General features: G+C 35.1%; 3 protein-coding genes across 13 annotated transcripts in view; all 3 read left to right on the forward strand.

The window, feature by feature from the left end:
* Positions 1 to 4,444, forward strand: part of lrp5 (low density lipoprotein receptor-related protein 5) — a 129,133-nt gene extending 124,689 nt beyond the window's left edge. The window contains exon 24 of the mRNA XM_056451349.1: positions 2,103 to 4,444. Within this exon, the coding sequence (XP_056307324.1) occupies positions 2,103 to 2,364 (262 nt within the window). The 3' untranslated portion in view covers positions 2,365 to 4,444. The remainder of the gene's footprint in view (positions 1 to 2,102) is intronic.
* A 12,104-nt stretch (positions 4,445 to 16,548) lies between these two features.
* On the forward strand, positions 16,549 to 46,886 carry ppp6r3 (protein phosphatase 6, regulatory subunit 3). 11 transcript variants are annotated; one of them, XM_056451442.1, is made up of 26 exons: positions 16,549 to 16,736; positions 22,600 to 22,778; positions 22,889 to 23,122; positions 23,602 to 23,788; positions 24,882 to 25,019; positions 25,207 to 25,272; positions 27,336 to 27,448; positions 27,580 to 27,693; positions 27,779 to 27,908; positions 30,608 to 30,760; positions 30,943 to 31,101; positions 31,201 to 31,265; positions 31,398 to 31,525; positions 32,415 to 32,500; positions 32,974 to 33,060; positions 33,267 to 33,364; positions 33,687 to 33,741; positions 33,843 to 33,973; positions 34,051 to 34,172; positions 37,964 to 38,144; positions 39,218 to 39,315; positions 39,396 to 39,579; positions 39,921 to 39,938; positions 43,566 to 43,676; positions 45,976 to 46,059; positions 46,145 to 46,886. In XM_056451442.1, the coding sequence occupies exons 3-26, from the start codon at positions 22,896 to 22,898 to the stop codon at positions 46,194 to 46,196; spliced, it is 2,787 nt and encodes a 928-aa protein (XP_056307417.1). In that variant the 5' UTR covers positions 16,549 to 16,736; positions 22,600 to 22,778; positions 22,889 to 22,895; the 3' UTR covers positions 46,197 to 46,886. The 11 variants fall into 11 exon arrangements, with proteins under 11 accessions (XP_056307417.1, XP_056307421.1, XP_056307425.1 ...); XM_056451446.1 differs by having other exon boundaries at positions 33,285 to 33,364; XM_056451450.1 differs by having other exon boundaries at positions 33,318 to 33,364.
* Positions 46,887 to 69,874: 22,988 nt separating this feature from the next.
* On the forward strand, positions 69,875 to 70,491 carry si:ch211-107e6.5 (uncharacterized). The gene is made up of 2 exons (XM_056451386.1): positions 69,875 to 70,003; positions 70,133 to 70,491. The coding sequence occupies exons 1-2, from the start codon at positions 69,888 to 69,890 to the stop codon at positions 70,455 to 70,457; spliced, it is 441 nt and encodes a 146-aa protein (XP_056307361.1). The 5' UTR covers positions 69,875 to 69,887; the 3' UTR covers positions 70,458 to 70,491.
* The last annotated feature ends 1,598 nt before the right edge of the window (positions 70,492 to 72,089 follow it).

A 72,089-nucleotide genomic window follows, 5' to 3' on the forward strand; every position in this document is an offset into this window, starting at 1 on the left:
CCAATAATGGCCATTATAATAGTATAACGTACATTAAATTTAAACGATAAAGGTTAGCAATCAGTCAATGTGCAGAATCAGTGTATGTGGTTACATAAATTAATATATTAGCTTATCTTTGCACTCAGCCAAAACAGTTAACTGAGAACAAGTGATTCAAAAGACATAAGAATTGTTAGATAGAGACAACAAGATGAATTCAATATCACATTTAACAGCTATAGTGAGATGAGATCCTCCAGCAGATGAACTGTCTGACATGCACTATACACTCAACTGGGGTTTATGCTCACCCGCTGAACTAGTGGCTGGCAGCTCTGGGCAGAGAGTGTGTGGTCACGTGATTTGCGTTTTTAGCCGTGTACTAGAATGAACAGAGAACTTTTCAGAATCGCTAAATGAAACGCCGGTGTATTTCCCGCGATTTCTCTGCGCCTCCCTTGCGTTTCTTCTCTCTGACTCTCGACTATTTTGACAAATACACACAGACGACGCACGCTCACGCGGAGTCCAAAATAGGAGTTTGTGATTGGGCCAGCCCAATGTCAATACCGAAAAGAGCCAATGGGCTGCAGGGTGTCACATGGGCCAGCCCGGTCTGTCTGTCCGGGAAAAAAAGCATCTACTTTCAGAGAGTCACAGATCACAGCAGCGTCAATCAATAAGGCAGAAAAAGACGATAGGCTGCTAAGCCTTTTATGGGCCGATCAGATCATAAGACGATGATCAGCCCGGCCCAAAAAGTACGTCGGCCCACCGGGAAAGTGCCCGGTCTGACAGATGGCATGCGTGTGAGGATTATAGTGCGGTGGCAGCGGCGGCGCGCACTGCGCACACAGGGCTTCTACATGCGGGGATTGTTTACATCAGAGTGCGCATCAGTTCTGCGCAGCATATACGCAGTTTTTCTTCAAGCGGTTGATGGAAAATAAGCTAAGGCGCGTTCTAAGAATATAAATTCGGATCTATTATTTTTCACGGTATTTTGAAGTGCCCGCGATAACAATATCGTGCATATTCATTACCGTGATTTATCGCATTACCGAATACCGGCACAAGCCTAGTCATTGGTAGAGCAAATCTGCAGATCGTAGCCCATCATTTAGTCTATAAATTTAATTGTGCACATCCTTGTAAATTTACATTTATTCAGTTTTCAGTAATATTATTGTGATATAATAACAGTAAAATGATATTCATATGATTTATTTACAAAACAGTTTGTAAAGTAATATTTTCTGTCTTTTAGTAGAGATATTATATGAGAGACTTGCCAAATAAGTGGACCTAATTGGATTTGTATTGTAAACATTAAATAAAAATAAATGTATTATTGTTTATATCATATATTAAGTTTTTAGTTATGAAACTCCCAAAATCATTCCGCATAAGTCCGCAGAGTTTTTACAAAATTCTCTGCAGAAATAGCAAAAAAAATCTCTTCAGATTCTGTGTGGCCCTAGTCATTAGCCTAAATCAAACTGATCAATTTATTTATTTGATCAATGGTCACTTACGGCGCATCAGTTGTTGTGGTTCAAGAAAATTACCAAAATGAATGACCCCAAATTTTTGGGGGACCTACCATTACGCGGGGCCCCACTGCAGTGTGTGCCCTACATACCTGCCCACTACACCACTGTTAAGGTTAGGTAAGAAGGTGAAGGGTAGGTGGGCCAGTAGGTAGGTGGAGAGACAGATGGATGGATGGAAAGATGAATGGACAGACTGACGGATGGATTGATTATTAGATTGATGGATAGATGGTAGATAGATAGATGGATAAATGGATGGATGGACGGACGGACGGACGGATGGATGGATAGATTGATGGATAGATGGATGGATGGATGGATGAATAGATAGATAGATAGATAGATAGATAGATAGATAGACAGACAGACAGACAGACAGACAGACAGACAGACAGACAGACAGACAGACAGGGGGATGGAGATGTGGACAGTCTGGTAAGTAGGTGAGTAGTAGGTGACAGTATACAGCTAAGTGGATCGATAGCTTGCTAGATATCTAAACTCAAATAAATGCACAGCTAAATATGTTTTCAGCTTTTACTGACTTGTGAATGTTTCCCTCTTCAGACCATATTTGATGCGAGGGGTCGCGCCCCCCACCACCCCCTGCAGCACAGACGTGTGCGACAGCGACTACACCACCAGCCGCTGGAAAAGCAACAAGTACTACATGGACCTCAATTCAGACTCTGACCCCTACCCTCCACCCCCGACCCCCCGCAGCCAGTACATGTCAGCAGAGGAGAGCTGTCCACCTTCACCCTCCACCGAGCGCAGCTACTTCCACCTGTGTCCTCCGCCCCCCTCGCCCTGCACAGACTCCTCATGACACCCGGCCACCTGCTGCCCTCTGTAAATACTTTTAAATAGCTCCAAAAAGAAGACACTAAAGATTTTATTTTATTTTCCCACACACACACACACACGTGCTTTTGTTCGAATAACATTTCAGCTTTTCAGAAGAGGAACAGGATATTTTCGGCCTCAGTTTTAGATGTACAGTGGACGTGATTGGACGAGTGAATTATATTATGACAATATTTTTTATATATATAATTCCCTCCCGACTACCAGCGCTTCATTATGTCACAATACGAGCATATCGATTCGGTGTGATTTTTATTTACGCTTAATATGAATTCAAAAGGAGTTAAATCGCAAACCAAATCAGAACGCCAAAATCATCCACTGCTGCGGAGTTGTACATACATGTAATTAAGTAAATATTTCGTTGTTTTTGGCCACAAGGTGTTGTTTTGATTGTTTTTATGTGAATATGATACGATTCCAAGCATATGTTTGGTTTGTCCTGTTTACCAAAAGTGTGTTTGCTGCTATTGTACATACCTATTGTACTGTAAATAATGACGAATGAAAACAGCCAGCTAAAATGTTTTGTTTATATAATGACAACTGACCGTAGACCATTGTAAAATTATTATTATTATTATTATTAATCTCTCATAGCAAAAAAAAAAAAGATCTTAAGCGTCGGTTTTGTGTATAGTCATATTTGAATATACATGTGAAATGCCATTATTTTTGAAGGAGATAGTATCTTGTTTGAACTCACGTCTTAAAGAGATAGTGTCACTGAAAATGAAAATCGTGTCATTGGAGATGCGTATGACTTCTTTTTGTGTGTAAAACATTAAAGGAGACGTTTGGCAGAATGTTCAAGCTGCTCTTTTCTGCGATGAAATCGAATGAGGGCCAGACAGCAAGTCAAAGTATTCTGAAACCATATAAGAACTCGTGGTCACACTTTATTTTGATGGTTTGTTGAATTGCATCTACATGCCAACTAATTCTCATTAGATTATAAGTAGACTGTTAGTGTAAGTTGACATGTACTTGCAAAGTTACTTATAGTCAGTTAAATGCAGCAGTATCAACAGATATTAAGCAGAGAGTCTACTAATACTCAAGTGGAACATCAAAATAAAGTGTTACCCTTAAAGATTTATTCATTAATTAAATGTCTTACGTTTTGGTCACTTTTATTATATAAAAAAGAGCAACTTAAACATTCTTATAAACATCTCCTTTTACCTTATACGAGTTAAGCATTTCAGACGATATAAGAGTGAACTATCCCTTTAAGAAAGCATCGTTTTATTTAGTAAACAAATAATTCTAGTAATAATAATACAGTTAAACTAAGCTATGATTGGAACATGAGGATCTGTGGTTAATTTTACCATAATACTATGGTAACAGATGCATTTTTTTATTTAGAAAAGTGTGGATCTATTTTTCTTTTTGTCTGCTAAAGTTTAAGCATCGAACTGTATTTCCCTCTTCTAATACTAATTCGACAGCAAGGTTTATTTTATTTAGGTTCAAACATTTGTAGCTCACATTGAAATGTCTGTTTGATCGAAACAATCTTAAAATGTTCTTGTTTTTCTTTGCCAAAATGAGCACTTATGGAAATCACACACGCGTAAACACTAGAATTATAGTATTAGGATACAAACTACAAGATTAAATGAGTTTTAATCTTAACTCAGATTATGTTAGTTGTGTTTTGACAGATAGCCATGCAAAAGAAGACAAAACTGTCTTTCAATTCAATTTTAGTTGTGATTTTAGACTCAACAAAGACCAGCTGAACTTCAAATGATTTCATTTCATTACATTTCCCTTGAGGTAACAGATTTTTCTGCCATAAATGTGACTGAATGGAGTTTTTCTGGATTTTTATACCACTTTAGCAGATCTGGAGTTTGAGCGCATCTGTCTAGACTCTAGATTGTACCATCCACTCAAAGCCGAGATGCTTTTGCTATTCGGTGCAGCACCAATGTCTTTGTTTTGTGTACAAAAATGCCTCATATAATGCACATTTGTGACAATTTTTGTATCAAAAGCATTTTTATATATAATAAAGGTTCTATTTTAAGAAATGTAGTATTATTGCATTTGTTTAACCTGCTGCTTATGACTTATTTTTTATATGAATTTTTCGATTTGTTCTAGCAGTATGTATTTTAACATTAAAGATAACTCAAATGTTATAGTAATCACAATATTTGGTATTATTTGATACAGACTACAAAATAAATTATCTTTTTTCAGATAAAAATATTTACACAATCAACTTTGGGGATAATATTGAATATTGTGTAAAGGGTGTTTTCAGGTATCATAGAACAGAAATAGGAGCGAGTGTAAACTGTAAATGTAAGAAATATGGGGTTCCCACACTGTTTCCAAAACATGTTCTTGTTTGTACTTGGCAAAGAAAGTTTACTTTGCATAACTAGAACGTTCATCAATGTTAGGAGAATCTCCCCAGAACATTCTTTTAGGTTTGCTTTAAGTTGAATATTAATAATAACAATAATGCAACATTCTGTCATGGTTGATTTTTTTTTTGTTCCCAAATAAAGAACCAGAGAATGTTTTCAGAACATTCTTAATTGGTTCACAAACAACCAAACAGAAACCTCACAGAAATTTAGGGGAACGTTTTGTGTTCACATAAACGTGTTCACCGAAACAAATTGTCTTTTATAGAATTTTTTAAAAAGTTTTATATTAAGTTGTTAATAAATGCTATAATTACTTGATAATAGTGAAGTTCACATAACAATTGTAACAAAAGCGATGCAATGACTGAACAAAGCACTAGCTTATTTTTGCATGTCTATAATAAAACAAAAACTTACAAGCCAGTGTAAGCTGAAAATGTTCATTTTTGGTTCCCCTTCTATATCCAAAACATTCTCAGCTGGTACTTTCTAAGGAAAGTTTTCTATACTTAAATAATTAGTGTTTCCTCAAGGTTTCCCGGAACATTCTTATTTTTAATTGATACAAAAAAATTGTAAGACGTTCCTGCAGGTTAGTGTTGGGTTACCAAACAAAGAACAAACACAGAGTTCCCACTCTTTCATGGCCACCAGATTCAAAGGCTTTTTAAATCAAGCACCTTTGTAATTCACACCACAAACGTCTTTCCTTGTACTTAACCTTTCGCTTTTAACACTTTTATTTACAATAAACATTACGTCAGAGACAGAGTAATGATGGCATCTTGAATGTTTCATTTGCAAAAATGTAGACCATTTTAAACATAAAAAACTTTAAATAAATAAAGGTAATATTTAAATGTGGTTTCCTAAATATTAATATAAGTGTGTTATTTGTCATGGTTCTTGTACAAGATAAAAAAAAAAAAGATTTTAATTAAGAATTTCTTTGTTTTTGGTCAGTTTTTGAAAGCAGCACAGTAGCCTACACATCTTAAAATAACACCATAAACTTTCAGTGGGCTGTATGCACAGCTCTTTTTTTTCAGCCAATGATCAACTTCTGGTGAAAGGTTTATGTGATTATTTTCAATTTCATAAGGTTTCCTTTACAGCATCGATGTTGTAATGTAGTTACAATACATTGGTAAATAGACTTCAGCATTCATTTAGTTGTTCAAGCGTAAAACGAGATGATAGACCGTGTAGCCGCTTGTGCTGTAAGGATCAGCAGGCAAGCGCAGAAACTCCATTGAAAATACTGGAGTAAAATAAACGGTCATATTTTAAAGACATTAAAAGTCTGTGTGCATTTACACCATTCAAGCACTTTCAAGAACCTGTGTTTGTTTTTAAGTAGCCTACTTTCCAGGCCTTGAATTAATATGTCTGACATTCAAATACTTTCAAAAAGCACGGGAACCATGCGACAGAGAACTTTCTGATTCTTTCATTCATTTTCCATCTGCTAAGTTCCTTTTTTTCATCAGGGGTCGCCACAGCGGAATGAACCGCCAACTTATATTGCATATGTTTTACTCAGCGGATGTCCTTCCAGCTGCAACCCATCACTGGGAAACGCCCATTCACACTCAGACACACTCATACACCTGTGCCGCCTGTCTTTGGACTGTGGGGAAAACCGGAGCACCCAGAGGAAATCCATGCTAACACGGGGAGAACATGCAAACTCCACACAGAACTGTCAACTGACCCAGAAGGGGCTCGAACCAGCAACCTTCTTGCTGTGAGGCGACTTTGCTACCCACTGTGCCACCATTTGTTATGTTCTGATAACTTTCTCATTTAGATTACCAAATAAAAAACAAACAAACAAAACAACCAAATAGGAACCACACAGGAATGTTACAGGAACTTTTGGGAACATCGGCAACCATATATTAACCTAGTATACAATTTGTTGAATTCATTCATTCATTCATTTTCTTTTCGGTTTAGTCCCTTAATTTATCTGGGGTCGCCACAGAGGAATGAACCGCCAACTTATCCAACATATGTTTTATGCAGCGGATGCCCTTCCAGCTGCAACTCATCACCGAGAAACATACACACTAATTCACACACATATACACTACGAACAATTTAGCTTACCCAATTCATATATGGCATGTCTTTGGGCTGTGGGGGAAACCGGAGCACCCGGAGGAAATCCACACGAACACGGGGAGAACATGCAAAGTCCACACAGAAATGCCAACTAACCCAGCCGGGTCTCGAACCAGCGACCTTCTTGCTGTGAGGCGAACGTGCTGAAATATTAATAAAATGTACATTATTTGTTATAGTTCTTGTGCAAAACTTAAAAGTAAGATTTTACATTTGAAATTCTTTAGTTTTTGAAAGCGGCACAGAACAAATGTCGAAATAACACCATAAACATTAAGCTCAAGGACTTTCAAAAACCTGTGTTATTTTTAAGTACTTTCCAGGACTTCCAAGAACCGTGAGAACCCATTTAACAGAGAAAGTCCTCATAACATTCTAAAACCAAAACAATCAAATATGAACCACACATGGATGGAACATCTAGAGCAGAGATGCCCAAACTAGGCCCCGCGAGGCCAAAGTTGGCGCACGATAACCTTTGATTTGGCCCACCATCCCATCTGAGAATGGTTTAGAGATTGTCATTTAAAATTTAATGAAACCTTTTATTTGTTTTTTTTGTTGTTGTTGTTAAGCTGCAAAAAAACTGAAATTAAATATTTCAATTTAAATGGTGTAAATTAATGAGATTGAATTTATAATGTACATACGACGGTTACACCACAACGCAGAGACTTTGGCGAGGGATTCAGCCAGATTCTGCTTGACTAACGTATCCGCGTTGAACTCCATTGTGTTTTAAACATGATTTATTGGATTAAGTTATCATTTAAAAGTTATACTACATTAGTTAATACGATTCAAAGGAAAGTTTTCCATTTATGTTTTTGTATTATGAAAAAATAATATGAATTAGGAAATTACCCATGGTAACTTTGATGTAAAATAGTTTGGTATATTTAATTTCGGCCCAGGCTATCAATGAGATTTGGATTTTGGCCCTACATACAAAAAAGTTTGGTCACACTGATCTAGAGGCTTTCATCGGCAACCGGATAAGTAGGCTAGTTGTTAATACATTAGCAATAAAACGCTAACTGCTAAAATTCAAACAGATAGCCCCTTATTTAAAACGACGTAGGCTAGCGTCAGTTGGTGTAGTCGCTCATATAAATACGTTCTTAATGGTATAACAACTCAACTCACCCTCTTATTCTGCTACGGACGTGAAAGCTAGCCTAAAATATGCATCTTTTGGAAGGCAGGTGTGTTATTATTTCGGTAAGCGACCCGATGTTGATTTACACTGAGCGAGCAGCCCGCGGCCTCAATATGGCAGCTGTTAATTAAATTGAGCGAGCGCGTCTCAGTCCAGTGGTGAAGCAACAAACATGCGCAAGAATGTAGAAACACACTGCATTAATCCAAACAGAGCGTTATGAGATGTTATTGTTGAATGTGACACTGCTGAAGTGGAATTGCGTGTTCAGGTAATAGAATAAATCTGTGCTTGATCTTTGCCAGGCCTCTTTCTCATTAGTGTAGGCGTTTGTGTTCTGCTGCCCTCTTGTGGGTAAAAAAAGGAACTACCATATTATTAAATTATTCATTCATTCATTCATTTACTTTTCGGTTTAGTCACTTTATTAATCTGGGGTCGCCACAGCATAATGAACCGCCAATTTATCCAGCATATGTTTTACGCAGCGGATGCCCTTCCAGCTGCAACTCATCACTGGGAAATAATATTATATTATATTATATTATATTATATTATATTATATTATATTATATTATATTATATCATATTATATTATATTATATTATATTATATTATATTATATTATATTATATTATATTATATTATATTATATTATATTATATCATATTATATTATATTATATTATATTATATTAAAAAGATTTTCTTTTGTTAATGAAAACCTAGGTATAGTCACACAAAGAGAAAAAAATATTATTTTTATTTTAATACAATGAAAACGACTAAATGGAACCGAGCAGTGTGTGTTTATAATAAACATTTGGTTTTTAAAATATAAATTTCTTTGGTTTTATTATTTTAATTTTTAGGTGAAATATTTTTTTCAACAATATTATTTATACATTTAATTATAAATTATTTTTATTTATTTTTATAAAATTTATAAAAATGTATCGAGTTTTTATTAATTTAAATTTAATTTAATTACCATATAATACTTCGTATTTATAGTGTGTGTGTGTGTGTGTGTGTGTGTGTGTGTGTGTGTGTGTGTGTGTGTGTGTATGTGTGTGTTTTTAATAAAGAAAGTACTTTTTAAATATAAATGTAGTTCTTTTGTATTAATAATAAAATTTTAGGTGAAATATTAGCTACAACAAAATTGTTTATACATTTAATTATAAATTATTAATACAATTATTATTGTTATTTATTTTGCATAAAATTGTATTAAATTATATTAAAATGTATTAAATTGATAAAATGTGTATATTATTATCAAATATTTAAATATTTTAGTAATACTTAATTTAATTACTTCATAATATTTCATATTTATATTGTATGTGTGTGTGTGTGTGTGTGTGTGTGTGTGTGTGTGTGTGTGTGTGTGTGTGTGTGTGTGTGTAAAATATTAGCTTCTACAATATTATTTGTACATGTAAGCATAAATTATTGTTGTTTATTTTGTATAAAATTGATAAAAAATTATCAAATAATGTATAATATGTGTATATTTAATCAAATATTTATATATTTTTTATAATATTTAAATTACTTTATAATATTTTGTGCGTGCATGTGTGTGTTTTATTAATATTACTTGAATATTTTTAATTTTGAGATTTATCATTAATACAACATTGTTTATACAGTATGTAGATAATTACTTTATTTCATTGTGATGGTAATTATTATTTTAGATGAAATATTATCTGTAATTTTTGACAGAGATTTGCTTTAATACATGATTATTTAAATAGCTTAGTTCATTAGAAATCGTCCCCTTTGTCAATATTGAGTTATTGACATATCCGTATTAAATGAGGATATTTTTTATAAGTTGTTTACGCAGATTGAACCTTATAATTCCAAGGTGACGAAATATTTATTATTCATTTCATTTCAATTTATTAATCTCAAAAATGTATATATATATATGTATATATGCCCTGAAAACATCTCCATAACACATTTATCAGTGATGAATGTATTTCCAATGTCTCAAACAAAAAGCGAGTGTACTGTATGCGTGCGTGATTTTTCTCTGTGTTGAAGGTCTGTGTTTCGGCTCTTGACAGAAGTGAGCACATGTCGGGGGGCTCCTGACGGGCTGCAGGGGGAAGGGAGACGTGGACAGACACCCCTCCATGTCCCCATCTGTCTGCTTTTGTTTACGAGCCGTGCTGAAGAAGAAGAGCTAAAAACATGCTTGGAAAAAAAGGCACGTGAGAACATGCTTCTACATGTCAGGAGGGAGAGATGGAAAGCACATTTACTGAGCTTTACACTTGAGAACAAAGTGTGTTTAGGGGGAACATTCAGGGACCTATAATGCTTTTTAGTGACCAGTTAATAAATACAATAAAATATTGTAGAACTCAACACAGAATAAACTTAGAATAAAATCAATAGATAGAATTTTAATGTAATATTTTGTTGATCGTTTATTTTTACTGTTTGTTTATCTTTTTATTTTTTATTTTAGATAATTACACTTCTTAGTTTTATTAAAATATGTTTAATATGTTTTGCTTTTATTCAGAATTGATATTATTTTGTCATTTTTTATTAATTAGCAAACACACAATATAAAATCAACAGATATAAAATATATTAATCTATTTAGATTTTTAATGTAATATTTTATTATACATTTTTATTTTTACAGATTTTTATCATATTTTAATTGTATTTATTTATTTATTTAAAGTAATTGCACCTCTTAGTTTTATTAAAATATTTGTAGCATATATTATTTTTATTCAGAATTTCTATCCTTATTTGTAAACTTCTTTATTTTTTTTAATCACCAAACCTCTTCTTTTAGGTCCGACACCATTTACTTATTGTTTGTTTATGTATTTATTTATTATTTAAAATTTTGAATAATTTATATTCTTAGTTTTATTAAAATATTGTTAATATATATATATATATATATATATATATTATTCAGATTTAATATTATTATTTGTCATCATTTACTTATTGTTTATTTATTTATTTTACATTTTTAATCATTTAACTTCTTAGATTTATTAAAATACTTTAATACATAGAACTTTTTATTCAGATTTAATATTTTTATTTGTCATATTTCTTTTATTTATTATTTAGCAAATCTCTTCCTTGAGGTCTGACACCATTTATTGGAGCCCTTTTTTATTATTACCTAAAATCAGGAAAAAATGTTTTTGTTAATTTAAGATAAAGTTAAAATCAATTAAAATAGTTAATACATTTTATGATTATATATTTTTGGATATTTTTATTATGTCGTTTATTTATTTAATGATACACTAAAAAGACCTATTACTCTTAATTATTCCAATTATGTATTATTTTTATTTATTACTGTTATTTTGATTATTAACAAATGAAAAAATGTATAAAATGATAAATAAAATGGAAATAGAAAATTGATTTATCTATTTTAATATAAACTTAATATTTTATTAGAAATTTATTTTACTAATTGTTTATTATTATATACAGTTGACATCAGAATTATTAGCCCCCCTTTGATTTATTAATTAATTTATTTATTTATTTATTTAATTATCTTTTTTATGTTTCCCAAATGATCTTTAACAAAGCAAGGAAATTTTCACAGTATGTCTGATAATATTTTTTCTTCTGGAGAAAGTCTTATTTGTTTTATTTCGGCTAGAATAAAAACAGTTTTTATTTTTGAAATCATAAATTCATTAACCATTTTAGGGTGAAAATTATTAGCCCCTTTAAGATATTTTTTTTCGATATTCTACAGAACAAACCATCATTATAGCTTGCCTAATTACTCTAACCTGCCTAGTTAACCTAATTAACCTAGTTAAGCTTTTAAATGTCACTTTAAGCTGTGTATAAGTGTCTTGAAAAATATCTAGTCAAATATTATTTACTGTCATCATGGCAAAGATAAAATAAATCAGTTATTAGAAATGAGTTATTAAAACTATAATGTTTAGAAATGTGTTGAAAAAAAATCTTCTCTCCATTAAATAAAAATTGGGTAAAAAAATAAACAGGGGGCTAATAATTATGGGCAAGTTTCACTTTTGCCAATGTTACCATATTGTAACATATTGAACCAGACAGTAAAATCATGATAACTAATAATAAATGACATTTAAAACTTCTTTCGATGGCTCCAGAAGCCTGAAATACATCTTAGCATGCATTTTACGCAATTGTCCTTACAAGATCTTTGATTATTGGAGGCAGGATTGTGTTGGACAATCATACGCACATGTTTGATTCTTCACAAGGCAAAAGTGCTTCAGTAATTCATGTTTTTAGAAAGCCACACGACAGTCTGTGATCATAGGGTTCATTTGCCGCATATGAAACACATTAAATATGGCTGCTTTTAATCTATACAATGAGTCGACCGCAGATTTTGTTATGCTTATGGAACATGCAACGCAAAATAGATCTCGCATGTCTGAAATACAGCCGTCATCAGCTGTAACAGATCAGTTGCACAGCCTGACGCCAGAGATTTATGCATCACATTTAACATAAGGGTCACACGTCAGATCCTATTTGACACGCCACACTAAAGCTCTAATTGCCTGTCTGCACTATAGGCAGTCTGTAGAGAACAGAAACAGGACTTTTGACCTATATTTTATCAATGAATGCAAGAAATGCACACATTTAAAGGGATAGTCCACCTAAAAATCAATTTCCTGTGGATTTACTTACCTTCAGATTGTTTAGCTACTTGCTTGTGATGGAGACCATGCTGAAATCTGCAGATTTTTGAGCCCATCATTTAATCTGTTTAAATAGGTAGGAGTAAATGTGTGTCAATAACACTGAAAAAATTATTCAAAGATGATTCCTTGTATTTACTAAATTATTTAAAGTTAAGGGGTTGTAAACAATTTATTTGGGCTGAATTTAAACAAACAAATGAAGTTGAACATTACTAAATTTAATTTGCTTGTTTAAATTCAACAAATATAACTTGTTTGCAACAATTCAAATCATTTTTTTCAATGTATATATTGCGTTTTATGTTAATTTCATGTTATTAATTGATATGCAAATATGATTTAATTACAATACAGTTTGTAAAGTAATATTTTCAGCAGATATATTGTATGAGACTTGCTTTGTTTACCAAACAAGCGGATCTACATTCAAAACAAAAACCTTTTTGCTGCTCAAACTACTTAAAATCAGCTGAAACAACACAATTCCTGAGGTTTTTTAAGGACAACATAATTGTTTTATGTTCAATCCACTTACATTTGTTACAATAACTTAATCGATTTGTGTTGGAACAACATGAATTTACTGTGTGGAACTCTGCATTTTTTATTTGTGTAATTGTATTTGCGCTGTAAACCATAAATTAAAGCTTAAACATTTATATTTTTTATGTAATGTTTTTTACTTATTATTCATTTATTTATTTAAATGTCAAATAATTGCACCTCCTAGTTTATTAAAATATTTTTAATATACAGTTGAAGTCAGAATTAAAAGCTCCCCTTTGAATTTTTATTCTTTTTTAAATATTTACCAAATGATGTTTAACAGAGCAAGGAAATTTCACAGTATGTCTGATAATATTTTTTTCTGGAGAGTCTTATTTATTTTATTTTGGCTAGAATAAAAGAAGTTTCAATTAAAAAAAAAAAACATTTTAAACTCAAAATTATTAGCTATCATTTAAGCTATATTTTTGTTTGATAGTCTACAGAACAAACCATCATTATACAATAACTTGCCTAATTACCCTAACCTGCCTAGTTAACCTAATTAACCTAGTTAAGCCTTTAAATGTCATTTTAAGCTATATAGAAGTGACTTAAAAAATATCTAGTCAAATATTATTTACTGTCATCAAGGCAAAGATAAAATAAATGTTATTAGACATGAGTTATTAAAACTATTATGTTTAGAAATGTGTTAAACAAATCTCTCCGTTAAACAGAAATTGGGGAAAAAATAAACAGGGAGGGTAATAATTCAGGGGGGCTAATAATTCTGACTTCAACTGTATATGTTTTTTATTCAGATTTAATATTATTATTTGCCATATTTATTTATTAATTAGCAAATGCACTATGAATAGAAATAAATAAGTAGAAAATATATAAATATTTTCATTTAAATGTACACTGTAAAAGAAATCTGTTATTTTACGTTTTTTTGTTCGGCAGCTGCGGTGCCGGGAAAAAAACCCTAAAATAACGGCCATTAAATTACAGACATTTAACATAAAATAACAGGCAGTAAATTATAGAAATTTACTTAAATTTCCGGTAAATTTATGTAATTTACTGTCTGTTATTTTACGGTAAATGTCTGTAATTTAACAGCTGTTATTTTACGTTTTTTTTTTTTTTAATAAAGGATTTTTAACAGTGTAGTATTTTACTATACATGATTATTTTTTCTAATTGTTTATAATTTGTATTTATTTATTTATTTATTTATTCATTTATTTATATTTCAAATAATTACCTCTTAGTTTTATTAAAATATTTGTAATATATATTATTTTATTCAGAATTTAAACCATAAATGAAAGTTTAAAAGTTAATATTTTTTATTTAATGCTTTAAGTGTTTACTTATTACACTCCCAAAATCATTCCAGCAAAATTTTTATAAATTCTGCATAGAAATAGCAAAAATATCTGCAGATTCTGTCCGTCCCTAGCTGTAACCTAAATAAAAACATTGTAAACAAACTGCGTCAACTCACGTGTGTATTTGCGTCCTCATAATCATCATTTTGCGACATGTAGCTCTTGATCCAGACTGTTTATCAGAAGAATAGTCCATATCCAGCATGACCACTGAATGTCTCACACAGTGCAACACATCTTCTTCACATAGAGTCAGAGCTCAGGTGGTTGATTGTGGCCTGTGCCATGTTGGTCCACTTCTCTTCAATAGCTATGCAAAGTTGCTGGATAATGGCTGGAACTGGAACACACTGTCAAAAATGCTGGTCCAAACATGAACACTGAATTCACACGCAACAGCTCTGGTGGAAAATCTTGCAGTCAGCATGTCAATTGCATGCTCACTTAAAACTTCCCGACTTCTGCGGCATTATGCTTTGTTATAAAAACTGCACATTTTAGAGTGATATGCCACACCTGAGAGGAGGACGGATTGTCTCTGCAAAGGAGAAGAATTGAGCTCATGAAAAATGGGAGCATAACAAAATTGTTGCATTAAATTTTAATTGAATGTTTGTATATTTCTCATTTTAATTGAATAATGTTACGTAGTGTGCCTTGAATATTAACTGACCCTAGAAACACATTAAAGCATGCTAGCAATGTGTACACAATGTGTCACCATACTATTTTTTTTATTTCAGCATGTTATCTATCTATCTATCTATCTATCTATCTATCTATCTATCTATCTATCTATCTATCTATCTATCTATCTATCTATCTATCTATCTATCTATCTATCTATCTATCTATCTCCCTCTCTCTCTCTCCCTCTCTCTCTCTCTCTCTCTCTATCTCTCTCTCTCTCTCTCTCTCTCTCTCTCTCTATCTATCTATCTATCTATCTATCTCTCTCTCTCCCTCTCTATCTATCTATCTATCTATCTATCTATCTATCTATCTATCTATCTATCTATCTATCTATCTATCTATCTATCTATCTATCTATCTATCTATTTATCTATCTATCTATCTATCTATCTATCTATCTATCTATCTAGCCTGAAATATGCCTTTTCACTTATTTTATATAATATACCTTGGTGTAAATTGAATTCCTGTTTTATGCCATACATGTTCTATTGGTTTACCATTTAAAATACTTTTCTTGAGGCAAACTGGAGTCCCCATTCAGTAATATGTGGTTCATGCACTCGTCGCTGATTGGACCACCGATGTGTCAATCACCATGACGTCTTATTGTTGCTAGGGCGTTGCAAAGACACCAGCCGGTTAATGCAATCCTGAAAGCGGCACTGGGAACCGGGGACTTTGCGTACAATTGTGAAGAAACTATAAACGCGTCGTCGTTATGGTTTGGATATGATGAAAATTAGAGAGTGCGTTCAGCGGACAAGCTCTCATAAGGAAGGTGAGATGAAGCAATCCGTGCGTTTTGATGTCGCTGTACTTTTTTTGAAATCAGCCTTTTATTGACATTCTCGCGACCCAATCAGAGGAGTGATTTTAAATCGACCTAAAATACTATTGGCTGTAGGTAGTGTGGGTGTGTCTTAATATTTCGTTTCGCTTAAATATTGATTCTAGTATGTATTATTGCAACAGTTCTACAATCCCATTAAAAGCATACAGTTTTGAAGTTAATCTCCGTTTTCGTGGCGTTTATAAATCGAAGATTCGTCCTAGAAAACAAACACGTCTTGTTTATATCGACATTCAGTGTAGCCAATCAGCGCTCAGCGCTGGATTTTGATCGACAGCTCCTCTACCTCAGGTGGGGGTTGGGGCTGTTGAAGTTGATAACGCCGCCATCTTGAAAAGTGAACTCTGATGGTCTCTCTTTTCGCGCCTGTCACAATCTGTTATAAACACCTTATTTTTTCATACCTCTCCCCGTTTTTCTTTTTTATTCCGGTGACCGTTTTACCTTAAGGTTCGCCAGTCTTCATGCCGGGCTTTGGGAGTATTCCGCTTTCTTAATCGGTACGTATTTGTGTTATGTGTGTCTCTGTTAGCTTAGCATTAGCCAGCTGCACTTCTCTGTTTTGCCGAGTCAGAATAGGTTGTATTTTCAACACTTTATCTTATTTATCTAAATAATGCTCGCGTATAAGATGTGTACGGCATATTTAAACCCACATGGGCTCTATAAAAGTTTCAAATCTGTATTATCTTCCCGGCGGAAGCTCAGTGTCGGCCAAAGCCGGGCCCGACATGCCGAAAAACTTCAGAAAGTGAGTCACAAAGGTTGTGTGTCAAAAGCCAGTGAGCTGTCCACCTAGACAACACTCTGCGGTAAGGAAACCTCGTATGAAGGTCCCATTAGAATGTTCTTACTGAACTTGCTTAGCCCAAAGTGCTGTCTATGCAGACAGCTCACCAGTATTTAAGGCACAGTCAGATGAAACCCCTTTTAAAATCATATTCAGGAGTCAAGGTTAGTTTTGGCTTTAGTTTAAAACGTCACTAGTTGTTTCGTAATGATGCTTTAGGATTTATCTGAAGAGTAAGAATTTAATATGCGTTTTAGTGGTCATTTTAAACACAACCCTCAAGCTTTGTTCAATATAACGTTATGTACAGGTCGGTGTTATTTGGCTCATGTCTTTTTGTCTTGTAAGAAGTGATTGGCGTCTGTTACCACGCTCACCCTTGTAAACAGTCTAGTTGTTTTGACATGGCAGCACATTTTTCTAGTGCACTGAGGCAGATCATCTTTTCAGACTTGATTCTGAGTGCAACCGGAGGACTTGTGGTGGTGGCGGTTGTTGTTGTGGCCTCTGGGATGCTGGAGAGGTTTGGCAACACTTTTTATAGCCCCAGAGAGGGAGTCACGAGGATTTTCTTCAGCACAGTTACTCAAGCTGAATGGTACAGGTGATCTGATGCAGTTTGTTGTTCTTCGAACTTTTTGCACAGGATAAAGTTGGTGGAAGTGAATCTGGAACAACTACATACTCTAACGATGAATAGTCTAGGCCAGAAGTATATTATGTGCTTGATGCTTTTATGCATTTACGTATACCATTATATTGGCATAAATATAGTCTCAGATGCTTTTAAAGTAGCTGCGGTGTAAGTGCAGCTATACAATCAAATAAGATCTGTCTGGTTCACCGCTGCACATTTATTTAAAACTCGTTGTGCTACATGCGTCACTGTCATGACTAATGAGTTCGGTATCAGAGGATGTGCTACTGATAATCATCTATCACTTTGATGCACTGTAATTGTTGCTTGTCACTCATGCTATTTTTATATGTCAACATTGTAATTTTCAGGACTTTCATTCAACTGTTAAGTGTCTACAATTTCGGAAAGTTGACTTTTTGGTTTACGCTGCATTTGTTTGATCAAAAATACAGAAAAGTGTCATGAAAAATACTAGCGCTTGTAATTGTATCACCTTTTTATTTAATGATTTAGGAATTATTATTATTTGTTTTTTTCACAAAAACATAACATGTTCAATGCTGATACATGCACCAAATCAGCTTATTAGAATGATTTCTGTACGATTATGTGACCATGAAGACTAATAATGGTGCTAAATATTCAGCTTAACGCTTTAACTGCCTGCTTTACCAAATTGATGACCATATTCTGACAGTTTTAAATAATGGTTAACACTACACAGCATTGTTGATTTACAAATAAATCAAAGAAACATAATCCTGTTGCACTACTACACTTGATTTTGGTTTTATTGTTAAAAAAAAGAAAGAAAATGTGTTAAATGAGAATCTGAAATATTTTATTGCATACTTCAAAACATAATGGTGATTTTAGTATTTAAAATCGTTTTATTTTGATTGTATTTTTAAATAAATTAGTCTTACACTTCATATTTTTCATACTACATGTATTAAATCTGATACTTGTACCATAAACCGACCATTTTGGCAGAGGTTGATATTTTAGAAATTCAAAAAAATTGAGTGTGTTACCTAGCGACATTAGGAGAAAAGAAATGCAATCCAAAATTGTTTTTCTTGGTGGGGTATGTTAAAATAGTCATAACGTACAGTTTCTTTGAAGGTCATTTGATGCAATTAAAACATTTTAAATAGGATTAATTATTTGTAGATAGATAAAAGACAGGACGCCCCATTTTTGTATAAAATTTACAAAAGTAACGTGTGAGTAAAATTTAAAAATATGTTAACTAATATTCTATCTCATGGAGTAGAAAATATTTCTATTTAGAAAAATATATAAACAGCCCATATATATTCAGATGTACAAGTGATTATACAAAATTATAATATGCATTAAATGAATAACTTCTTGCTTCTTGGTACAAATTTAGCGATTAGAAAGCTAATGGCAAAATATAAATATTTAAAATGTTTTTGCTTGATCTTTTCCATTTTTAATAGTGTTATAATGTGTTGATTTTTTTATTTTTTAGTTTTTTATTGCGTCTGACAATATTTTTTTGGATATTTTGAGCTGTTGCTATGCTAAATAATGTTATTTGTATGTCTTGTAAATCATGATAACAATGTAGTATAGTCATTACAGGGGAAAAAGTGAAATGTGAACCATTTTAAACCCCACGTGTGGAAAAAATCAAGATTGATCACACTTATTTTGATGCTTAAATCCCTTTTCTACTTCTGTGCCTACATCAGAGTTTACTAGAACTGCTTGGTATTCTAGCACAAATGAAAGCTGATACTAAAAATATGAATACATGGCGGTTTCAGTAAATCGTGAGTTGTGTGGTAATTCAGTAGTGATGTCTATCACATTTAGCTGCTGCTTTTCTTTCTTTTTTATTTTTAGAGAAAATATTCCTAAAATGTTTTGTGTTTTTAAAATCTGTAGAAATTGACCGCGCATGTTTGCTGGAGAATGGATGGAGGCCAATGTCAAAGCTCTTTTGGGTAAACCTAAACCAACCCCCTTAGTCTATTAATAAGCCTTTCCTTCCTCTTAGCCATTCATGAAAGTCAAGATGGCTGCTTGCCTGCGTTTGTAACCTTTCACCTCAGTGGTGCGAGTCCATCCACCTTGTAGACTGGAAAAACAGTCTCTCGTCTCGATCTTTAATAATGCATCGCTGCCTGCTGCTGTCTTCAGTTATAATAATAGGATGCCAGAGCTGTCAAATGGACATTTGCATTTAATCTGGCATCATTTCATTTCAGGCATTACATCACGTGTACCTTTCTTGAAAGAACTGCTAACTAAAAGAAAAATGAAACCGCAACGTCATGTTCAGATTGAGATAGTAATCATTACAAACCATTTAAAAGAGGTAGTCTGGTAAAAGTGAAGCAGTATTTCTTTTTTTCTGTTGCTAGGCTGTCACAACAAGGAACTTGTTTGGTTTTCTCAGCTGCCTTTAATACAGTTTCCCCACAAACAAAACTACTGTTTGTTTTGTCAATGCAAACTTGTGCATTGTTTCTGTATGAAATCATGCTCTTTTCATAGAGTTAGAATAGATTTAACATTTGGAGTTTGTTTGTTTAAATATTGACCATTTGAGAGCCTGACAAACTGGAAAATAATCTCTCATTCTTATGTTATGTGTGTGTTTTTTTTTTAATGCCATGACTAAAAATAGCTGTCATTTGCAGTAAAAACATAAAACATAAATTCACATAAAACATAAATTCACATAAAACATAAATTCACAGAAAAAGTGTACGTTAACATTTATATTGAAACGCCCATTTATATTTTCTAAAACTACTAAAAGCAAAGTTAAGGGATAAAAAAAAAAATTGATTTGTAAACATTTGATATTTCTAATGATGAAAATCAACATGCGTTAAGGATGTGACCAAGCGGCAACCTCCTACTCTTCCTCATGAAGTTAATACGGAGGTAACTGAAACTGCAATTCATCGACTCTCCTTTAGGGGGCTGGCTCCAGGAAGTCCAGATGTTCACTGACTGCAATTCTAAATTGGCTAATTTTTCAGCTGATAAAAACGTTTACAGCCTGGTACAAAATATGGTTTTGGTGCATATAGCTAATATTACCCTTCATGACAACTGTGAGGGGGTGAATTCTTTTCATAACTCATCTGTTTCGTTTTTATTAAGTTTGCATAATTAAGGGAGTGGCCACTTGAGTGACCGCTAGCTCTCGCTGGTTATGCCTGGATTTCATAAAAAGCCTTGCATTTACTAACACAGACTATATTTGAAGTATTTGGGCGTTATTTGCGTTTTCCTCCTATAGTAAAAACGTCATGAAAACAATGCTTAGTGGCTCAATATATTACAGCAGTGTTTTTAAGAGACTAAATACTTTATTGATATAGTGTAAAACCAAACACATGTGGTCAGAACACAAACGAGTCGCAGGTAATGAAGTATTAAGAGTAAGAAAAGCCCATCTAAGCAAAATATTAGCAGGTTTCTGTAGCTCCACTGATGCTCTGCCTCTTTGCGCTTTTTTGATCAGCTTTGATCGGTGCGATGACATGCGAACAAAATGATGACGGTTGGCCACACCTACTTGTAGCTTAATATGCGCGCTTCAGAAACCTATGGGTGATGTTATGGATACAACATCTGCATCTTTTAGTTTTTGGATGTGACCAAAAAAGTATGCAAGTTTGCAGTATACAACATACTTTGTAGAAATTCTGGGAATTAAACTGCACAATCCAAAATAAACAATGCTAATCAAAAGGATGAGTCGTTTCTCTATAGAACAAAAATGATTGATTTTATTGGACTTTTTCTGCATTTATGAGGAAAAATCTTCGTTGTGGATGTGAGATCTCTTCGTTATGGTTATGACAGATGTGAAATTGCCACTTGTGAGACTTTGTCAGTGTCAAACAATTATATATGATTTACCAGAGACATTTTTGAGTATTTTCGCAGTACTGTAAAATACAGGCCTGCACAAAAAAAAACTTTAGCTATTTTGGTAAACTTTTTTTTCATGGCAAGGCTGACATTTGCATGGAATTACTCCAAAGCTAATGACTAATCAGTGTTTCCGCTAGGATTTTTTCCAGCTGTGGCGGCAGACTCTGTTGGGCCTTTAACACAGATGTACCAACTACCTGTAGCGTTATTTCATTGACAAATGTCGTGAGCACAGTTTTACAAGTAGAGATCGCATTCATGTAATACGAGCATGTCAATCTCTGTGCTCGAGCGCCAATTTCCTCTGTTCGCACGCCCTCAAATATACGCTGCTCAAGTCCAGATTTTTTGTGCGCTCACAAATAAACGCTGCTGAAGTGCGATTTAGTGCATTTATGTAACAAGTATGACTCCAACATTTATTAGATTTGCTAGGAATATCTATGAATGTCTTCAATAGACCTACAGAGCGGCGTTAATGCGTCCTGAAGTAAAGTGAAACGATTATAAACTCCAGCAAGATAAAGTCATTGTATGCAGAGCCATAGACCTTTATCCTTAAATAAAACATAATTATGGAAACTGTGTTCATCATAACTGAAAGCTACGTTGTGTTTGCTGGCCTCACACACCTGTCAATCAGTCAGCATGTCACCTTAAAAGGTTAAACAAATAAGCACAGCACTAGTACGGTTACAGAAAAGTTAGCGCTGTTATAGTTCACTTACCTTTTAATCCGTTTTGGTGCGATTATAACCCTCTATTTAAAAATAACGACTGAATGTTTTGAATGAGAAGCTGTAATGTAGCCGTGGCGGGATGAATTTTGGTGTGGTGCCCCACCATGGAAGAATGAATGTAGTGGAAACCATGCTAACCTTTGAATTATTATTATTATTATTATTACTATTATTATTATTATTATTATTTTATTTTAGTTAAAGGAGACACGTTTGACTGTTCTCTGAAAGGCATTTACACAAGTATTGTCTGTTCTCTCTTCCAGGTGTGTGTTGAGTGTTTTTGCTGTGGCAGAGGACATTCCTGCTGCATGTGTCCTTTACTCAAAGGTCTGTCCAGTTTCTACCGCCTGTGGTGCCTGTAATGGGCCAGAAGTCCCAAAGAGCACAAGCATTATTTTATTTTTAATCAGAGTTTTTACTCTCTGGTCTCTGCTACACTCAGGTAAAGCCTATGGGGTAGTTATTAGAATACCCAAATGCATGAGCACAACTGCATTTCACTCTCACTTCCTGCATCTGAAAGCCACCCACTCGCATTTCTGCGTTCTTCAGCAGCACCATGTTTTGGAAGTTTGATCTGCACTCGACGTCCCACATCGACACGCTACTGGAGAAGGATGACGTTACGCTGACCGAGGTGATGGACGAGGAGGACGTCCTGCAAGAGTGCAAGGCTCAGAACCACAAGCTCGTCGACTTCCTGGTGAGGCCGCAGTGCATGGAGGATCTGGTGGTCTACATCACCCAGGAGCCCAACGATGACGTGGAGGAGAAGATAAAATATAAGTTAGTATCTCGACTGTTTGTTGTAGGGCCTAACGATATTGGAATATATATTTTTTATTCCGCAACATGAGTACAATTTCACCAGGTGACTTAATATTTCTGTTCGGAAAGAATTTATTATGTTAGATTGATTAGGTTGTGCAGTGGGAATGCATCTTTATAAACTCGAATAAACAGACTGTGAATACAATAAAGAAAAAGATACAATTGAAATAAACAGTTAAACAGTGTTAATCGTTCTCCAAGTCTATCAGTATTTAGTAATTGAAACTAAGATTACTCGTTATTAAAGTTAAGATGCTACAATTTCTTAATCTTTATACAATCACAGGCTTAAAAAACACATGCAAAGATAAATTACAGTACAAGCTCAACATTATAATATCGATGCTGAAAGGCTAAATCGTGCAGCCCTAGTTTATTGTCTAGTTTGAGGTATATCAGATTATTAATTGACTTTTTGGCTTAATGTGTTAAAGGTATCCCAACATATCCTGTGAACTCCTGACCTCAGACGTTGGCCAGATCAACGATAGGCTGGGTGAAGATGAAAGTTTACTGATGAAACTCTACAGCTTCTTACAGAACGAGCCTCCGCTCAACCCACTGCTGGCCAGTTTTTTCAGCAAAGTCCTGAGCATACTTATTGGGAGAAAACCAGAGCAGGTGCGTGCCCAGAAAGGTTATGTCAGTCCTTCCAGAATTTTGTGACCAAAAAAGAAATTGATCTGAATTTTCAAAAATTTTGCGGCTTTAAAAAAATTATTATAGTTTTGCTGTGAAAATATACACAAATTTGCAGGTCTTGAGTCATAATTTTTTTTTGACCTTCAAGAACCATTAGTTTGTACTTTATATATAACGCAAACACTGAGAGAACTAAAGCCTGCTCTATCATTATTGGAAAATGAAACCAATTGTTTGAAAATAAATGCTAAGTAGTCTGTTTTTTTGACAGCTATTTAGTTATTTATTTATTGTTTTAAACCCTTTATTATTTTTTTATTGACAAAAAACTGCATACATACAGTACCACCTAATCCTTACAAGAAAAAGATGGACCACATATCAATATGGTCTTGGAAGTAATCTATCACAGTAAAATTACTCAACCCTACTTCCCACCCCAACATTAATCAAAATTTGTGGAAGGTTCATAAAAAAATAATTATATTATACATGAGTAACATTTACAATCATTATATGGAACTGGCTGAGACAAAAATTAGAAATTGAAGCAAGGTGTACATGGACGATGAGAGCAAAAGAGAAAGTATAAAAGAAATAGATAAATTAACATACAATAGTCTTGTAAAGTTTTATTTTTTTATTTTTACAACTATTTGAACATGGAAATGGAATTGTTGCAGAGCCTGCACTCTTATGTATGTACATGTTTGTATGTATGTATGTATGTATCTATGCATGTATGTGTGTGTGTGAGAGAGTTGGGGCTACACTTACGATGAAAGATGGATATATACAATATATAGAAGTTAAGCGATTGATATAACTCATGTGGGCTACTTCAAACAGGCTTTGAATGTGTGTGCCGACAATATCATGATGCGCATCGCACGAGAAGCATGTATCGACAACCTGATGGTTTGGCACATTTATATGAACCTGTCCTATTTGCAACAATATAAATTTATGCAGATGGTGCTTTGTGGCATCCCGGGAATTTGAACACAGCCTTGACTGCCTAAAAATTGTAGGAAATCGAACAAATTGAACTAAATCTGATGTTTGCTGCTAGATCGTGGAGTTCCTCAGGAAGAGGGAAGACTTTGTGGATCTGATGATCAAACACATAGGGACCTCGGCCATTATGGACCTTCTGCTCAGAATGCTCACCTGCATTGAGCCACAGCAGCTTAGACAAGATGTATTGAATGTGAGTTCTTCTTTCCCTAATAAGTATTTGTAAGCTCTCTGTAATGATGTGTCGGTCTTGTTGCGGTAGAGTGGTTTGTTTTTTTGCATGCACTTTTGTTTTTGTGAAATCACGTATTAGTTATTTAATCCACTCACTGTCATTGTAATAGCACCTTACAGTTTCCTCTTCATCTGTTCTCCTGCAGTGGCTAAATGAAGAGAAAGTTATACAGCGGCTGGTTGATATGGTACAGCCATCACAAGATGAGGATGTAAGTCCCGTCAAACAATCAATCACTTTATTTTATGGAGCATCTATGTTGTATGGTGTTTTTAAAGGGGTGGTCCACCATGATATCATATTTTAAACTTACATATTGAACTAGTTCATGTCTAATGTAGCTGTGTGAACATAAACATCTCTGAGTGCAATACACACAAAGTTCAATGCAAAGGGGGGAGACATTGATTTTACAGAGATAGCTCAGCAAAGCCTAGAGCGAACAAAGTTTGGGGACTACAAAAAAATACATACGGGCTAGTGACATCACAAACTCTTCATACATCTTGTGCATACACCCTGAGCAGCGAAGGGGCGTGGCCAGAGTCGCTGTAATATTATAGCAGAGAAAGCTAAAATGGTGTCCAAATGCTGCTATTTTCACAGAGCTTGTTCTGTTTCTGTATTTGGGCTTCCAAAGGACATGACACATGGAGAGAGGTGCTTACAATTTAATTTGAATTATTTTTCAAAGAATTATAAAAAAAATATAGCTCTAGCTTTTGACAAAGGAGAACTTCCAGAAGCTCTCTTAGTTCAGTGCTGGATTCGGCTTAAAATTAAAGAGCTAGTAATTAACTTGATCGGAGTTTTATAATCTTGATATGCGATTGTAAACTGTTATAGAGGACAGAGAAAACAGGCCAAAGATGAGCTAAAGAGAACTTGCAGCTGGACTGTTGAAATATGTTAGCTGCAACGCTTACACAGTGAGCTCATGGTGGTAGTGCTTAATATTTATGGAGTTAGTATTTAAAATGATCGGCGGAGTTTGATCGCGACATCTAGTAATCAAATTTAAAATAAAAACTGAACTTAGCTGAGCAGGCGACCTAAACTAGAGCTACACTCGGCTAGCTAGAGAGCAACAGGAAACAGCAGGAGGAGCCTCCAAGGAGGAGCTGTAAACACACAATCTTCACCAGCACATGCAGTGTCTCTCTATGTGGCTGCTTTCTGTGCATTATACATCTTAAATAATGAACTCGCAAATGATATGTGAACATTTCATATTACTTCCACATGCTTATTCCGAATATGTCAAAGACACTTGTCAGAATTTAATTTAGAGAGCAGGCGTGAGGTTCAGCTGTGTCTGTTTCATTTTCTGTCTGATTCAGGCTTAAACTGGTACAGCTAACAGCTACTCTGACTGACAGTATTTACACAGCGGAAAAGCATGTGCTTGTAGGGGTGTGATGATATTCCTGGTGACATGGAGCCGATCTGCGAATCACAGCACATTGTTAGCTGACCAATAAGAGCCTCTTGAGAACGGGCCTTTCGATGGAACTAGGAAATGTGACAGTCGTTTTCATGTTAGCTGAGTAGCTGTATATATTTAAAGTAAGATGTATGAAAAAAAACGTAATTGTCTACAAATAAAACATGAGCACACATTTCTTTATATATTATAAACACAACCAAACCTTAAAAATGCACTCTGGACCACCCCTTTAATAATAAATAAAAAAATAAAACGAAAGTGAAAGTGTTTCTATTTAAAAAAAAAAAATCAAGTAATGAATAATTAAATATTAACTGAAACTTATAGAAAAGGCTAATATTATGTAGTTATTTATGAATAAAACCTTAAGAATATGATGAATATTAACAAATAGCTAATGATAAACATTGGAGCCTGCAATTATTTATACCCATGGCAAATTCTGACTTAAAGTTTTTGTGTGTGTATATTTTCCACAATGATGCCTCTTGTACATTGCCTCATCTTTTGGGAGAAGCCTGTGTCATTTCCCATAAATAAAAGTAACATTAAGTCAGAATTTACAAGGGGTATATGTCAGTACATGTCAATGATTTCATACATGTCATGAATATAATCTTGTCAATACATTCTTTACTTTTAACAGTTATTTTATTTAATATTTTAAAATACAAATAGTACTGAGTATTAATTATAGTAATTGTAGTAATATTATTCATTGTTTTACTTCTATGGTTGCATGGCTGACTGTCCCCTATTGTTATATCCTGATGAGCTGTTCCTGCTCACTAGCCGTGTAACAGTAATTGCTTGTTCCCTTCATATAGAGACACTCAAACGCGTCTCAGTCGCTATGTGAGATCATTCGGCTGAGCAGAGATCAAATGTTCCAGGTCCAGGGCAGCTCGGAGCCTGATCCCCTGCTGGCCACTCTAGAGAAGTGAGTTGCTCTGTTTCAATAACAGTCTATCTAGTGACTCCAGAAACTGGCATTTTTGGAGGGATTAAGGTTGAGCTCTAGTTTCAGGCTAACGCTTAAGTTCTGAATTGACCGTTTGTCTCCCTGTTCAGGCAAGAGACAGTAGAGCAGTTGCTGTCAAACATCTTCGACAAAGAGAAGAACGAGTCTGCCATAGTCAGTGTAATTCAGATTCTTCTAACCCTCTTTGAGACACGGAGACCAGCGTAAGTGCAGTTTTTTTTTTTCTTCTCTCTCCCTCAGGTTTCTTGGGTCTGTGTTCATGTCATAATTTTCGGTTTTCTCTTTCAGATTTGAAGGCCATTTGGAGATTTGCCCCCCTGGAATGAACCATCCATCATTCTCTGTCAATCAGAGCATTCTAGATGCCGTCAGACCCAGACTTAAAGATTTTCACCAGCTTTTGCTCGAACCCCCAAAGGTGAGCGGGAAAACACTGTGAAATGTGTTCGGGCGAAACTTTAGCACATTATATCAGCTGACCTCACTTAGAACGTAATCTCCGAATTCCTAATTACATTAAGCTCTGGACAACGAGACTTTGTGCCTGTGCTGATATAACCTGGCAGAGTCTTGGACCCTTTCAAAGAACAGCTTGTCTTGCGTGCATAGCTTAAATACATTTAAAGATGTATTTATGTACTCCGAAAACCCTTTTAACTTATTTAAAGGGATAGTTCGCTTAAATTATAATTGTCATCGTTTACTCACCCTTTACTGGTTTCTTTTTTCTGTTGAACACAAAAGAAGGTATTTTGAAAAATGCTGAAAACCTGCAACCATTGACTTCCATAGTATGTTTTTTTTTTCCTACTATGGAAGAGGTTACAGGTTTTCAGCTTTCAAGAAAGCTCATAGAAAGCTTTTTAGGGTGTTGTAGTTTGTGAAGATGTTGTTAAATGTTTACTACACATTAGGGGTTGCACTGACTAGTCGTGACACTTTTTGATTGACGTCGACTAGTTGCACTTTGCAGAACATGTGGTTTTTGACCTGAACTACATTGCAGCTCTACACACAGATGTAGGTTCACCGAATGAAACTGCCCTCGCATTATTGAAATTCATTTAAATGTTGTGGTTTTTTTATGTCCGTGTCAAAGATTCACGTAGACTTTATATTGTCAAACTGGTGTCAGCCAGTTAGATCGTGCCATGCAAATACTTTTGAGCAGATTATAGCCAATCACGCGTGAGCGTGGTAATGATACACGCAGTGAGGAGACTTCTGATAACCAAGATGAGCAGTAACCATGAAAAAGGCGTGAATTTAGCAAGATTTTGAGCAGCTTTTTGACCCAGGGCTCTGACAGAGTCGACACCTTTGTCTTTCATGCGTTATGTTGTTATGAAATAACTTGCCATGAATTGGTGTTGGATGTACTGTGTGCTGACAATATATGCAAGTATATGTTACTGTTACATTTTTAGTAGTACAAGACATGATCAATGTGTTGACTGGATTTTATTTTGCACTAAAATTAGCCCACGTGCTAATGTTGTGTTAACGAAATGGGCAGTGTTGACAGTGCATAAGTTGTCCCTTAAAAGTAGTCATTGGTAAGTGTTTTGTTTATGAGCTGTCAGACAGCATGTGTATTTCCTGCAAATAGCAAATTCTGGCATGTTGCAAAACATTTGCGTCTTGTTTTATTGATGACATCACCAGCGACTAGTCAACGTCAATTCGACTTTGATAACATAAAAGTAGGCTTCCAAAAATCTGAAGTCGTTCAACCCAGCTATACATTAAGGCTAAACGGTTTAGAAAAAATCTGGTATTGAGATGCTTTTTCTTCGATAAATATTGCGATATGAATACATAAGATTGTTTGAATAGCTCTATTTGGCAGTTTTCTGGAGAGTCTAACAGCATTCATGTACAGAAATAGAATAATCACAATGCAAAAAATGTTTTTCTTGCTTTGTCTTGTTGTCCAAATATCTAAAAATTTGTAGATCAAGGAAAAGGTTTTCACCTTCAGAAGAAATATGACAAAAGTAAGAGTTTTTTCCTTAAGCTAGCAAAATTATCTGCCAATGGGGTATGTAAAACAATCTTTTTTTTTGCTTTGAAATGTAGATACTTGGACTAGAATAAAACAAAAATAATAAGCAAGATTTTTTTGCATAAACTGTATAAATAATTTTATACAATTATTTCTTGTTACACCTCCAAACATCATATTTTTTTCTGCCCAAATGGTTTAACCCAGAGGTGCCCAAACTTTTACTTAGGAAGGGCCAAAGATTGAGGCTGGTGGGCCGAAGGTAAATATAGCTGCCATGGCTACTTGCTAATTTATTTAATAATATTTAAAAATATCTAGAAGATGATTGCTATTTATTAACCAATACATTTTTTATGTTTTATAATGAACTTATTACAGTAAAAACAATCTAATTTAGAACAGAATGGAGTTGCTTGCAGATGTCTTCTGCATTGTCCTCTATCTGTCAAGTGACAGTATTTACATTTTTCAAAGTATTTATTTACATATTTGTAATTAACATTTAAATAATACATTTAATTTCAGTTGGCTTTTTTTGTAGCTCAGCAATAAAACAAAACAAATTTAAACTAGAAATGACAATCTCTGTTAAAATCATTGGCCCCAACCCTGCCCATCATTCTTACTCTCTTCTCAGATGGGATGGTGGACTAAATCAAAAGTTACAATGGGCCAACTTTGGCCTGTGATCCCTAGTTTGAGCATCTCTAGTTTAACCTCTCTGAAAATGCTCAGTCACAGGCCTTAAAAACACATGCAAATGATAAACTTTCACTCTATTATGGTTAGCAGTGACTCTACAAATCCCTTGTGTTATGTTGCTCATGGTCAACTATGATACCGACTCAACATTGCATATCTTGATATGTGACTGTTGTGGGTCTGCACATTGCAATATCGATGTTTAAACGATAGCATATTGTGCAGCTCTACTATACATCTGCCATATAATAACCATTGCAGTTGGTATGGCAATAAACATACACTATAACGATGAAGTGTAGATTTTGATGTTATAATTTTTGTATTTTTTCAAGGTCAATTGAACTTTGCTGTTTTATTTATCTAGTTGTTTGTTTGTTTGTTTGTTTGTTTGTTTTTTTAATCAGAAAACTGTCTTGAACACCACATGGGGAGTGTTGGATCCACCGGTGGGAAATACTCGTCTTAATGTAGTGCGACTAGTGACCAGCCTTCTACAAACCAACACGCATATCATCAACCAGGAGCTCATCGCCCTCAACACATTGGGAGTCATACTAGTGAGTGTTTTGAGAGCTTTGTGTAATGTTTGCTGTGTGGAAAAAAAAAACTAGTGGTTAGCCATGGTTTTTTCAACACACAACAAAAATGACAGTGGCAAGAAAACGTCAGTAAAGAAAGCATCTGATTATAGTGTTATGTATATTTTTGTGCAAGCTCTGAATTTTTTTTCCATCTACAGGACATGTACTTTAAATACTTATGGAATAATTTCCTGCACACGCAAGTAGAAATCTGTACAGCGATGATCTTAGCGATGCCTTCAACCCAAAGTGAATCTCCCGAAATCAACAGAGAAAACGACCAAGAGCCCATACGAGAAAACATCCTTATCAAACATGTGAGTTTATCATGTTCCTACCTATTCACTGTTGGAAACCCAACGCTGTTAGCATCACACATTAAAGTTTAATGCAATCTTCTCCGTTCTGACCCGCAGCTCTTTCAGAAGTGCCAGTTAATACAAAGAATTCTTGATGCCTGGGGATCAAACGAGAAGGAGCAGTGAGTAACTCTTACATCTGATTGGTCTGTTACGTGTAATTTAAAAGGGACCATCCTGTTTTGTACATCTGGTCTTGTCTGGAGAAGTCTTTAATGATCCTTCGTATTTATTTATTTTTTTTCTCCTATCAGGACTGAGGGTGGGCGACGGAGAGGGTACATGGGTCACCTGACCAGAATAGCAAATTCTATAGTGCACAACAGTGACAAGGGTCCCAATGGGTCACAAATTCAGCAGCTCATCTCAGGTCAGTCTATTGGTGGGTTCACACTAGACGCACACATTTACATGTTAAAGAGTAACTATGATGAAAGTCAACTTTTGGAAGCTGTTTGGACAAAACTGTGTGTAGGTATAGTGTCTCCAGTCATATTGGGGTGATATAAAGACAATAAATCTCTTATTGAAATTTTCTGACATTAAAATAGGATCCAAATCGCTCCAAATTTGAGGCCTAAGGTGTAAAACTGGTGCTTTTTAGGTCAGAGGCGCTAATAGATGTCCTGCAGCGCTATTTGCTCGAATGAGGCGGTGCAAATTGAGCATTTCGCACGTTTAACACTTGATTCGCTCGAGTTGGGAGATCAGAACTTTGTCCGACATCCATGCTGCGTTTACCAATCAGGAGCTTGCTCTTGTATGTGCTTGATTATGACGTAGTGCCTGTTGTTGGTGTCCTGAGTGTAAATCCTCATTCCGAAATCGGACATCTCATCAAACTGGGATTGACTCAGTTTGAAGCACTGCTGAAAGCTTCCATCATTCAGGGACAATTTCTAGAGGAGTTAATGAACTCATAAGCCGGGTGCACCTCTGAAATGATCTAATGAACTCAAGACATGGCGCCGGATGAATCTACGCTGTTTTCAGAATTCTTAAAGCACAGCTAATAAAATCCATGTTAGCCATTTAGCAATGAAACGATACGCCGGGCTGACTGAACCCCTGCCCATGACGTGAATCGACATCTATTGTGAAGTATATTTTTATGTGCAAATTTGACAGGTTAATGAAATGAGTAAAGTGTGAAAGTGTGAAAGTGTGAACACAGCTTAACTGCATGAACATTTATTTCATTATTATTTATTCATTTTTTTTTTTCAAGATTAATTCCAACACCATTTTCACTTCTGTTTTCTGACTTGCAGAGCTTCCAGAGGAGGACAGGGAACGATGGGAAGCCTTTACTTCAGGACAGCTAGCAGATACAAACAAGAAAAACACTGTAGATTTAGTAAGTGGTTTGTTCTTTAATGGCTGCTTTTGTTTTAGGATGCTGAAATCTCATAAAGCTCAATTTGTATGCTAGTTTTGCATTTTGGGTTTGTTTGCACCCAAATAAAATCATTTTAATGGTATATATTAGGCTATTTTTGACTTATTTGATTGGAAACTTTGCATTGAGTGAATTTAAAAGAAATTTCAGTGTTGAAAGATGAAGAATTGACACTTTTGTTAATGCTGCAATGAAGTCAATTGATAAAGAGGAGTTTATCTACAAACTATTCAAACTTTGTTAATCTATGGTTAATAAAATTAATTATACGCGCACCTAGATCCAAAATTCCCCAAAACTACTACTTGTTAAAAGTTTGCATGCCAAAAAATGTATTTTTGTTTAATGTTGTATGTATTTCTTCTGTCTCAATTAAATGATTCTTAAATGTAACTTCTAAAAGTTATCATCGCTTTCCTCTAATTTCTCAGGTCAACACACACCACATACACTCATCTAGCGACGATGAAGTCGATTTCAAAGACAGCGGGTTTCATCAGGACTCCTCTTTACAGCAAGTAAGTCTGTGCCTGGATGAGCTCACAGGCTGCTTTTAATTGTAACATCTGAGAGCTAATGATAAGAAACGTCCCGTAAAGCTAATTCAGATCATCATTGCATGTACAAATAGCTTTTCGATGCTTAAATGCTATCAGCTGATTTGAAATGAAGCTTCATTGTAGTGTCAAGACTATATCATTATCATTGGTCCTGGGTTTGCCAGGCCTTTTCTGATTATCAGATGCAACAAATGACGTCCAATTTTATTGAGCAGTTTGGCTTCAATGACGAAGAGTTTGCCGATCAGGACGATGTCGGGGAGTAAGTACCCATCGTGCATGATGCTTTTCAGATTTACAGATCAGTTCGGGAGGGGGTTAGCATTAGTACCTCGGGCTTATGTTGGGGTTTTTGTGTGTGTATGTGTGTTAAATCATGAATCATATGGTTTAAATTATATCTGATTACCTAAATGTCTCCGTTTCTGATTATCTGAGTGGATTGGTGTACTTGGTGACTGTTGCACTTTTAAATTGGCTTTTTTTTGGGTTAGTTGTGCTTAAGGTGATGGATTTTGTTACATTAAGCTTTCGTTTTCCTCTGCATATAAGAAAACTAACATCTGTTCTTGTTAATCTTGCAGTATTCCCTTTGATAGAATATCAGACATCAATTTTTCCTTGAATACAAACGAAAGTGTAAGTAAACATTTATTTATTTATTTATTTAGATCAAATGAGCTGATTTAATTGGAAAGCTCATGATGTGTCTTCATAGTTTGCTCCTGCTGTGCTCACAGGCAAACGTGGCACTCTTTGAGGCCTGCTGTAAGGAGAAGATCCAGCAGTTTGAAGATGCCGGCTCAGATGAGGAGGATATATGGGATGAGAAAGATGTCACTTTCGCCCCCGAAGCTCCGAGACGTCCCAGGTATTATATCCATTTTATTATCTTTCTAACAAATCTTTGTTGTTTTTTGTTTTCGTTTACCATGACTTTATTTGCAGGAGCTCGGGAAGTACAGATAGCGAGGAGAGTACAGACTCGGAGGAGGAGGATGGGAAGCGAGACCCATTCGAGTCCACTAACGCCACCTCTGATGACAGAATGGAAGTGGATTCTGGGGATGGTGAGAGGAGTTGTTTGATGCCATTTTAGTCACCGTTGAGTTTTTATATTTGTGTTTCGCCGATTGCACCGCTCTGCATATTTTGCAATTCTCATATATGTCAACATTGGGATGTAAAAATAGAAGATGCCCTCTCCCACAAAAAAACAAAACCTCAAACCTACCCACAAGATTTCCACAGAGTCTTACAAAGTCTTAAAGTCTAAAATTTAAAAATCGAAATTTTAGGCCTTAAAAAGTCTTAAATTTGCTGTTCTAGGTCTTAAATATTTTTGCGCATGTCTTATTTTTCAGATGTCCATGTAACACTAAAGCTAATGCTTAATTAAATCCTTTTTATTGTTGTTGCTTGGATTTCATAGTGTTGTAGTTTATTTCGCTAGTCCAAATGTAATTTGCACTAGCGAATGTGAATGTCGCTGTGTTTGCGGAGGTTCGCTTTGGGTGCACGCGACATGATTTCAGCTGGTGGAGCTCACAAATTTTTTTTTAACTCGGTCAAACAAAGTTCGGCAAAGGGAAAGGAGGAAAGTTTTTGTAAAAGTTTGGAAAAACCTGAGGGATAAGTTTGTTAAAACAAAAAAGAGGCCATGCAAAAATTGAGACCCAGGTGGTTTTAATATTACAGAATGTTTTTCCACCAGTCATAGGTTTTACACTGATGTATATGTTACAATTTTGAATTTAAAACAATTTAGAAGTTACAAACTAAAATTAAGTAACAAATTATGTCTTTGATAACTGGAAAGGAATATTTGAACCTCTCGGTTTACTGATGCCCAATTTCTAGACTTTAGGAATGGAATGTTGGACCATTATTGCCTTTTTAGCTTATAAGTAGAGGACAGAAACTAGCCAGACAGTAATGTGTGAATTGTTGAGTGGGCAAAATAAAATAAAAAACGTCAGTATTTTTTAGTGAGTGTAGTTTTTTTTTTTTTTTGCTTTTTGCCACAATAAAAAAATATAATTGTAGAGCAACCCATGTTCTGTTGCCATTTAATATTTAACTTTAGTAGGTAGAACTATCTTGAAGCAAGTGATGCATCAAAGTTTGATTTAAATAGATCTTGAATGGTTATGACAATCACTATAATAAATTATAAAAATAATATAAAAACAATTAGTTTAAAAATCTTGACTGATATTAATAATATGACGTAGTTTCGGAAACTTTCTACTTCTCTGTTTATTCGTCTGATTTTTCTGTCTCTTTCTTTTGACCGCCCCCTGTCATTTGAAAGAATATTTCAGTGGCGAATGTGTCAAGTATAAAAGCCTCGTCCGTTTCGTGAGGTGTGCAATGTGGCGACAGGCAAAAGTATAAATTCAGCCTTAAGATGTTTGTTTGTTTGTTTTTTCTGTAGTTCAATGGTGCATCTAACCTGTCTTAGGGCTGTGCAATTAATCAAATATCCGATTTCGATTTTGGCTTCAAATGATAATGAAAAAGCATTAATCGAGATTAAAAAAAAAAACCTTTCCAGTTGTACACATTTGTTCCTCTGCAAAGCTCCAGTTCCATGTGAAAATGACTAAAAGCATGTGCTGTAATGCAACTTTTGCAGCACGGGATGCGCAACATTCATATTTTTAAAGACGCAAAAAAACACATGCTCTTGTGTGTGTGCGCGCGCCGCGCTTAGCCTCGGACTGGCTCGGAGACGAGTAAAACACACACATCTTATGCCATCTTAATGTGAGCGCTTTAATGGTCAAATACATGCACATTTGTGTCAGAGCGCGGTGTTTAGTGATTATTCATATTAACCCTCATTTGTGTAATAAACAAACAATTTGAGAATCAAAAGACATGTGAAAGAGAAACCATATCAGAGCCGCACTATTCTTAAAGTGACAGCGCGCAATTTTTCTGCTGCCGCCTGTTTTTATTATTAATCAAACAACAAATGGAGAAAATCATTCACGGCTCTTGACTGAAGAACTTTTGTAGCTAAAGTTTTTTTCTTACAGTGACGATGCTTAAAGCACAGTTTAAACAACAGATTTAATAACTCGTTTCTAATAACTGATTTATTTTATTTTTGCTATGATGACAGCTATGATGATTCTAGCCGAAATAAAACAATTAAGCCTTTCTCCAGAAGAAAAAATATTATAGGAAATACTGTGAAAAATTCCTCTGTGAAACATAATTTGGGAAATATTTATATTAAAAAAAAAATTCACAGAAGCGCGAATAATTTTGACTTCAACTGTAATCGTTTTGAATAATCGTGATCACAATTATGACCAAAATAATCGTGATTATGATTTTTTCCATAATCGAGCAGCCCTAACCTGTCTGTAGTACTGTTTAATTTGAATACATTTATTTTACCACTAATTTTGTGATTTTTGTGATTTTTAGCATTTTCTCTTTATGCGAGTTTTTGATATTGTGATATAGGTCTTAAATTTAATACCTAATGGTCTTAAAAAGGTCGAACTACCAAAATGACCTCAAACTCCTCAATCTGTTCATTCAAAGCAGTTTAATTGTAAAGCGGCCTAGTTGAAACCATTACAAATATTGGGAGGACATTAGCTTCAAATGTTACAATACATAACAAACATTAGAACATATTGAAAATAAAATATAAGGTTTAACCTATTAAAATCAATGGCCTTATCACCTTTATTCACTGTATTTAAATATTGCTAAAAGTTACTGTAGTTATTTAGTGAAGAGCAGCTAATCTCTCATTTTGATCCGCTGTTTTGTTTAAACAGTGGAGTCATTTTAAGAATCCACATATCTATTCAATTACTTTTGTAAATGTTTGTGCTCATTTAAGACAAAACTGTTTGTGTTTAAAATAAAACGTGCCAGGACAGACATGTTTACATATTAATGAGTGTGTTTCTGTTTACAAACACATCCAAATCCAAAAGTGTCCACTTTCACTCCTCTTCAAATCACGTGTAGAAAAGCTGATCTGGGAACAGTGTCTTTATCACTACAGTGCACGTCTTCCTGTCAGCATCGATACATGACTGATTTAGAGATTGCATAGGAAGGGTGACAATTGATGCATAGCTTTAATGGAATTAAAATGAATGCGGTTGTTGTAATAATTTCAACATGCTTTCAAGCCAAAAGAAAGCGAATGCATTCTTCTCTTGAGCAGCTTTTGCAGTTATATCACATTTGAGATTGTTTTTTTGTTACTTACAAATTAAAAATACAGGAAAATACTTAAACAGGATGATGAATGGTAAAATACAAGAGAATCCTGGCAAAAACGGGAGGATTGACACGTATGGTTTCTCTAGGCCCTGTTCACACTAACATTGATATTTTTTAGCTGCCTGAAACCGAACCTTTCTGAAAACTTCGACCAGGGTGAAGATTTTCGCCTCATGTCATCATGCGTGCTGTTTTCTCCTTTCTGATTGGCTGTCACTGCTGGGTTCACACTAAAGGCGGGAGACGTAAATGAGGCAAATATTGCATATTTTGCGTCGTTCAACTCAATTACATGGAAAACTCTTAATCATATTACTGTCTTAATCTCATAAAATCGGAGTGTTTGTCCATGTAAAGCATAACATAAGTGTGTGAAGCATAACATAATATTCCACTGTAGATAAATGCAATTTAAATCCATACACCACACACTAGAATGCCAGTTGAGTGACGCGTATACACACTCTTTAAACTGGAATTATGGTGGAATATCCTGTGCAGTTCATATTCAAAATTTGTAAAACATTAAATATGTGGAGCGGTGATGCGTGAGGACACTGCTTTAGATGAAACATTCCTGTTCTCTGTTGCTTTGGTTTAGGAACCGTATGGACGGCAAATTTTGACGACATCCCAATGGACACAGGCAGCTCCACGGCTCCCAGCGCACCTGTGTCTAACTCAACGGCTTCAGTGCCTGAATCTTCAGGCTGGAGCTCTCCAAACGCCTCTGGAGACGGAGAAACAGGCTGGGCAGACTTCTCCAGCTTCACACCTGTCAGGTATCATTATTGCTGATATTTATAAACCACGAATAGAATTGGGTTATGTAACTATTTATATATTAAAATTAATATTTGTAATCCAATGTTTGATATGATAATAGAAGTTCTATATTTAGATGTTAAGTGTATATAGTCTTAGATTGTTGTATATTATATTTTTTAGATGATTAGATGAAAGATCTCACTGACAAATAGGTAAAATCAAGTGATTTTAAATGCTTAGGTTTAGCAACTTTCTTTACAATGATTAATTAGTATTTTGGACCTGCCCTGTGATACAAAGATGTGTCTTTTAAAGGCGAGCTATTATGCAAAATCACTTATAAAGGGTTTAAATGCAGTTGTGTGGCAACAGTATGTGATTATAGCCAGTTTCTAATGGTAAAAATTAATGAATTCTATTTTTTATAATCACAATTTATAAGCACCGTCTGCAGAAACACTTCGATTTACATTCTCCCTTTGTATGTGTCATTGGAGGGGGATTATACCGGATTATACCGGCGCTATAAATAAACAGCAATACTAATGGCGATACTTCTTTTCAGTAACGAGTAATTCAATGAGTTTGTACAAGTACTAGTACAAGAGTCAAACATCGATCGCTATAGACTGATGACACTCTGGGGGAGGGGCTTGGACCAGACGTGAGTTTCTGCAGATTTTGAGTGATTTAGACGTATAGAAATGAAACTAAAGGGACGGTTGTTTCATTTTATTGGTGATTACTAATATGAAATTCAATCGTAAGCTTGACAAGCAATTTTGTACAATTTGGCGTTTCCCCATTCAAACAGAATGCCTGAGCATACTGCCCGAGAGGCGTTTCAAAGATGGCCGCCAAGTGAAATTCACATTGTACACATCTAATGTACAGAAAAGACATTAAAGCTTGTTATCCTTGCTGTTTTGACATATACAAATAAAATAATTATAAGTTTTATTTAAATATAATTAGTTTATTGGACATTATAAAACTTCTTGCTTGTACACACAACTAAATATGTAATGCAGCTCTGAACATGTAAATGTGGAAACTTCATTAATGTTCATTTTTCTCCTTTATTTAGCCCTAAGGATCCCTTGAGGTGCAATTCCCCTGTAGCCATGGAGACCAGCATAGAGACGGTGGACCCTCTCGGAGTCAATGCGCCTATGCAGCAAGAAAGTAAGAATAGACCCTCTTAACGTACACGTCAATTTCAACACGCACACACAGAGGTTAGAATAAAGCCTCTTATTGTGTAGACGCAGATCAGTGGCTTCCCAACGAGACCACTCCCACGTCCCCCAGAGGGAAAACAGGGGCCGCCTCAGACCCCGAAGAAGAGCCTGTCAGTGACCGCATCACAGAAACAGTCACCAACGGCTCTATGAAGGAGACGGTCAGCCTTACTGTAGACGCCAAAACTGAAACTGCTGTTTTCAAAAGGTAAGCCCTGCAGATTTTCACTCGCGCAGTGCCACAAATCACTTCCTCTTCTCCCCCTTTGAGACACAAGCTTCACTTCACTCTGCATGTAGACCTGATCTTTCCCTGTCACGTTATCCTCCTGTTCCTCCTGCACCTACAGCCAGCCAGACCCCAGAGCTCTCTCTTTTTTATTTATTTATTTATTTTTCCTTTTAAACGGGGGCTGTTAAGATGCAGAGCTTTGTAACATCTGTTTTGTCTGTTTGAGAACCCAAAAAAAAAGAACAAACTGTCCTTCTTGAACTGCAACTCTTACAACATGAGCTTCCTCTCTCTCTTTGGCGTGCGTGTGGCTTCAGAGTGTTGAAATCGTATCGGTATGTACAGCCAATCAGGGGGCGTGTCTTGTTTTTGTTTGGGTTTTTCTCCCCCCCCCCTTCCATGTCAGACATTGCGTTTTGGTTTGTAACCATGTTTTGTTTGTTCGTCCGTATGTTTGTTTGTTTTCTTTCAAACCGCAATGTATCCATCACCATTTGCATGTTAATATCAGATGTGCTGGTGTTAACAGCATGAAATGCCCCCGTGCATCCTTAAATGGAGCTAATTGTGATCCACGAATACTTCCGGCCATATTTTCCAAAGGAATTCCTCTTCGTTATCTACTGTGCTTTGGTTTTACAAGTCTTTTGCAGAGCTAAATTAAGGATAAATGATGTTTCTCTGTAGGCGTTCACTTGTCTAGAAATATAATATGATCTTCCTGGCATCAGAGGAGGTTATCATTGTTACTGGAGGTGTGACAGTGAATCAAATATACCTTGTTGAGCTGAAGAATTAAGCGTTTAAAGATTGTAATCTCAATTCAGTCTCTCACGTGATCATAATTTTCTGAAAGGTTAGTGATTAGCATATGTTTACTAAACGTTTAGTAAGTTTTTACTCAAAGAAAGCAGTTGACTTTCTATCAGCTTTATCATTTTTGCTACACTCATTTAAATTGGGAAAGAAGTATTGGTATAATGGTCAGATAAACAGTAACATATTATTAAGTTGTCGTTTGAAAGATATTTGTCACTTTACAGGGTGTCCGCAGGGTCTTAAAGTCTTAAAATCTTAAATTCACTGAAAAATTGTATTGTAGGTCTTGAATTATTTTTATAAGGTCATAATTTCTGTCTTAAGGCCGGCTCACACTGTGCGATATTTTATAATGCTGAATGATTGTAGCATGTCAGACAGCATGAACATGGCTCCCATGTCACACTGTAAGATCTCAGCTGTCATAAAGTCAGACTGAACGACAATGAAGACGTGCCAAACACGAACAAAAACGCCCCCAGAGTTAAACGTCATCCCACCCGTGACGCTTTCACTATCCTTCGTCCTGAAATGATTCCTCAAAGCAAACGTTAACAATCTGTAGCAGCAATTTTGCACACAGCATGTCTCAGTAATAAAACTGTAAAGAAAAAAACTGTTTTGACATTTCCTCACGGTCATTTGAATTGACGCATGGATTGCGTCATCAAATTTGGAGCTCCTATTGGTTCTTGGATAGACTCTCACCGCAGCTGTTGTCACACTGCAGGAAAGTGTCTGAAATCTTCTGACTCTGCCAGAACTTCATCAGAGGAAAAATCTGATCGCAACGGGCACTAAGCGGCTGTCAGTGAACATGTCAAACCAATGATCAAAGATCACAGATTTTAGCCTAGGATTTCAGGAATCTTTTAGCATTTCCCAAATTTGTCTCAGATGACAAAATCATGGCTGAAATCTCATAATGTGAGCAGGGCGTAAGTAAAGCTACCCAATCAAGCCGACACCCAATAATCCATCTCAAAACCTTTTTATTGCAAAGAGATACAATTCACAACAGCAATTTGACATTTTGCCAGCAAATTCTCCAAAGCAAGTTCCCTAAACAAGGAAAGAAAACTAAAGCAACACATCCCTTTACATGATCTTTTATTAATAGAAAAAAGCATTGACAGAATTCACTGGGCCATTAGAAAAAGTTCTTAGTGTTTAACCCTGTATAAGTCTGAAAAAAATCATTCTTAATGGTCCTAAAAGGGTCTTAAAGTCTTAAATTTCACTTGAAGAAACCTGCGGAAACCCTGCTTTAAGATTGTAGCAGTAACCATGTCTCACCTATAGGTGGCAACAAACAACCATTAAAATATTTGTTCAAAAAATTCTTCAAAAATGCTGATTTATCTGTTAAATTGATTCGATAACGAGACATCACTCGTCACTTTCATTAAACAGATTTAAAATATTAACATTTTTAAAATATTAATATAAATTATTTAACGGATGGCAGCAAATTACATTTTTTCAGAGACTGACATGTAATATCCTAATTAGGGCTGGGCCATTAAAACTATTTTATTGATTAACTCAAGTGTGAATTTCATGTCCATTTGATTGAATGAAAATTGGTTTTGACCCTAACACGTGATGCTCCTCTATGGGCTCCTGTCCCGAATTTGCAATAGAAACGCACAAACAACATGCAGTGAGCAGAGAAAAACTCTGAGAAATGTTGCGCCCTAGGAAATCAAATTAAATTAAAAACAACATGGGTGCACAAACACACCCACCAAAAAAAACGGCATAATTCAGGACTCTCATTCTCCACAAGACAAATGCATTTGAAACTACGCGCCACACATTGTATTTCTCACAGTGAGATGTAGTGGATAAGACAATTATTGGAGAAGACGTGCATATGAAAAGAACGGTTACCCTTAAATATATATATATATATATATATACACTGTAAATATCTATGATTGTTACCGATCTGATGTTGGAATCCAACGTTGCTGTTTCTGGATAAATTACGTGACCCAGCTGCAAAGACGTTAGAGTAAATATCAACACTGACAAAACCTGCTCAGTGCACTAGACTAATGTACCAGATGCAGTGACCCACTAGCCTAATGTGAGTACTTTATAGAAATTGATATAGCACAAAAAAATGAACAAATGTTCATTTTAAAATAAAATCTTGAAGAAGGTCCCTTTTTAACAATATTTATGAGTTTACTTTCACATTAATTGCATAAAATGGTGTAATTGTTGTTGTTGTTGTTGTTGTTGTTGTTGTTGTTATTATTATTATTATAAAAGTCTTGTATGCATTTATATTCAACTCTATTCAATTCATTTTTGTTTCTATAGCACTTTTATAATGTAGATCTACATGGATCTATTTTTGTGGGAAAAAGTCTGGAATTTTATTTATTTTTTTTTTAAAGGCCACATCGCCCAGCCCTAATCCTAATTTATTATGGATGTAATTTAAAAGGTGAGGGCTGTTTCTTATTAAAAAACACAAAACTGCTGGCTGATATTGAATTTCAAGACTTTAGTTGATACATTAATCAAATATATACAGATAATAAAGCAGAAGTCTAAATGATCAGTTGTGGTTTTTAAGAAATAATAATAATAAAAAACGATTAAATGAAAACAATAACAATGTCAATCTAGATGAGGAAAACAAGAATCCACAATTGTAAATGCAGATCAAGCTCTTCACATACAGTGGTCTAAAACCATAACAAACTATAACAATAAAAAGGCTCCTATATAAATAAATGTGGGCAACAAATATGTGCACCATTGAACCCGTAGTTGTTATCAAACTCCTAATTGATCAGTTTACTGATGCCACCCCAAGAAGTGAAGACTGCTGGCATGATTTTCACCATCATTTCGCACTCACATACTAAAGCAGCTCATCGTCTGTTGTGTGGTTAATAGTCACTCCCGTCTCTGTTCGTCGTTCTGCTCACATCTTATTGTCCGCCAAACCCCATTTCAGAACATTTATTTAGATTTTTTTTTTTTGGTTTTGCCCTGTTGCTTTTAGTGTGGTTCATTCCATTCTGCATGTGTTGTCAAGGGGTTTAAAGTGGGGGTTTTAATTCTGTAAGCGAACTGCAATGAAAGCTGTTTTTAAAGTGCTGTCTTCTCTGATCGTCTTGTAGTGAGGAAGAGAAACAGTCTACCTCTGAAGACGCTTCTGCAAAGTTGTTTGTTGCAGAGAGTGGGGATGCGGAGAAGAGCAATTGTCCTTCTAGTAACTGTCAGAAACCAGGGTGAGTCTTCACTGTATTGTAAACAATTTAAAAAAGTGTTAAAGCTGATTTTTACTTCTGTCGAATGATCGGCGTGACCCATGGCATCTGCCCTGCACGTAGTTGTGCATTTATACTTCTGTCGAATGATCGGCATGACCCATGGCATCTGCCCTGCACGTAGTTGTGCATTTATACTTCTATCGAATGATCGGCATGACCCATGGCATCTGCCCTGCACGTAGTTGTGCATTTATACTTCTGTCGAATGATCGGCGTGACCCATGGCATCTGCCCTGCACGTAGTTGTGCATTTATACTTCTGCGTGCTGTTTGTGTTGCTCTGCAATAACACTTCCAAAACACTGGCTGGCAGTAGGTTTTTATGTTGCTCTTTGTCGAGTTTTTTCGCGGGTGTTTTTTCTGAACGCTAAAAGTAGCTAAAACTCGCTCATTCAGACGGGCAGACGAGCAACAGCATTAATCATAAGGTAAACACAAAGCAAACGTTTCCATCGAGAGCTCCAGAGAAGGCAACTTGTTCCAGCTCTCCAAATAGTGTGACCAAGACATCAAAAATAAATTAGTGCAGTCGAAAAACGGCCGCTATAGTTATGAAGTGACGTACGTCTGTTCAATACAGCACGAGCTGCAGTTAAAGGCTGCGCAGAGCGTGGGTCACCTGACATTAAGTGAGTGAGTGGCGCGAGCAGTCGAAAACATTTGGATACTTTGACTTCTCAACACCGCGTTTCTGTTGTACAAACAAAACTGCTGCAGATTAACAAAGTTAAGCCACCTGTGTGCTAGTTTAAAGTTCCGAGCTCATATCACATATCGCGTCTTTTCCGCGCACAAGTTTTTTTTTTTTTTCCAATATTAGTATATATGACAATATGCATGCGCAAGCGGAGCGACGTGCTCGTGCCTTTCAGACGCACCAAGTAAAAAACATCTCATGCTGTAGTGGTGAGAGTTGTGTGTGGCTTTCTGTGCAATGTAAACAAAACATATGTCAGACCAATTATTAAAATGATTATGCATGTATGAACGCAGATAATAAAAACAGGTCATTTAAATACTTCGCTAATATAAAGCTTAAATTTACATTAGACTTGATAACCGTGAAACCATGATTATTCTTCAGACTATATAATCGTACAACCAAAATGTATTGTTGCATCCATAATAATTGTTATGCAGTTTAAAACAGAACATATGAAAGTGTCTGAATGTAGAAGAAGCCTACTTCAGGAATACACTGCTTTTATTGTGCTTTGAAATACAACATTTGAATGTTTGTAAAAAAAAATTAAAAAAAAAAGCCTTTTATTTAGTTTTAGAGATAGATAGATAGATAGATAGATAGATAGATAGATAGATAGATAGATAGATAGATAGATAGATAGATAGATAGATAGATAGATAGATAGATAGATAGATAGATAGATAGATAGATAGATAGATAGATAGATAGAGATGGATGGCTGGATGGATAGATAGAGATGGATGGCTGGATGGATAGATAGAGATGGATGGCTGGATGGATAGAAAGAGATGGATGGCTGGATGGATAGAAAGAGATGGATGGCTGGATGGATAGAAAGAGATGGATGGCTGGATGGATAGAAAGAGATGGATGGCTGGATGGATAGAAAGAGATGGATGGCTGGATGGATAGAAAGAGATGGATGGCTGGATGGATAGAAAGAGATGGATGGCTGGATGGATAGAAAGAGATGGATGGCTGGATAGATAGATAGATAGATAGATAGATAGATAGATAGATAGATAGATAGATAGATAGATAGATAGATAGATAGATAGATAGATAGATAGATAGATAGATAGAAATTTATGGATAGGGATGGATGGACAGAAATTGATGGATGGATGGATAGATAGATAGAAATGAATAGATAGATAGATAGATAGATAGATAGATAGATAGATAGATAGATAGATAGATAGATAGATAGATATTATTTTTTTATATAAGTTACAGGTGTGCTACTATTAAAACCAAATTTAGGGTTTTTTTTTTAAGCCTATTGTCAAATGAAAAAGGTAATAGCTCCCCCTGTTGTTGCCTTTTTAAATTTATTTATTGACAGCTGTTGGAAGGTTAAATAAAATATTTATATTATATATTTAACATAAGCAATATATCACATTTTTAAATACAATTTTTTTTAGATATTATGCAGACATTTTATTTATATCCTATTATTATTATTATTATCATCATCATCATCATCACTGCTGTAGTTTTTAATGCTTCTTTATATATTCACTAAGCTGTCTTTTTCCCCCCTTACAGTCTAAAGCACTTAGAGAAAGCAAAATCCCCTTGCGAAGCTCTAAATGGTCCTCTCGAGGATGCGGCCGAAATGGACGAAGCCAAGTAAGCCCAATGTTTTCCAGCATCTTCCAGCTGTGCATCTCTTCTGCCAGAAACACTGAACATCTCCCCCCTTTTACCCACACAGATCAGAGCAGCGCACGGCCAACCCAGAGGCAGCAGTGAACGGTCCAGCATGATGAGTCAGTCCACTCCTGTCCCGCACACACACCCGGAGAGACCAGTGCTAGACTGGAGCCCCCATTTAAAAAAAAAAAAAAAATCGAATAAAAAACACAACACCACCAACACCGCCGCTGCTGCTGCTGAATTACTCCAGCACTGCACTGACGCCACCAGATCAGGACCAGCAATATTCATATTAGACAGTTGTACAGAGAAATTTGAACTGTTATGAAGAGAAACATACTCTAATGATCTTTTTTTTGCATTTGTTTATATACTATTGTTCTTATGAGGTGATCTGTCTGACATCTTGCCACTTAAAAGTGAATAGTAATGTTGCTATAGTTAATGATTGTATGAATAAAACAAAAAACAAATATTTTATAACAGACAAATGTATACAGAAACAGAGGATTGATAAAAAAGAAAAGATGAAATACACCGATTGGAAATGTGACCAAAACATAAGCTGTCTTTTTGATAGGATTTTTGTCCTCTTGCACAACAACAAGAAAAACCCAACACGTATTTAATTTCTAACTGAAGGCGAGGCGATGTTAAATTGGTCTGTTTTATTCTGACGTCTTTATTATTATTAATATTATGAGGAACTGATTTGAGATATTCAGAATTCATTTATTTTGCCACCGCTGTTATTTGTAAATGTTTCTTGTATCCTTTCAACATGAGCAAGATTTGGACAACAGACGTTTTTTGGTATAGTTTTTAACTTAATTTATTCTCAGAGAGATGGTGTGTATCATACATGCTCTCCCTTCCCTTGATGAAATGCAGATCTGGGGTGAATGACTGAAAAAAGAAACGGGTGTCCGTTTGCATGTAGCTAGTAGGAGTGATTCTTACCTGCGGGCCTGCATTAAAACAGCCCAGCTTTTTATAACTGTTCTCCTCTCTAAACGAGTCAACCTTTCTACCTGAAGAGTGATGGGAATGCCACATGTTCCTGGTAATGCTACAATGATCATGCATCGACTTTTTTTTTTTTCTTTTTTGTAATAAAACGCTATCTGTGCCAGCAAGAAGGAAAAAGTTCTGTTTGTGAATCGTAATCGTGTTCGTCATCCGGGAAAAAAAGGCCTGATCTAATGTTCAACCTGACCATTTAACTCTTGTGCACTGTTCAAGTTTACTACCCTTTTGTTATGTTCGGGATGAAAACATCCACTGTACAAATGCATCAGATAAATATATATATATTTTTTTGCATTAATATTTTTGCACAATCAGCCTCAGCCTCAAAACTACTAAATGTTTTTATAAATTACAAAATATTAACTCTTTAATTGCCAAATTCATAAACCATGTCACTGATTGAAAAACACACAAAATTGTTACCTTTAATCGGTCTTAGGTTAGGTTAGGTTACTTTATTTATACCCGAAGGTAGATTTGGTTTGCAGTCCAAAGTCCTCATCTCACAACAGTGCCACACAAAGGAACTCACACAGTAACAACAACAAATAAACATTAGGACATAAAACATAAAAGCACTTAAAAAGTATAAATGAATAATCACTTCAAGTGCCCATCCCCCCCCCCCCCCCCCCCCATCCCCAAAATAAATGTTTAAAACGATCTAAAATATACAGGTCACCGAAATACCTCTGCTTTAGTCTATGCCTTATTTAAATATCTAATGGCTGCTGGTATGAAACTATTTTTGTATCGTTTCGTTCTACAGCTTAATACTTAGACATGTGAACGATTAGTAACAACATTAGCTTTGATGCATTGTTAAATTTTCATCCCTAAATAACCGTTGGTGGCTGCTTTGCCCCATTGACTTTATAACCACATTTAATGGTGCATATAAATACACAGTCTTTGTTTTTGTTTACTCCATCTAGTTCTGAGAGCCGAGATGCATATTTAGATATTTTTTCAGACGCATAAAGGTAAGTGCTCAAAGGTCAGTCACACATACGCACACTTTAATTGGCTGTTATACTCCATACAAAATCCAGAAACTACGCTGTTTTTTTTTTTTTGTTTTTTTTGCACAGGCTTATCTAAGGGGTTAATGTTGTCAACTGATGATCGACAGGAAAAATTGCAAATTTTGCCTCTTTCCAACAGGGAAAGCCATCAAGAATCAAAAATGGCTGATTATATGGGTGTCATGGCTTTGTAATCAAAAAATGTAGTTATAATGGCAGTCAATGGGGCAAAAACAGCCACAGTAAATTAGGGAGAATAAATGAATCACATCAGTGCATCAGAGGTTATGTTTCACATGTCCAAAACTTTGATAAAAGGTTTTAAAAATACAGTCCATGATTACTTTTTGTATTGAAACCATTTAATTTAGTGTTTTTTTTCTTTCTCTCACCAAATCAGTGACAGTTTATTAATTTGGAAATCAGAGTTAAAATCTTGTAATTTTTAAAAAACATTTAGTAGTTTTGATCAGGACTGAAGTTGATTTACAGATTTATGCAAAGAAATAATCTGATGCATTACAGCAGTTTAATCCAATGGATGTTTTCATCCCTAACAAAATGAAAGGATAGTAAATTTGGCCAGAGTGTATTGTAGAGTTAAAAAAAAATCAAAGCATTTTCTCAAAATGTGTCAAAAATAGATGTGTCAGTAAAAATTATTCTGCTAGCTGAAACAAAGTGGCCAAATTAAGACTCAAAATCACCCAGAGTGGATGAAAACATGCTTAGCAGCACATAGGGGTTAATCCTGATTTCTAGGAAGGTTTTCACACTGGATAATTACAAACGTTGTTTAGGGGAGTTTGCTTTGTGAATGGGCAAAATTGCATGACTTGTGTGGTTTAGCAGTTAGGACACGTTGCGTTATTGCTTAGTACCCAACAGGTGGCGGTAAAGTCGTGATTATATAGGAATACATGCTTGTTCAGGGTTGCTAGAATAGCAGCGGTCATAAGTTAACGAGAATTACTTATATTATTTATTAAATTAACTTCTACCCATACCCAACCTACACAGTATTGTTATAACGAGAAGGGTTCGTTGTTTATTAAAGTGTACCCCAACCCTCTTACAATATTGTAGTCACAAAACGTGTCATTTTGATGAGTATCCATAGCTGAATCCTTTCTAGACCTAGACGCAGTAGAGTAGATAGTCAAACTATGAGTCGAGAAAAGTCTTGAAGGCCAAATGTTAAAGCTGCTGTGCCTGATAAAGAACTTGAATGGTAAAGTTATAGAAGGTAAAAAGAGTATTACGCGTATAAAGATACCGTTAAGCTAAATCTCACAATTCTGACTGACTTTCTCTTGAGTTCACATTCCTTCTCGGTTTATGTCTTGTAATTTAAAGCTTATTTTCCCGCGCGTTTGACGGTTACGTCGCTAAAGACTTGCCAGAATTGTGATTTAACTCTTAAAAGTTTCAGAAAAACTTCTTAATTTCGAGAATCTTGAATTTATCTCTAAGATATAACATCGGAAGTCCGCTTTACTTTCAGTTGTGAGTTTTCCTACAATCAGTTACAAAATTAAACGCTAGCGTGTTTTTTTTTTTGTCCTGTGGTGAAAACGGGCTTCTAAATAGTCTGAGGTAAGATATTGGCAAAATAGAAATGTTAAGCGTTATTCGTTATATTCTTCATAACTAAATGCTATTAGGCAAGAAAAGTTTGACTGTTTTTAATGTTTTAAACTAATGATCATAATTGGTGGCTTTTTTATTGTCCTATGGAAGTCACTAACACATTTTTTAACTGTCAGGAATGCTTTTGATTGAAAGAGACTTTGGTTTTAAAAAGGTAAGATGTACGCTAGTAGCCAAAAAACAATTGCTACTTTTTCCTAGTCATCACAATCCAGCTAACGTTGGTCGGACGGCAACATCCTCTCCCCGGCCAAAAGGGGTCGCGACAGGACGGCACAAATGGTTGGTCCGAAGGCAACGTCATCTCCCCGTCCAAAATTAGTCGCAGCTGGACGGCACAAATGCACAACATGTCCTAAAATGCATTTATAAACGCTTGTATACACGCAACCGCAGACAAATATAGACATTTACAAATGCATTCACGATTTTATGTACGGGTAGTTCAATATATACATTGTCCTGCTTATGTCCAGAAGGGACGACCTTTACACGTGCCTTTGTAGTTCATCATAACCCTCGAAAAAATCATTAATATGAAGATTAAAAAAACTTACACGTGGATATGCCCTACATGATAAATAAGCCACCAAATTACAGTAATAATCCGGAACTTTATTTCAATGGTTTTTAATAATAATAATTATTCGTATTCGTATTAGCCCCTTTAAGCTATATTTCATCTTGATAGTCTACAGAAAAAAACATCATTATACAATAACTTATTACCCTAACCCGCATAGTTAACCTAGTTAAACCTTTAAATGTCACTTTAAGCTGTATAGAAGTGTCTTGAAAAAAATATCTAGTGAAATATTATGTACTGTCATCATGGCAAAGATAAAATAAATCAGTTATTAGACATGAGTTATTAAAACTATTATGTGTAGAAATGTGTTAAGAAAATCTTCTGTTAAACAGAAATTGGAGAGAAATATTAACAGGGGGGCTAATAATTCTGACTTCAACTGTATATATAAAATCTAAATTTATCGAGTCACCACATTAAGTTTGAGTTGGATGAAAACTGCTGCCAAGATCTAACTTATGTCATTTAAACTGGCAAAAATATTGAGTTAAACGTTGGACAACTTAAAACATTTAATTACAGTTTTTAGTTTAAGTAACAAAAATAGTTGTGACATTCTGTCATATAATTTTTTTAACAATTCAGTGTTTAAGATATAATTACGGCATAAACCGGAAGTCTCGCATATGTATGTATACAATACACGTAGAGGCCTACATGTTACGACGTCTGCGTCACTGTGATTTGATCTCCCTGTGTGTTGGCTGAGAAGGAGTTAATACCAGTAAATCTCTTACTAGCATATTCGTGACCTGAATGAAGTGTCTGGGATTAGTGTGAGCTGAAATGTGCCGATCTGAGGGGCAGAGTGAGATCTGTGATTAATCATTGAAGAAAAATGATACAGATCAGTGAGATCAGATTGCAGATGTTGGTTTTACAGCAAACAATTGCCAAAACAAAGATTATAAGGATTTGGACTGAAGCCATGCTTATGCTGTCAGATAAACAGATGATTGTGAGTAAAAGATGAGCAAAGCGGTCTGTATGTGTGTGGTTTTATGTGGGTTTAAGCCACATAAATAATATTTCAAAAGTATTCAATGAAATGGATGTAATGCAAATCAAAGCACATCTTAAAAACAACAATAACAACATGATCGGAGTAGGATTCCCTTTTAAAATACTTAATGAATCATAAAATTCATACAAATTGTCGACATTTTAAGTAGCTGCTTTATTAAATAGTTTTATTATACAAATATGTCAATTTTTTCCGCCTGTCAGTGCATTGAAGTTGGACTGAAATGTTGCAGGTATTACACTGGAAAGTTTTTTATGTGTTTATTTTGTTGGATGGTAAGAGTAATCCTGCTGCAGATATGAAAGGAGAGTGTTATACAGTGAGATGCGGTGCTGATATCATTAAAGATGTCTTATTTCCTTTCAGCAGAGAGTCTGTGTGCCATCAGCGCACAGGAACAACGGGCAGCCCTTTGAAGAGTGTGTGAGGAGAGAGAGGTCAGATCAGAACACACACACTGTTCACACACACTGTTCACGTTCATCTATCTATCCGTCCGTCCATCCATCCATCCATCCATCCATCCATCCATCCATCCATCTATCTATCTATCTATCTGTCTGTCTGTCTGTCTGTCTGTCTGTCTGTCTGTTTGTCTGTCTCTATCTATCTATCTATCTATCTATCTATCTATCTATCTATCTATCTATCTATCTATCTATCTATCTATCTATCTATCTATCTATCTATCTATCTATCTATCTATCTGTCTGTCTGTCTGTCTGTTTGTCTGTCTCTATCTATCTATCTATCTATCTATCTATCTATCTATCTATCTATCTATCTATCTATCTATCTATCTATCTATCTATCTATCTATCTATCTATCTATCTATCTATCTATCTGTATGTCCGTCCATCCGTCCGTCCTTCCATCCATCTATTTATCTATGTCTGTTTATCTGTATATCTGTCTATCCATCCATCCATCTGTCCGTCCGCTGTCCATCCTTCCATCTATCTATCTATCTATCTATCTATCTATCTATCTATCTATCTATCTATCTATCTATCTATCTATCTATCTATCTATCTATCTATCTATCTATCTATCTGTCTGTCTGTCTGTCTGTCTGTCTGTCTGTCTGTCTGTCTGTCTGTCTGTCTATCTATCTATCTATCTATCTGTATGTCCGTCCGTCCTTCCATCCATCTATTTATCTACGTCTGTTTATCTGTATATCTGTCTATCCATCCATCTGTCCGTCCGTCTGTCCATCTATCTATCTGTCTATCTGTCTGTCTGTCTGTCTGTCTGTCTGTCTGTCTGTCTATCTATCTATCTATGTCTGTTTATCTATATATCTGTCTATCCATATGTCCTTCCATTCATCCCTCCATCAATCTGTTTGTCCAAATGCATTATATATTATTAAATGTATAAAACTATGTTGTTATTAAATATGAAACATGGTAATATTATCTTTAATAATTGTTAATCATTGATAAAGATGTGATGATATAAACAATAAATCATTTGATTTAAAGTTTTAAAGAGCAAAAAAAAAAAAAAAAAAAGAACAACATATATTTTTAATAGTTTGAGTGTGCGTGTGTGTGTGTGTGTGTGTTAGTTTGTGTGTTGAAAAACATTAGCAGACAAATAAAATAAGTCCAGAAGAAACTGCCACACACTATCTGTGAAAAGGAAAACAACACGACTTTATCAGCGAGAGACATTAAAAAACAAAGCTGTAAAATAAATGGGACATCTTGAAAGCGTCGCGGAAACAATAGTAGACATAAATCACCCTCGCATTTCTGCAACAGAAGTTTACGAAGCCCCACGTATGTTGAAGTGGCACATCAGAGGCCAAGATAAACGTGTCACCTATTATGCCTTATCTTTCTAAATAACCCATAATTGCAGAGCGACACTATAATGTTTTGAAATTGCTAATGTTATGCTCTATTATTACTAAGGTAGTAAATAACTGATGAATCAAGTGTAATTTGCACATGTCAATGGTTTTTGCTAATCCATGTCTTCCATCAGGGTTTGCTGTGTGGGTGGATGTAATTAGCTTTGGGGCCACATTTAAACTCTTTCTTCTTCGGACCAAATTAGCCTAGCTTATTATTTAGAAAAAGAAAAAAAGGAGACTGTACAGTAGAGTGGCTTTAGGTAGTTATTTTATAAGATATTGATTATATAAAGTATAACAAGCTTCAAAATGTCAAATATTTTTGCATAATTTTATTAATGTAAATATATTCTAAAGCTAAGTAAAAAAAATGCATATTTATATATATAAATATATATATATATGAGCAATATCACTCGTATCTGCACTGGTGCGAGGCGTGCGTTGTGCCTTAGTGTCCCACCAGTGACGATATACAGCCATATCACAATGCTTTTGTATGAGGAACTACTTTCTTCCGCCATTCATTCACATTTGCAGCAGATGCAGAATAGCAGAAACCATTGCTACTTCACAGACGCCACATTAGAGCTAGTATTTGAAAGATTCTCTAGCGTAATGTCTAAAGTGATAAACAGATGATTTTACTGACATTTTAAAGTTATAAGGCTGAACGGCATGAAATGCCATCAGTCTAGAGACAATTCCCAGTATTTCTCTGTTGCAATCAGGATATCACAATAATTAACGCAGAAAAAGTCAAAGCAGCAGAAACACTTCCAGACTAAGGCGTAAATACAGCACTATAACATACAAAAGAGAGAGATCGACTTAGAATGTCACTTACCTGTTTTGTAATGATTTAATCAGCTGTAGTTGAAAGTACGCTGTTTTTCTCCTCTAATGGCTTATTATGCGGTTTCTGTTGCCATCTTGTGGTGGAGCGTCAACCATCTTTGTTCTGGTCAGTATGACAGGCTGATGGATGCTGACACGCTGTATCAAAGTTGCAATCTAAACAAATGCATTCTCGCTCAAAAGTACATTATGTTGTCCAACAGCTGCAATATTTTGTGCAATATTCTGCAATATTAGTCTATTCATCTGCTGTCACTCTATGTGGGCGGAGTAATACAGAAGAGCGAAGATGCTGTACCAGTACTGATATTGCAGAATATTGCACAGCTATCAGCCAATCAGATTCGAGAACCAGACCGAACTGTTATTAAAACAAATATATACATATGTGAAAAAATATTAAGTAAACAAATATAAATTAATATTTTTTATTTTATTGGTATTTTTGAAATTATAATAACTTTCATATATACGGTATTATTATGTTTATTAAAATATAATAAATTATAAGAATAATTCAATATTAAATGACAAGTAAAATATAATATATATAAAATATTAAATAAATAAAAATTTTATAAATTTAAATTTTGGTAAAATATTATAACTTTCATTTTATTATATATATATATATATATATATATATATATATATATATATATATATATATATATATATATATATATATATATATATATATATATATATACACACAGTTGAAGTCAGAATTAAATTATATATATGATTATTTAAAAAATAACACACTATATTTAGTTTCTGTTACTCACTGAGCTACACAGCTCATTTTTGTCCATTAGAACTAAATCTTCAACCTTTGTCCTCTGAAACTCAATTTGGAAGAGCACAGAAGTTCAGCAAACTCTATTGGTAAAGACTGTAATGTCGATGCTGACAGGAGACAGACACACTTTGGCTATTGAGTCAGAATTACTGTCCTGCAAAACACAATAAGGCTTTCATTAAAGTCCTGAACAAGAGCTTTCAGACATGGGCAATGTGTCACGCAACTGCATTGTCTTCAGTGATAGCATCTCAATGTTCATATATGCAATCTCATCTTAAAAGCTTTCAATCTTAAGCACTGACTTTCATTGTTATTTGAAAAGCCCTATTTGTTTTGTTTGTCGTTCTCCATTTTTCATCTTTCTGAAATTAGCATTTGTAGAAGGTATTACAGTATAGTTGACCTACAGCAGGTTGATGTACAAAATATCTTTGGGCAGCATGGTGGCTCAGAGGTTAGCACTGTTGCCTCACAACAAGAAGGTCGCTGGTTTGAGTCCCTGATGGGTCAGTTGGCATTTCTGCGTGTTCGCGTGGGTTTCCTCTGGGTGCTCCCCCAGTCCAAAGACATGTGCTATAGGGAAATTGGGTAAGCTAAATTGTTAGTAGTGTATGTCCTGGTTCTCCAGGTTGGGGGTTGAACGTTGGGCTAACATCCCACCTCATAAAAATTTGATGTGCGGCTAAATATCAACTTCGATATAAACGGCCCTGGGAGTAAGTATGATATCTTATTACTGTAGATATCTTGTTACTTTAGTATTGTGAACTGTTAAACCACATGGACTACATGGTTAAACCACATCGAGTTTGATGACCCAGTTTTTCTATGTCTGCAATTTTTGGATGTCAGCCATTTTTTAATTTTAGTTTCATTGAAAATGCTAAATAGTATAAACTTTGGCATATGGTTATGAATCTTGATAGAGCTTGAAGTAACCTAATACGTTTTGTGTCAGTGCCATCTAGTGGTCACAATTTATCACTTCTTATATATACATACACATATATATATATATATATATATATATATATATATATATATATATATATATATATATATATATATATATATATATATATATATATATATATATATATATATATATATACAGTTGAAGTCAGAATTATTAGCCCTTGTATATTTTTTTCCCCCAATTTCTGTTTAACACGTTTTTTAACACGTTTAAACATAATAGTTTTAATAACTAACTTCTACGGTGGCTGAGAAAGCTTACTGTCCTGCAATTTAAGAAAACACTTGCAATTACAAAAAATGCTATCAAATTAAGAAAAGAGGTTCATCAGTTTGACAGCACACATGCTGCAAATCACAATGCATGCACATAAAAAAAATGCAATGCATTTTCTCACAACACAAACAAATTTAAAAAATGCGCCGCACTTTCTCACAACTGTGTTTGAAGGGGACCTTAAAACATGACGGACGCTGCTGTGCCGTGACTATTGCTCAGTGAAGTTGTAGGTGATCTTTGAAGGGTGAGTTTTTTGTTTGTTTATTTTTACATCCTGACTCCCTTGGCTTTTGTATTTTATTAGCCCAAAAAACAGTGGCTGTTTCTCAATTGCAAGAACGCAGAGAACGGACTTGCGTTCTTGTGGAGACCGGTCTTGCCAGGTGTCCTCGGAAGAACGAACTCAGGAGACCACGAGAACAGAGAATGTGTCCTGTGAGAAATGAGATGCTGCGTTCTTCCTGATGGTCACGTGACCTTCACGCGTTTTTAATGGAAAATTATTTAAACATTACAGCATTCATACAACGATTTATTGTTTTTCCCCTTTTCAAAATATATACTATGCATGAAAACATTATAAATATAGGTTGCACAATAAAAACAAAACTGATTTTAATATGAATTTCAGCAAACAAACACCCTTAATGTGTTTATTCCTTTATGAAGATGTCCATGGTAATGTTTATATTAACCGTTTCATTTAGGGAAACTCCTGAGGTAAATAAGTGATATCTCTGAACTTTAATAATAAATCTAATTAAAATGCTGCATTTCCCACCTCCAGTCGCAATGACTTCTGGGACTTCTAGAGCGAGATCGGTGCTCAAGTCTGCATCGTTGTGTCCTCGATATCCAGAACAAATGCGGGAAGTTTCACGCATCCTCAGTTCTTGCGGTCTTGAGTATTGGAACTGAACTTTGGCAGCTGATGATGACGTTACACGAGAACACGAGGACGCAAGACCGCTGAAAAACGCATATTGACAAACAGCCAATAACATAAATAGCCAGGTCCGTCACATTTTATTGTCCCCTCAAAACATTTCCATTGTGTTCCATGCTATTTAAAAGTGTTGTGAGAAAATGCAGCATGTTTTATTAATTTGCGTTGTGAGAAAAAGCAGTGTGTTTTTAAAAAATGTGTTTGCGTTGTAAGGATTTGCAGCATGTGTGCTGTTAAACTAATGAAGATCTTTATTTAATTTGTAGGCATTTTTAGTAATTGCACATGTTTTCTAAAATTGCAGCATGTTAAGCTCTCTCGGCCATTGTAATTTTCTAATAACTGATTATTTTTATTTTTGCCATGACGACAGTACATAATATTTACTAGAAATTTTTTCAAGATACTAGTATGCAGCTTAAAGTGCAATTTAAAGGCTTAATTAGGTTATTAATTATGAAAGTTAGGGAAATTAGGCAAATTATTGTATAATGATGGTTTGTTCTGTAGACTATCTGAAAAACTATTGCTCAAGGAGCCGATCACACCGAACATGCTTTTCCAAAAACGGAACACCGCACACCGGCTTTTTTGTTGACAAGAAAAAAAGTAGCGCGGTGCACTTTTTATGTTGCTAGGCAATGACTGAATCAGCTGCGCAATATGCCCGAGTGTTTTTTATTAATTTAATAATAATGTGATATTCAAGATTGTGATTCATACAGCTCCACATAACCCAAAACAGCAACCACAAGTCTCTCCTCCATCTTCAAAAGTCTCTGTAGTTGTCTTGACAACACAAACACTGCAGGCACCTCAACGGAAGCCCCGTCTCTGCTTTCATTTGATTGGAGAATGAAAAAGACGCGACTGGCGTAACGCAATTTTTCTGCTCAGAGTTGACTCTTTTCAACTGCAAGCACACGGCGCGCAAGGGCAAAAATGTGAGGCACAGCAGGCGATTAAAACATGAGGCGCGCAAGGTGCATAAGGCTTGCGGCCGTTAGTAAATCATTCAAAAAAGGCACGTTCGATGTGATCGGCCTTTAAGGGGGCAAAAAATATCGACCTTAAAATGGTTTAAAAAATTTTACTTCTTTTATTCTAGCCAAAATAAAACAAATAAAACTTTCTCAAATAAGAAAAAGTGTTATAGGAAATAGTGAAAAAATTCTTGATCTGTTAAACATGATTTGGGAAATATTTGAAAAAGAAAAGAAATTCAAAGGAGAGCTAATCATTTTAACTTCAACTGTAATTGAGAAGCATGTGAATAAAGAGAAATCTAAACCCTGCTTTTAAAAATTTGAATTGATTTAATCTGAAATAAACACTCGACTACATTGCCGTGACACTTTGCATGACCTTTCAGTAGTTCTAATTCTAATGAGAACCTGCGACGTGCACCAACATTTAGCCTTTTCTCCAGCTATCCTCACAAGTCGCATTGACCTGTTTTATTCATGGTGACTGTCGAATCCAGTTTTTCAATACAATCCTTAATCCCCACTCCATTATTCAAATGTTTTCTGCACAGGGATCGTCAGCAATCCACCATTGAAATGCTAATGCGCTGTTATGTATCTTCTGTGGACTTCTGGGAAGCGCAGTGAAATGGAGCTTTGAGGTGAATATGTTTCTCAGCGTGTTCTCAGAGACGTCAGTCGTGTCCTTGCGCTGTTTTTTTCTCCTCTGACAATGGGCTGCTGCATTCACCCTGATCTTAAGCCTCATCCTGCCTCACAACAGAGCTAATCATTTATATTTTGTGATGTGTCCCATTTCCTTTGATGGCGGTGTTGGTGGAGATTGCTCTAAAAGCACTAAAAGTCAGCGGGCTTTAGCTTGTTATTGCGGGAGTGTGTGAGAGGATTTCTGACACCGTGTGCTGTTGTGACCTGACATGATGGATCCCGAAAGGAAGAAAGTGTACAGTACGTCCGTGTTTGAGACAAAATGACTCGTTATCGTCATCGGAAAAAGCGTTGTAATGAGTAATGCTGAAAGTCGATTACGAGCTACGAAAGTTGAGTGTCATGATGGAAAAGTGTTCAGATTGGCTTTCTAATTTTCTTCTATTTCTTTTTTCCCCTACTTTCTTTCTTTTATTGAACGTTTTCTTCATGGAAAAATACATCTTTATACCAGTTTAGTTATTTATATTACATAATTAAAATATTAACTGATATAATTTGTTTTATTTTTTTCTTTTAAATGTTTTTTATTTTGTAAACATATATACATATATTGGAAAAAAATATTATTGTTTATGTATTATGTTTGTATGTAATTAAATATTTAGAAAATTTAAAAATTCATATTTTTGGATAATATCTCATCTACTTTGAATTTTAATCGCATCTCATAATTAATAGAAACATATTCATTTAAATACATTCTGGACTGATGTGCATTGTTTATTTTCACAGTTACTATGCGAAAATTATGATTTTAAAGGTGCGGTGTGTAAGTTTGACACCCAGTGGTTGACCTAGGTACTGCACTTCTGGATCAAAACACACGCAAGAGCAGATTGCCAGATTGAAGACACCAACAGCAGTGTGCCTGACTGTCGAGCCTAAAGACAAAATCGTGTTCTAAATAAAAGCAACGGCACGCGATAGAAGAAATAATCTCCATATTGAAGAGTTTTCGTCCTAACCAACACCTGAAATTTATATTTTAGAAACAGCTTCTATTTTTTACAATGGAAAACTTTGACAATGATCACCTCAGGTACATCTCATGTGCTTTACTCAGTGTTAAATGCTAATAATGTGAGTTTACATGACATTTATTGCCATACTACTGAAAGCAGCAGCAGATAATTTACCTCAGATCTCGAAAATAAAAAATGAACTTTAGAACTGTGACTCAAAACCAACACATATGAGTGATTCAGCTGTACATTTATTAATATTAAAGAGGTTTGATGTGTATTGATAAGATAATAAACCTTACCATTACATTGGAGTGCAGTGAGTGCACTATTCTGTGTTTCTGAACGGCTGTATTTAAATTTCTGACGTGTTTTGTCTGGTGCAAACAGCCAAATTGCTTATCCCTGCGTATGTCATCACAAAGCGTGTTGTAGGACACAGGGTTATAATGTAACCTGCTCACTTATTGTTTACATTCGTAATATTTATATTATTTGCTAATCAATAACCACCTCATGTGGAACTTTGAATCTGTTACTGTCCACTGGATGTTGCATTTCGGTCACAGATGCAAATTTTGAGAGCCTTTCTGAATGAATGAAATACGCTGTTTTCCATCAAGGCAACTCTGGATCCTGAAATTTAATTGGCTGTGGCAGTGGGCGGGTTAAAAGAAACCAAAACAAAGACAGATGTTCCAGCACGTAACACACATTTTCAAAGCAGAATAACTGACTTTGGCATTGTTTTTCAGATAAATAAGAATGTTCACTTAGCATGTTTCTTAAATATCTGCAAACATATGATGGTATTTTTATGCTTTAGAGGAGTCAAAAACTTACCTAAAGCACCTCTAATATTTTACAAAATATTGTTATTTAAAATATTATTGTTTATAATAATAATAGTAATAAATTAAACAAAAGTATATTTTCATTTTTGGATAACAACATCTCATCGATTTTGTGATTACAACTCATAATTAATAAAATATAGATTAATTATACAGCATTGGGTATTGTTTAGTTTCACAGTTTCTATGCAAAAATAAAGATTTTCAAACTGACTCCTTAAACAGTTCTTCTGTCTGCCATTGGTCAAACAAACAGGAAGTTTGATGCTTAAGCTAACAAACAGTACCTTGATAACACCCCAGACACAGTGATTAATGTCATATTTTAGGGAAAATAACCATACTGAAGACTCTAAATGACATGAGAGCAATGTTAAAGTCTAAAAAAAGTATTTAGCTCATATATCTAGCAATGCGTAAACGCCTCCTCCTGAATGTACCTGAGCTGTGCTGTTTGCAGTTAACCAAACAATCTGAAGTAATTTTTTACACACAGACTCTTAACTTAAACTGCCATATCTCACTGCTAACCAAATTATACCGTTGATTATGTTACATTTCATAAAAGAGTCTTTTCTTGACCTTGTTTACAGGCTAACCTAATCAGACCAACCTAATCGAATTGGAATCAGATCAATTGGGTGCAAATTAACGTCTAAATTATTTGTCTGTATGCTAATGGCCAAGAGCAGCATAACCGCATGATTTTCATTTTTTAAATTAACTGTATGAGCAACGTGGTGGCACAGTAGGTAGTGCTGTCGCCCCACAGAAAGAAGGTTGCTGGTTTGAGCCTAGGCTGGGTTAGTTGGCATTTCTGTGTGGAGTTTTCATGTTCTCCCCGCGTTCGCGTGGGTTTCCCCCACAAGTTGGTACAGGTGAATTGGGTAAGCTAAAAGGTCAATTGGGTAAGCTAAAATTGTCCTTAGTGTATGTGTGTGAATTAGAGTGTATGTGTGTTCCCCAGAGATGGGTTGCAGCTGGAAGGGCATCCGCTGTGTAAAAACATATGTTGGATAAGCTGGCTGTTCATTCTGCTGTGGCGACCCCGGATTAATAAAGGGACTAAGCCAAAAAGTAAATGAATGAATGAATTAACCGTATGTTATTATCAAAAGCGAGCCTTATACAAAATTCACTTTTACATTTAACCACAATAAGATGCTAAAGAGAAGTTTATTACTCACCTGAGATGTCTGAGGACTTTCTTTTGGTCTCTTTCTTCACAGTCAACTTGACAGGGCTGTAAAACACATGCAGATGATAAACTTTCTTGATGATAAAGAGCTGAAGTGATATGTAAGTACAGCAGACATTTAAACCAAATACACTTTTGGTCCTGAGAGTATCAGGTGTCATTTGTACTACAGATGGTATTGGTTTTAAAATGGCATTCTAGAATGTCCAGATTGGAGTTATTTTTGTGTTTTTGAAAAACAATCTCTTTCTAAACTATACAACGTAAAACGCATGACCATTCACACTCACTAGGAATGATAATTTTATTGTATCGTTGTGTAAAACAGGGAGTTGACGAATCAGAATATGATACACAATAGTTTAGAAGACCAATCAGAGAGTAACTTTTGATAGCCATGCCAGTTTTCAAAAGTTTGTGTTTCAGCCCATACACAACCGACAATTGTGCACCTTGGGGTATGTAATGGCTGCATTTTTTAGGTAAAACAAATGCTATGAGGTGGTACTGCTCACCATTTACCTCTATATGGACGGCTTTCCTGAAGTAGCTGGTTTGCTTGATTGCTCACCGACTGTCAGATATTTGGCATGCTAAATATCTAAAGCTGTCAGCGATTTAAAATCTCTCTGAAATGTGTTTTGATTGAAAATAACATTGGCGATTACCTGCAGCCAATCAGAGAGCAGCAGCCACTAGTATGGGTATCTTCAGGCCAGTGGGAGGCTGAGGGAGAAGTTAAAAGGGCTTCATTTTGGTCTATTTGGATCCAGGAAATGGAGAAAAAAACTAGTGAAAATTTGGCAGGAGCATCAATGTCTGTTTGATGTGTCATCTGAGTAATATCGCAAAAGTTTGAGATAAATTGCTAATTCATTTCAAAGCCCAGGTGAGCATAATTTTCTACCCCACTAAAGGCTTCTTTCTCATTATGTAGTTAATAACAAAAGATATATTACATGACCTCGCGTTGTATCCATGTCACTTCTTGCGTGTTTAGTTGTGGACCGAGACAAAGTTGTCGGCAATTCTTCCTATTGTAAAGTCATTCAGTGTGAAACCCCTTGTCGCCAATCCATCCTGTAAACACAGCAGCAACAGAACGCTACCCCAGATAGTCATGCAGTGTGAAAACATCTATGACACAACTACTTTGAAAATCATGCGGTTTGAACTCGCCATAAATCGAGTCAAGTGCAGTACTTGGGTTGAAATTTGAGTCAACTCAAAAAAGCTCTGCAGCAAGTTGCCTTACAATTTTGAGTTGAAGACCGTATTTGAGATTTTTAAACATGCCCTCCAGTGGATTTTTAAAAACAAAAACTGCAAGACAACGTAGCCCCTGATACATATTTCTCAGTTCTTAAAAATATAGCCCTAGGCACATATTTCCAATGGGCCTGGATTGCATCTAGAACTTGTTTGTAATAAATTATCTGTCAGTACTATAAAGAAGTATTTTGAGCTGAAAGACGAGACATATGTTTATGAAATATGAGACATATATTTATGAGACACATTTGAGACTACATTATTACATTATGCCCCCTTTAAGTATACACACCTTTAATGCTCTTAATTATTCCTGCATTAGTTTTGGAGTTAGGCTTACATGAATCTAAATAAGTGTTAATACACTTTTGTTATTCAAATTTAAAGAGCGTCACTGACATTTTTTCTGTGCATATTTGGGGCATGAATAATATAAATATTAACTTTTCATAACTTTCAAAATCAATGTACTGCATAAAATTATGGAAAATGTAATTCTTGAGGCGGTATATTTTACAAAACCAATATATTTGGATTTAGTTTTTATTTCTTTAGTTTTTTTTTGCGATCATATGGAGAACGACATCACTATAATAATGTTGACGATATTAAATTAATTAAATTATCAATAGTAGCTATTTTATTAGCTTGGCCAATGGCCATATTAGTTTTGGGTATGACACCTCATCCATTGGACTTCAGACTTGTTTTTGGATTTGTTAAAAAAACACAGGCCTTGCATTTGAGGTTCAAAATAGACCTTCTAAATATAAAATGAAAAATGTAAACTACTAATTATTGATTTGTTTCATGCAGTTTAAAACTGCTTTTCTGTTGGCACTTTGGACTCTATTCCCTTGCCTTGCGCTAGTTTCATCCATCTAGCTAAAAACAACAAGAGTTGCTCTTAGTATCTTTGTTTCCATCGGAAATACGGCAAGCATATATGCTTAGCAGAGGTGAGAAACAGACAGCTGGAAACAAGATAACCATCAAAAGTGACAATAATGTTAAATGATGCAAAAAGAGGAAGTTAATAGACTCTAAAATAAACTTATTTTACAAAAATAAAAGGCGTTTATGGTACCCACTAGGTTGGTCTCCCTAGAGACATGTCTAAACACACATAAAATCAACTAATATATGTGTTGAAAATAGTGACTTTGTAACTGCTGAACATGACTTAAACACTAATGTTGATTACAGGGAGGCTCAGAGATTCAGAAAATAAACAGAATGTCCACAGAAGATCGGATACATAAGTGTAATAAGTATGAGTCAGTTGTGGTTATCAGGTCATCATGCGTCATAATGAGTCCAATCCTAGTTTTCTTTGATGTGATCTCATAATAGACCTGAGGGACAAAGAGACGCGTGACTGTAATTAATTTCTGTGAAATGCTAACACACTTATTTAATGCACCCATTAAAAGTCAACATTCTCAGTTCTTGGAGAACATATGGGAAAATGAGTCTGAAATGAATACGTCATTCATGCTACGAGAGGCCTGAGGAGCTAAGCACTAAAGCTTTTTTGTTTATAGTAATAACTCCTCTTGTAGGTCTACTTGGAAATGTTCATTTGAATCAGGATGTAGGGCATTAAAATGTGATTATTGTTAAATTATTTAAAAATTTGTTATATGTATGTGTTTAGTTTTAATTTAAAAAGTACAAATTATTTCGTTAATATTGATTTGAGCTTTTTAATGATTAAATAAACTATTTTGTTTGCAATTGAATTTGGCTCAAATTATTGGATACAGTATTCAATAAGTTAAAACACAGAAAATAGAGGATACATGTATGAATTATAAGATAAATTCAAAGTAATATCTAAAAATATTACAAATGATGCGCATAAATTGGACATTCTACCAGAAACGTACATTTTCACTTATAGAAATGTGACCTTTAAGCTTGTCGTCCTCAAAAAATCATACAAAACAAGCATAAAATCATACAATTTAATGATAGAATGCGTCACTAATCACTGTCAGCTTCTGAAAACATCAAAAGATGTCACTTCTGTGTCACAGCCTGTATTGCACGCATTTTATGTTAAATATAATGCAAATGTGACAGGACTAACTCAAACATGGGGACAATTGTACATTTATTTGTATTGCATATTTGTATTTAAGTGTAGACCTTATTTATAATTTCATGTTTTTAATCAACGGATGTCTGACAGCTTAAACTTGCTATTTCTGAAGTTTTTTTTTTGCAATAGCAGTGTTTAGCATTACAAAACTATTAAAGCTGTAGTAGGTTCAATTGGGCTGAGGACAGTTTGTAAATTTGTAAAGTGTTTTTAATAACGAACAAAAATCTGAAAACCAAATGATTGGCATATTCCTTTAAAGAACAAAAAATCAACCATCAGTCCATTTTAGAAATTTTCGGATGAAATACTTTTTATTCACTGTATTTGTTTTTATTTCAGGGACAGATAATGTACGTTTCTAGTAGAATGTCCCACAGGCTAGTTTATGAAGTAAACAAGAACCATACATCAATGGGTTTATTCTACATTATGCTTATAATTCCCTGCAAACCAAACACTAATAACATTGTAATTCAGCTATAAAAACGGTTCGTATTTCGGCTATGAAAACCTTCCCAAAATAAACCTTAAAAGAACGTTCTTGAAGTTGGAACTAAAACCTAATATTCTCAGAGCGATTTCTTTTTAGATGTCTTCGTGTGTAAAAGAAGAGATGCCTAAATCCCGCCCAATCATGAACGCAATCATTAGTGAACATGGCGTTTTTAGTACCTCATAATAGCAAGCTTTTTAGAAAACAGACATTTGAACATACCTGAGTGACAGAAACCATGTCCATAGCCATTCACGAGGGGGCGATGATTTTGCTTCGCTTTTCAGTACTCGCCAGGCATATTTTGACAAACAAGTATTCCAGATTACCATAGTATTACCAGGATACCATATTAGAACAAACTTATTTAATTAAAAAAACTTCCTCTAAGTTTTGCTTGAGAGTGCCTGTCAAGACAATTATTAAACGCCCTTTTAGTCACCTCAAAATTCGCGCGTTTGTTTACGTACGGAGAAAATGTGTGTTGACAGCGAACGTCGCGTTGTAACCATAGCAACAGTAGTCAATTCAACTTCTGTTGTAAAACTGGTGATTCTTGTTTTTGTCCTTTAGCACACAATAACACGGAGAACAGAAATGCAGCCGCAGTCGGAACTTAACGAAAAGGTTAGTTGCTTGGTTTAGTTACTGTTTTGGTGAATATTGAATCCCTGTTCGTTACCTCAGGTAACCATTGGAACAGCGCGACACTCCGGCGCTTTCATTTTGAACTGCAGGCCTGTAGACAGGGGGGTTCGGAAGACCCACCCCTCACTGACAAAATCCAGAATTGGTCGCATACATGAATGAACTCATCTGTCCTATTTTGACTGCTATGCCATCATAAATAGTGAAAATTACCTATCGAAAAAAGCTGTAAGACCAAGTGGAATCCTCTGTTGTCTGTCGGCGGGACTTCAGCTAATCAGTTGTGGCCAATGCGAACAAATATTTTCATTTTACAACCTGACTTTCGCTACTGTATTGTTTTTAAATAGAAAAAAACATTTTACAAGTGACTTTTATTAAAAATTGTCGACCTTATTTTCGAAACAAAAAATGTCCATGAAGCACCAAAAGCAGACCATGTTAAAATTCATTTAAATACTATTTTGACTATTGTTATTATCCATGAATTTTCAAATGTACTTTTTTTACAAGAGAGTCTAGAAAAATCGTGAAGATCTACAGTATTATTATTATGTTTTCATTAATCTTTTTTATTCAACTGGCTAAATTGTGACTGAGGAAAGTCAAATGTGCTGGCCAGTTTATTTGCCTAATAAATGACAGTTTTTAATTAAAAATTTTAACAGATTCCTATTTTTTGTTAATGACATATGATGTAATACATTTGTATTTTAAAAATAAGTATTTTTCTTTTTTTTAATTCTAAATCTTTAGGTAATATTTTGGCACATCAAAAAGTGTGGTTATTATGACCATCCGACAAGCGAATCCAGCTAAAAATAGTGCTTAAAATGTCACTAAAATGCAGTACTTAAGTCTCATAAATAGAAAATGAGGCAAATAACTGCAAAAGGGTCCATTCATTCACTTTCTTTTCAGCTTAATCCCTTTATTAATTTGTGTTCGCCACAGCAGAATGAACCGCCGATTTATCCAGCCTATGTTTTATGCAGCGGATGCCCTTCCAGCTGCAACCCATCACTGGGAAACATCTATACATTCTCATTCACACTCATACACTACAGACAATTTTTTTAGCTTACCCAATTAACCTGTACCACATGTCTTTGGACTTATGGGGGAAACCAGAGCACCCAGAGAAAACCCACACAAACACAGGAGAACATGCAAACTCCACACAGAAATGCCAACTAACCCAGCCAAGGCTCGAACCAGCGACCTTCTTGCTTTGAGGCTGTGAGTGCAAAAAGGTCCAGTTTTTTAGAAAAAAGAACCTCCCCTTTTACCAGGCTGACTACGGGCCTGGGGCCTCATGTACGAAGACTTGCATTGAATTCATACTAAAACATTGCGTACGCACAAAGCTGTAAATGTGCATACGCAGTAAAAAATTCAGATGTATGAAACACTGCGTACGTGGAATCCCACGCATTTTCTCTTTGAACATCTAAATTAATGTGAAACTGAGCGCATGAGCGTAAAACCCCTCCCTGCCTCCGCCCCCTAATAAATATGGTAATGACTCTACTTTGGCAAAAACAAATGAAGAAGCAATGGCAAAAGCAAGCAAAAAGAGAAACTTCACAGAATGTGAATTGGAGGTGCTGCTTTCGGTGGTAGACCGGAAATAAACAGTGTTATTTGCAAGTTTGTCCTCCAGAATTAATAACAAAAGAAAAAATAGACGGAGAGTTTAGCTGGCGCGGTTAATGCAGTGGGGTCTGAACATCGCACTGTGAGTGAATTAAAAAAGAAATGGTCCGATGTAAAAGTGTAAAATTTTGTAGCGTCTATTTAGGCTAAGTGCAAATAGCACACCTCGTTGGAATGAGCTAGTTGAGTGATTCCCGCCCATCACCGTTTGATTGACAGAGACAACATAAATAAGGAGAACGGCAAACAGCAGCGTGAGTGGCGTGGCTCGTAAAGCACATGGCAACATGTTTCGACACGATCAATCATGAAGCCGGTTTGAATCAAGCGTCTGATGAATACAATCTTCTTTTTCCCCATTACATATCAGATTTTGCCTACTCTTCATCACGAGGAAGACAAGTAGTAATCATTAGTAAGTGTGTGTATTATGTTAAGCGCATTTGAGCATCACATATTATTTGCACATTTATTAAATGGAAATGTTTCCCATTCACGTATGCAAATTCGTCTTCAGATGGCACCTTTATATCAATGTATGTGCAGTAGATCGCTCCGATTACATTGGGGAACCCGGCGATTGCGCTTTAATGTTTGGCTGGTCAATTGCATGGTATGGAAACCTTATATACCTGCTAGACATGCGGATGATCCCGTCCCATTCAGCTGACATTGCACGGCTCAAAGATACTTTGTAGTGTGCAATTTACCATAATTGCCTCAAGGAGTCGCCAATGGAAATAAAACAAACACACACAAGAAATGCACGCACGCCACACATGAAGTTGGCGTGGACCGACACACATTCTCACGTTAACTTCATCGTTAGTAAATCCAAATGTGAGCGTGAAATCTGGTGTACACAAAGTTTTTGTGCGTACGCAGCGTTGATGCATAAGGCCCCTGGACTGTATGTTGATTCATCCTGACAAACGTTTTAGTTATGCACCAGTTTATTTTTACATATCTCAAAAATCACAAATGTTTTCTTAAGCTAACGTTACTGACTTAAGCTAACGTTAATTATTTAAACTGAAGAATCACAAAGTGGCGCATGTCAAAAATGTTCAGATTAATCGATGTTTAGCATGTAAAAACCCCTTTTAAACAGTCTAAATCCCAAAGTTACCAAAACCACATTTCTCCTGGTTAAGAAAATCTCAAGACTCTTTGACCTCTTTAAGGCTAAAGACTTTAAGGACGTTTAAGGAATAGAATAAAGGGAAAAGAAATAACAATTGTAAAACGACCAAATCTAAATAGCGTAAGGATTGAATTCTAGTGCAAATATCGAGATATACACAAGTTAACAAGTTATATACACAAGTTAGCATACATTTGAGAAGCAAACTGTTTTGTTTACTGTGAAATTTATAAGAATTAAGCACGTTTGTGTTTCTGGTTTAAGAAAATAAGGCAAACCTAGTTTTAAAATGTTATTTTTTTTATTTTTTGGCATTGACATCACAATTACGCTAGAAAAACCATATGCATTTGTTTAATTGTCATAGCAGACTTGCTAATTTTCAACATCTGTCCGGGGGAGGATAGGCCTATACAGTATAAAGTTATTATTATTTACTTCTCATTTATTTTTTATGCATCTCATTTATCTTGGTTTAGATATTTGTATTGGAAATGACTAAGCTACCAGGAAAGCACTGAGATGTTTTCATTATTAAATTTAAGACTACGAAGCCCTGTGAAACAGAGCAAGAAGTGGAACGATGTTGAATATTTGTATCATAGGTCTTTGAAACATCTACTAATATGGTAAAGCTGGAGAAATTTGCTCACAGTCGTTCTCGAGCTGTTTTTTTTTATGATACTAAATATTTGTATCATAGGTCTTTGAAACATCTACTACCATGAACGTGGTAAAGTTGGAGAAATCCGCTCACTGCCGTTCTCGAGCTGTTTTCCGATTACTCATTAGTATGCATGGGACACCAAAACCAGATTTAAACCTTGTGGATAACTACAGGTAAGCTTATTTTTCTTCTAGAACATACTGTAAAGCTGAACTGCCTGTAAATGACATACACACTTGTATTACCTGATTTGATTCAAAGAAAGACAATGAATAGTTTGCACTCTGCTCCATCTCTTCAAGGACTTCGTCGCCAATAGCTTCCATCGTCCATCCAATCTTTGAGGGACATCATCAGGAAGAAAACACTCAACAACGCGGCTCTGGGGAAACTGAGAAGCAGATGAATGACACCGTCACGCAGACTCCAATCAAACACACAGAAACTGACAATAAGCAATCTGAGAGTGCTTTCCATCAGCAAAGCCTTTTGAGAAGAGCCATCGGGATTCTTCTCATCTTCTTCTTCATTTTTGGAGTAATTGTTTTTTTCATGGTCACCAACCAGTATTGCTTGAGTGACTTTGTAAAACTGTGTTGCGTTCAAAGGTACAATCCGCCCGTATGAACATATGAACACAGTTTGCATTCAGAACTCAATAAAGCATGACAAAATGTGGTTTGAAAAGTGTTTATTGTCCTCTGATTTTTTTTTTGAATTTGGTAAAATGTCAATAAGCATGGATCCATAAAAACAAAGGGCGGTTTTGTAATACGTGACTGGAGAAGGTGCAAAGGTTTTTGCAATTACCAACGGCATTAACCTCTTCACCTCTGCTAGATGAGGTTATTAGTAGCAAAAAAAGAAGGAAACAGCTGTTTGTTAATGGATATATATAGAGCTGTGAAAACTTGAACATTACTAGACAATCTCAATTTCTTACAATTAATATTTATGCATTTCAGTAAAATATACATTCAGTGTTTTTCCTGTAAGCTACTGATGGTTTCATCCAATTTTAAAATTAAATATTATTTTGAGCATAAAATAAGTGAAGAGGTGGCATATTTTTGGCTGTTTCTATTAGGGTTGTCGTGATACCATAAATTAATCTTATGATACTATACCAGCTAAAGAATCACGATACTTAGTATTTCCATACTGTAATTCATAACTAAAATTATACAGAAAATTGTCAGAAATACTATATTTTATGTTATAATAGGCCTACTTGAATGTAATTCATAATTCCCTTATGGCCAAAAAGTATTATTTTCACCTCACTTCACCTAAAATGTATTCATTCTTTTTGTTTATTTTGTAGATAACTGACCAACAAAAATACATTAAAATAAAGATAGAAATTATTCCAAATGAAATTTGTTACAAGAAGAGCATTTTCCCAACAAAATTAGGCTATATGAAGGGGGCAAAAATTTCAGTGTTTCCTGTTGCTAGTTTGAGTTTTATATCAACTTTTTTTTTTTCAGACTGATCAGGTAACAATTCAAAGTAATTTAAAATTTCACTTTGTTAGTCATTCTTTTTTGAAGAAATTGTCATGGTTGTTGTAGCTACTAAATCATATTAACGAACAGAAATGAACCGATTCAGATGTGTGTTCGAACTGAAGCGTCAGTAAACGTGCAATAGGTTACCATAAAATCCACAAATTCTATAGTTTTGCAACCTTAAAAGGCTCCACAGACTATTAAAATAAAATGGTTTAATGTTGCACAATCGTGTTAGCATTTTAGTTACTTTTCCACATGCAACATTATCTATTGTTGATAAACCATTAATGACGATACTACAGTGGCACTGCCAGTATTGGAGCCATAGTATCACGATACTACCATAGTATCGGTAAACCATGCAATTCTAGTTTCAATTCAGTTATATACAGTTTGATTTTCAGTTTATCTGAAAAAAAAAACTTTATTTTTGATCACAGCAAATAAAAACATTTGTTAAAGAACAAAGCAAATGCCCATAACTAATAAATCCAAAAAATCTGAGAAATGTTATTCTGTTACATTTACATTGAGTTATTTGGCAACTTTTAAATGAGAACAAATGATGGCCAGAGCAAGAAATTATATATATTTATATTATATATATTTATACAACAGCTCTGTCTGGTTCTCTAATCTGATTGGCTAATAGCCGTGCATTATTCCCATAATAACAGCACTCGCACAGCCTTCACTTTTGAGCAAGAATACAGTTGTTTGGATTGCAACCATGCAGTTTATTTAT

Source organism: Danio aesculapii, chromosome 25 (assembly GCF_903798145.1).
Source record: "Danio aesculapii chromosome 25, fDanAes4.1, whole genome shotgun sequence".
In the NCBI taxonomy this organism is placed as follows: Eukaryota; Metazoa; Chordata; class Actinopteri; order Cypriniformes; family Danionidae; genus Danio; species Danio aesculapii.

Coding starts and splice junctions, on each gene's coding strand:
- ppp6r3 (XM_056451442.1), top strand. CDS start 22,896: ATGTTTTGGAAGTTTGATCTGCACTCGACGTCCCACATCGACACGCTA. Junction 27,449..27,579: donor CTGCTGGCCACTCTAGAGAA/GTGAGTTGCTCT, acceptor CTCCCTGTTCAG/GCAAGAGACAGTAGAGCAGT. Junction 27,694..27,778: donor TTTGAGACACGGAGACCAGC/GTAAGTGCAGTT, acceptor TTTCTCTTTCAG/ATTTGAAGGCCATTTGGAGA.
- si:ch211-107e6.5 (XM_056451386.1), top strand. CDS start 69,888: ATGAACGTGGTAAAGTTGGAGAAATCCGCTCACTGCCGTTCTCGAGCT. Junction 70,004..70,132: donor AACCTTGTGGATAACTACAG/GTAAGCTTATTT, acceptor CATCTCTTCAAG/GACTTCGTCGCCAATAGCTT.